Genomic DNA, 70,358 nt, shown 5'->3' on the forward strand with positions numbered 1-70,358 from the left:
CTTCTTCCTTATTCAAAGAAGTTCCAACCCCTCCCATGCAAAGAACCTTAATTAAGGGCCAGCTATGGGTAAGGCAGGGCTCTGTGCAGGCCCAAATTTGTGTTTAAGGGATTCAGGCCCCAGAAGTTACCATCCAGTAGGGGAAGGAGAAGATGCTGGAAACGCCAAGGAAGGATGGGTGCGCTCACCAATGGATAGCATCGGGTTGGGGTGGGCGGGGCTCAGTGATTAGGCCTTTCCCATTTAATGTTTTCAGGCCAATTTTGCTTTGCCCTTTAAGACCAGGGAAGGTCAGAGCAGAAAGGAGAGAAATAATCTAGTCTAGTGTCTCCTAGTCAGTGTTAAAATCCAGCCCAGCATGGTGGCTCACGCCTGTAATCCTAACACTTTGGGAGGCTGGGGCGGGTGGATCACAAGGTCAAGAGATTGAGACCAGCCTGAACAACATTCTGAAACCCTGTCTCTACTAAAAATACAAAATTAGCTGGGGTGGTGGCAGGCGCCTGTAATCCCAGCTACTTCAGCTACTTGGGAGGTTGAAGGAGGAGAACCACTTTAACACAAGAGGCGGAGGGTGCAGTGAGCCAAGATCACATCATTCCACTCCAGCCTGGGCAACAAGCATGAAACTCTGTCTTAAAAAAATAAATAAATAAATAAATAAAAAGTTTGTTGAGCATGTCACCAATAATTTTCGAGTGGTTCATTTTTTAAATTTAACTTTTATTTATTTATCTATTTATTTATTTGAGACACAGTCTTGCTCTGTCACCCAGGCTAGAGTGCAATGGTGTAATCATAGGTCACTGCAGTCTCAACCTCTCAGGCTCAGGCTATCCTCCCACCTTAGCCTCTCGAGTAGCTAGGACCACAGGCATGCACCACCATACCCAACTAACTTGTATTTTTTGTAGAGCTGGGGTTTTGCCATGTTGCCCAGGCTGGTCTCAAACTCATGGGCTCAAGAGATCCTCCAACCTAGGCCTCCCAAAGTGCTGGGATCACAGGCATGAGCCACCATATCTGGCCATTTTTTAATAAGATAAAATAAAGTCCAGGTTGTTTCCTGAGAACCATGCCAGCCAGCCACTTGTTTGCATTTTTTCATTTACCAGACATTCATTGAGCCTATGCTGTTTGCCAGACCTTGGGAATGCAGCAGACAAATACAGCAAAACAGACAAGGGTCTCCTGCTTTCATGGGGCTTACATTCTAGTCAGGGGACACCATGATAAACAAGTGAATAAGGAGAATTAGAGATTTTGGTGGTTGTAGTAAGAAACAGTGTTTGGGGAGAGAATCTCTAAAGAGGTGATATGTGAGCTGAGACTGGAGGGATGCTGAGTGTCTTAGCCTGTTCTGTGCTGGTAACAGAATACCTGAGGCTGGGGAATTTCTCATGAACAGAAATTTGCTGGCTCTTAGTTCTGGAGCCTGGGAAGTCTAATATCAATATGCCGGCATCTTGCAAGGGCCTTCTTGCTGTGTCATCACATGGCAGAAGGAAAGGAAAGGGAGGGAGAGCAAGCCAAGCACAGTGGCTTATGCCTGTAATCCCAGCATTTTGGGAGGCTGAGGCAGGAGAATCATTTGAGTCCAGGAGTTCAGGATCAGCTTGGGCAACCTGATAAGAGTGTGTCTCTACAAAAAATTTTTAAAACTAGCCAGGCATGGTGACATGCCACTGTCATCCCAGCTACTCAGGAGGTTAAAATGGGAGGATTGCTGGAGCCCAGGACTTTGAGGCTGCAGTGAGCTACGATTGTGTCACTGCACTCCTGCCTGGGCAATGCAGTGAAACCCTATTTCAAGAAAAGACAAAAGAGAGAGCGAAAGAGGGCTGAACCTGCCCTTTTAGAATAAATCCACTTTCCTCATAATGGCAGAAATCTGCTCATGAGGGCGAAACCGTCAAAGCCCAATCACCTCTCAAAGATCCTACCTCCTAATACCTCACAATGGCAAGCAAATCTCAACATGGGTTTTGGAGGGGACACACGTTCCAACCAGAGCAAGGAGTCAGGTGCAGAAAGAGTTGGAGGAGAAATCTTCCAAGGTGAGGGAACAGTGGGTGCAAAGGCCACACAGCAGGCAGGAGCGGGTATGTTTGGGGAATGGATGGCAGCTGGTGAGCCTGGTGCAAAGGCAGAAGAACAGGAGCCCGTCCTGGAGGGCAGCGCCTGTCAGACAGGGCCTCAGAGGGCACCATGGCAGCAAGGCAGGGACAGCAAGTCATCAGACCTATTGCTTCTGGAATGTTTCACGAGACCCACAGGCCTTATCTGTGTCACTGTATTTGCTCTTTCCTGATGTACTATAAATAATTACTCAAACAGATTACATCCAAAGAAAAAGAACCCTCCGCCCTGTTTGCTGTGTATTCTGTGGTGTGTGGGTTTGGCTGGAACCTATGTGTGCCCTGGCTGGTTTGGCCATACATGGGCTGCAGTAGGAGGAGTTGAGGGTCGAGGGGCAGAGCTGGAAGAGGAGACTCAGCTATTCTGGGGTGAGTTCTGCATTGTGCTGGAGGCAAATCACAGCTGGCCGGCACAGCAGAGCATACGGTGATTGCCGTTAGTGCAGATGGCTCTAGCTGCCTCTGCAGAGGACCCCACCCCCAATCCACTTCTCTACAAGTCAGAGGACAGCTTAGCTAGGGCACTCAGCCATTGCTAATGCTAGCTCATGGCTGCCTCCGTGCCAACTATAAAAATGGGCCCCTTCCTCAAGGGGTGTCCTAGCTAAGCTTCCCTTTACTTTCATCTGTTGGAAAATTGTTGTAATATACTGATTTAATTAAGGAAAGTAACTTGACTGCTCTTTTTTTTTTTTTTTTTAAATTAAAACACAGGGTCATACTCTATTGCCCAGGCTGGAGTGCAGTGGCATGATCATAGCTCACTGCAGCCTCTAACTCCTGGGCTCAAACAATCCTCCCACCTCAGCCTCCGGAATAGCTGGGGCTACAGGTGTCCATCACCACCCCCAGCTAATTTTTTGTGTGTTTATTGTATTTTTTAATTTTTGTGGGTACATAGTAAGTGTGTATATGGGTTACATGAGCTCTTTTGATATGGGCGTGAAATGTGTAACAATCACATCAGGGTAAATGGGATATCCATCACCTCAAGCATTTATTCATTGTGGTATAAACTATTTATACTCTTAGTTATTTTAAAATATACGATTACATTTTTTTTTTTACTATAGTCACTGTTTTTTTGTTTTGTTTTGTTTTTTGTAGAGACAGGGTCTCTCTCTTTGTTTCCTGGGCTGGTCAACTACTCTCTTAATAAATATTGGCCGAGCACGGTGGCTCATGTCTGTAATCCCAGCACTTTGGGAGGCTGAGGCGGGTGGATCACTCAAGGGTAGGAGTTCGAGACCAGCCTGGCCAACATGGTGAAATGCCGTCTTTACTAAAAATACAAAAAATTAGCTGAGCGTAGTGGCATGCACCTGTACTCCCAACTACTCAGGAGGCTGAGACAGGAGAATCACTTGAACTTGAGAGGCAGAGGCTGCAGTGGGCCGAGATTGCACCACTGCACTCCAGCTGGGTGACAGAACGAGACTCTGTCTCAAAAATGAATGAATGAATGAGTGAGTGAATGAATGGATGAATGAATATCACAATATGAAGGTGCTTCATAGATGTATTGGGCTTGGGCAAGATAGGTCGTGAACCATAGGTCGTGGCCCTGCTGGGATCCCTGACTCACCCCTCCTGCTGGAAGGCCCTCCTCCCTCTGCCCTGTTGCCTTGGTAACCTCCCCCTTTCCCTCTGTATCTCCTGGCAAGGTGCCGAGACTGGCTGGAGGCCCTGCACTGGTACAAAACTGCCCTGGAGATGACGGACTGTGATGAGGGTGGTGAGTACGACGGAATGCAGGACGAGCCCCGGTACACGATGCTGGCCAGGGAGGCCGAAATGCTGTTCACAGGAGGCTATGGGCTGGAGAAGGACCCGCAGAGATCAGGTGGGGCCCGGCAGACCTGCCCCTGGGCTGCGACAGGGCCAGGCTGGGAGGGACATAATTTCCGTTCCACTGGGGGTTATGACAAGATGATAGGCTGAATCTCTTCCTCCAGGGAGGGGAATTTATGGAGCTAGTGTGAAGACGAACATTGTTATTTTAATGGTTATATATTAGGGCTTTGTTGGGGGAGGTTGCAATTTTAAAAATTGAATTGAGATTTTCATAACAAAATTTGCCATCTTAAAGTTTATAGTTTATAGGGAGATTTTTCCTTTCCTTTCCTTTTTTTTTTTGAAATGGAGTCTGGCTCTATTGCCCAGGCTGGAGTACAATGGCGTGATCTCGGCTCGCTGCAGCCTCCACCTCCCGAGTTCCAGTGATTCTCCTGCCTCAGCCTCCTGAGTAGCTGGGATTACAGGTGTGCCACCATGCACAGCAAATTTTTGTATTTTTAGTAGAGACGGGGTTTTGCCATGTTGGCCAGGCTGGTCTGCAACTCCTGGCCTCAAGTGATCCACCCACCTCAGCCTCTCAAGTGCTGGATTACAGGCGTCAGCCACCATGCCTGGCCCAGAGTTTCACTCTTGTAGCCCAGGCTGGAGTGCAGTGGGCCATCTGTGCTCACTGCAACCTTCGCCTCCCACGTTGAGGTGATTCTCATGCCTCAACCTCCTGCATAGCTGGGACTACAGGCACACACCCAGCTAATTTTTCTATTTTTAGTAGAGATGGGGTTTCCCCATGTTGGCTAGGCTGGTCTGGAACTCTTGATCTCAGGTGATCTGCCCGCCTCGGCCTCCCAAAGTGCTGGGATTATAGGTGTGAGCCATCATGCCTGGCCTCCTTTCCTTTTCTTTCTTTCTTTCTTTTTTTTTTTTTTTTTGAGACGGAGTGTCACTCTGTCACCCAGGCTGGAGTGCAGCTGTGTCATCTTGGCTCACTGCAAGCTCCGCCCCTGGATTCATGCCATTCTCCTGCCTCAGCCTTCCGAGTAGCTGGGACTGCAGGTGCCCACCACCACGCCTGGCTATTTTTTAATATATTTAGTGGAGACATGGTTTCACTGTTAGCCAGGATGGTCTCGATCTCCTAACCTCGTGATCCACCCGCCTCAGTGTCCCAAAGTGCTGGGACTACAGGCGTGAGCCACTGCGCCTGGCCCTTTTTTCTCTTTGAGATAAAATCTCACTGTGTCACTCAGGCTGACGTGCAGTGGCACAGTCATAGCTCACTGCAGCCTGGAACTCCTATGCTCTAGCAATCCTCTTGCCTCAGCCTCCCAAGCAGCTGGGACTACACGTACTTGCCTCCACACCCAGCCAGTTTTTAAAAGTTTTTTGTATTGACTGAGTCTTGCTATGTTGCCCAGGCTGGTTTTGAACTCCTAGCCTCAAGCTATCCTCCTGCCTTGGCTTCCCAAAGTCTTTTGATTACAGACATGAGCCACTACACCTGGCCCTAGTGGGTTTTACTATAGTAGTCATAATGTTGTGCAATTATCACCGCTGTGTAATTCCAGAACATTTCCATCACCCCAGAAAGAAATCCCGTACCAGTTAGCAGTCCTCCCCCATCCTAGCAACCACTATACTTTTTGTCCCTATAGATTTGCCTATTCTGGAGATTTTATATAACTGGGAGTATACAATTTGTGGGGTTTTGTATCTGCTTCTTTAGCATAACTTTTCCAAGATTTATCTGTGTTGAAGCATGTATCAGTACTTCATTCCTTCTTATTACTACATAATATTCCATTTGTTGGGTATACAGCCTTTGTTTATCCACTCATCAGTTGATAAGTTGTATATATTTTTTTCTGTTACATAATGTATTAATCTTCTTGGGCTGCCAAAACCAAATGCTATAGACTGGGTGGTTTAAACTACAAAAATTGCTGGGCACAGTGGCTCATGCCTGTAATCCCAGCACTTTGGGAGGCCAAGATGGGAGGATCACTTGAGTCTAGGAGTTCAAGACCAGCCTGAGCAACATAGGTAAACCTCGCCTCTACAAAAGAAATTGTTTTAATTAACTGGGTGTGGTGGCACATGCAGTGAGCCATGATCATACCACTGCACTTCAGCCTGGGCAACAGAGTGAGACCCTGTCTCAAAAAAACAAAACAAAAAAAATTATTTCTCACAGTTCTGGAGGCTGGGAATTCCAAGATCAAGGCGCTGGCCAGTTTGGTTTCTGGCTTGTAGACAACAGCTTTCTCACTGTGTCCTCACATGACCTTTCTCCTGAGTGCAAGTGGGGAGACAGCAAGAGAGCTCTGCTGTCTCTTCTGCTTCCTACAAGGGCATGAGCTCTGTGTGATTAGGGCCCAACCCTTATGACCTCGTTTAAGCTTTATCACCTCCTCACAGGCTGCTAGAGTGTGAACGTTCCCCCTCCAAATCTCATGTTGAACTGTAATCACCATTGTGAAGGTGTCAAGAGGTGGGACTGTTAAGAGGTGATTAATGTTGTTAGCATGCAAATTGGTCAGTCATCACGAAAGTAGCTTTGTTATAAAAGCAAATTTGGCCCCCTCTTGCTCGCTTGCTTTCTGCCTCTCTTGCTTTTCCACCTTCTGGCATGGGATGATGCAGCACCAAGGCCGTTGCCAGATGCTGGTGCTATGCTCTTGGACTTCCCAGGCTCTAGAACTGTGAGCCAAATAAATTTCTTTTCATTATAAATTATTTAGTCTGTGGAATTCTGTCATAGCAACATAAAGTGGCCTAAGACACAGACTGTGTGTCTCGAAATGCAGTGCAGTGACATTTGTGAATGAAGAGTTCAACATATGAATTTATGGATGGGGAGCCTAGTGGGGACACAGTATTCAGTCCCTAACATATAATAAACATACTAAGTTCCTAATTTCACAGTTATGAGGCTAAGTTTTAAAAGTTTTTAAGTTATATTTTAAAAATTAACAAAGAATAATGCAAATCTAGGCTGGGCACAGTGGCTCATGCCTGTAATCCCAGCACTTTGGGAGGCCAAGGTGGGCGGATCAGCTGAGGTCAGGAGTTCGAGACCAGCCTGGCCAACATGGTGAAACCCCGTCTTTACTAAAAATACAAAAATTAGCCAGGCATGATGGCAGGTGTCTGTAATCCCAGCTACTCAGGAGGCTGACACAGGAGAATTGCCTGAACCCCAGAGACAGTGGTGACAGTGAGCTGAGATCCTACCACTGGACTCCAGCCTGGGTGACAGAGTGAGACTCCATCTCAAAAAAAGAAGAATGATGCAAATCTATAATCTCTTATTTGAAATTTCTAAATCCAAAAAGCTCCAAAAACCCGAAGTATATTTGTATGTTTTGCACAAATTCACTTGATAAAACCTCACCTAGCTGACATGAAGCTGTTTATAGTCTTCATTTCTATTGCTTTTGCACATCCCCAGTTAGTTCTGCAAAAGTTCTCACCCTGATTCTCATTGGCTCAAATTGAATCATCTACATACCCCAAACCAACAGTAGTTATTGTGTAGATGGCTTACTCTGATTGGCCATGACTAAGTGTGGACCAATCGCTGTGGCTTGGTGGGGGATGGGAAGAGTGCTATGATTGGCTGGAGTTGATCACAGGCCCACCTTTAGAGCCCTGCTAAGAACACCTGGAGGGAGAGGGCCCATGGAGTAGTTTGAGTTCTTAGGGAAACCTCAGGGTGCTCTTTTGGGAAGGGTGATGGGGGACCCTGGGCTGGCAAAAACGACAGGTGGTTCACCTCTTTGTGCCCCCTTTTGCTGTCTTTCAGGGGACTTGTATACCCAGGCAGCAGAGGCAGCGATGGAAGCCATGAAGGGCCGGCTGGCCAACCAGTACTACCAAAAGGCTGAAGAGGCCTGGGCCCAGATGGAGGAGTAACCAGGAAAATCACTGCCGGCTAGTCCCAAGCAAAAGGGCTAGGAAGAAAGATTTAAAAAAAAAAAAACAAAAAAAAAAAACTTATTTAGTTTGGGGAGGGAAAGCATTTTTAGTGTGTTGTAAATCAAATTTTGTATTTCATTTTTTGACTCTTGAAAATATATTTGCTACTTGGCAGCTACCAGCAGAGACTCCATAGCCGTCTCTTAGGGCAGTATTCTGGGGAAGCGGGGCTTGAAAAAAGCAGCCTAATGAACCAACATACCGTTTTGCGGTTCTTTTTTTTTTTTTTTGAGACAGAGTCTCGCTCTGTCACCCAGGCTGGAGTGCAATGATGTGATCTCAGCTCACTGCAAACTCCACCTCCGCCTCCTGGGTTCAAGCGATTCTACTGCCTCAGCCTCCCAAGTAGCTGGGATTACAGGTGCACACCACCACACTCAGCTAATTTTTGCATTTTTAGTAGAGATGGGGTTTCACCATGTTGGCCAGGCTGGTCTCGAACTCCTAACCTCAGGTGATCCACCCGCTTCAGCCTCCCAAAGTGCTGGGATTACAGGTGTGAGCCACCATGTCTGCCCATTTTGTGGTTCTATTTTCATTTTTATTTCTTTTTTTTTTTTTTTTGTCACGAGATATAAGAAAGTGCTTTTTGCCTTGAATGGACAATTTTAGGGCTCTGCTCACTAGTCTTTTCAGGCTGGACTGAAATCTCAGGCCCATGGAGCCCTGTGTTTTGTGCATCAGGATAAGAAATGAAGCGCTGCACGTTGGCTTTCCAAAGTCACGGGGTGTGTGTTGCTGTGGCTTAGTGCAAAGCGTTCTTTCTCAGAGCATTTAGAGGCATGCATGGCATTTTTTCAGTGGGTGTGAGATTGCACAATACCCAGGCTCCCTTCTACCATGGGGAAGGACCTGCCTATTGGCTGTTTTTTAAACTTCCAGTTTAATTTCCTTCCATAATGCTACTGATTTTCTGGCATACAGCTGAATTCCGTTTTTTTAAGCATGCTTTCTACGGTGGGCTTTTCAAAACAGGTTTGAATTTTGTATGCACACATTTACTACCTCTAACTCCCACATCAGCTAGTGTGGAAGAGGGGTGCACCTCAAAGCTTTTACACGTAAGGACAGCGGTTTGTAATGTTGGAACCTTTCCTTGGAATGTCGGAGCCTTTTCTCCAAGCAAACATGCCCTGTGCATCTCAGTGGCAGCTTCCACAACGTGACTGCAGTGTCTCTTGTACAGTATTCCTCCGTGTTTCCTTAGCGTCTGGATGTTCTTACGTGAAATCTGCTCCCCAGCCCTGGTCGTTGGCATTTTCTGCTTGAAGCTGGGCTGATTTTCTTGTAATTTGCAGCAGGACGCTTTCAGCAGCAGTCCCTTGGGATTTTATCTAAGCTGTTTGAGGATGAGAGGGCAAGAACTATAAACGCTCATTAATTCCCGTAGTCTCCCCAGGGCCAGACAATGGTGATGGTTATTTAATGAGCTTTTCCTTTAAACGGAATTGGGTTCTCACGTTAGTATGATTTCATTTGATGTTTCAATAGCAAAGATGCTGGGCGCAGTGGCTTCTGCCTATAATCTCAGCACTTTGGGGGGCCAAGGTGGGAGGACTGCTTGAGCTCAGGACTTCAAGACCAGCCTGGGTAAACATGGCGAGAGACCCTGTCTCTACCAAAAAAAAAAGACAAACTGCTTTGATCAACCCTAAATTCGAAAGCAGCCTCTTTTTCTTTGTTTAAAAGTCAAAACAAAAAAAGCAGAGTATAACATACAAACCGTTCTTAACTGTTCATTAAAATGGGTCCTTCAACACCTTAGTGGGGTTTGTTGTTGTGCTTATGCACAGAGACTATTTTCTTTTTATTATAATTTTTGAAATAGAGATGGGGTTTCACTGTGTTGCCCAGGCTGGTCTCGAACTCCTGGGCTTAAGTGAGGCTCCTGCCTCAGCCTTCCAAAGTGCTGGGGTTACAGGCAGGAGCCACTGTGCCCAGCCAACACTTTAGTGTTGGCTGCTTTGGAGGCATGAACCCATGCAAGCGGTAGTTCCAAAGTTCAGTATGTACCCTCAAATGAACAATCAAGCAGGTAAAATTACCCTTGAAAAAAATCCCTTAGACCACCCATAAATGACAGTGACTTTTTCAGTATGGACTCATCATAGCCAGTTTTCCTTTTGAAGTTGGAACTGATCACCCTTTTGTCATCTGTACCAGATCAGTAGTTGGCTTGTGTTACATTTTGTGTGTGTGTGCGCGTGTTTTAAACCAGTGCATATAAATTGTATGTTAAATGTAAGTAACTTTAAGGTGACTTATCTCTTCACAGTAATCAAGCCTCATATAATTCATGCTTTTTAAATTCAGCCAGCCCCCCGCCATCTCTCTGAAATTTTATTATGTAAATAATTTGTGTTCCCTGATCAGTCGTTTAAGTTCTTTGTTGTATGTCATCTCTTCTCTAGCAGGAATTGGCAAACTTTTTTGTAAAGGGGTAGAAAGTGAAGATTTTAGGCTTTGCAGGCCATATGACCTCTGCTGCAAATGCTCAACCCTGCTGTTGTAATGTAAAAGCTGCCACAGACACTGCGTGAACACGAATGAGTGTGGCTGGTGTTCCAATAAAACTTTATTTACGCGAACAGGTGGCCCTCTGGGGCTGTAGTTTGTCAACCCTTGCTCTAACCCTTGACTGAAAGCTACTTTATTAAGCACTGAGGGCAGGATCTATCTCAATTTTGTGCTCCCGAGGGCGCCAAAACACAGTGCTTTGGCATAGAGTAGGCACTCAACAAATGTGTCAACAGATGGAGAGCCAGCGCTAGTCAGTGCATTCACCCTTTGAGGCTCTGGTTTCTCCAAACAATGATTCATTGTCTGGATTGGCTGGAACCGTCACCCCCGCAATTCTATGCCCCACCCACGTGACCTTAATGCCAGTTGCTGGTCTGTTGCTCTTCCGGGTCACCCTCGCAATTCTATGCTCCACCCACCCACGTGACCTTAATGCCAGTTGCTGGTCTGTTGCTCTTCCCGAAGGCGGAGATGGCCTGGATGTAGAGCTAAGCAAATGCTTCTTCAAGGGCCCTTAAGGGTGAAAAAGTAACTTGCAAGAGGTTGAGATCCTTCTCAGCTAGAAGAACTTATTCCACCTTCAAAACCTAGTTTGGGCCGGGTGCAGTGGCTCATGCCTGTAATTCCAGGCTGAGCCTGGAGGCTGAGGCAGGTGGATCACCTGAGTTCAGGAGTTTGAGACCATCCTGGCCAACATGGTGAAACCTCATCTCTACTAAAAATTAAAAAAAAAAAAAAAAAAAGCCGGGTGTGGTGGTACACACCTGTGGTCCCAGCTACTCGGGAGGCTGAGGCAGGAGAATCGCTTGAACCCAGGAGGCAGAGTTTGCAGTGAGCTGAGATTGTGCCACTGCACCAGACTGGGCGACAGAGTGAGACTCCATCAAAAACAAAAACAAAAACAAACCCTAGTTTTGTGCCTTCTGAAGATAGTTAGGGCATCTTCTTTTTCCACAAATGCTGGACATGCCAAAAAACAAACCCAAAACCCAGGACATTCCACCCCAACTGGGATGATATCAGAGACCATCTTCAACTGCAAGAAGCAGGTGAAAGTCCAGGAAATTGGCAGAGCCAGGATTATCATCCAGTACTTTCATTTCACAAATGGAGAAACCAAGGTTCTGCCAGCTAGATTTTTTTTTCACAGTATCACTGCTAGCAAGGCACTAAGCTGGAGCTGGGATTTGAGAGCTGCTGCTATTTAGAGGATCTTGGGAATAAAATTTAAAGTTAAACTGGAGTTTAAAGGCCCTTTCAGTTTTGCTATAGGCAAGAGAAAAAAAAATGAATGAATGGACAAATGGCTTTATGGGTGTAAGAAAGAAGAGAATAAAACTCCCAAACCCCAGTGTTCCTGAATATCTCTTCTCCCGCTGACCAAAGGCACTCTGGGAATTTATCATCAGATGCAACTTTGACCTCCAAGCCAAGTAAACTGCTCTTGTTGCTATTTTAGTGGCTTGTTTTTTTAAGACACAAGGTCTCACTTTGTTACTCAGGCTGGAGTGCAGTGGCATGTTCATAACTTGTAGGCTCAACCTCCTGGGCTTCAGTGATCCTCCTGCCTCAGCCTCTCAAGCAGCTAAAACTACAGGTGTGCACCATCACACCTGGCTAATTTTTTTCTTTTTGAATTGGAGTCTCGCTCTGTCACCCATGTTGGAGTGCAATGGCAGGTCTCGGCTCACTGCAACCGCCGCCTCCTAGGTTCAAGCGATTCTCCCTGTCTTCAGCCTCCCGAATAGCTGGGACTACAGGCACTCGTCGCCACGCCCAGCTAATGTTTGTAGTTTTAGTAGAGATGGGGTTTCACCATGTTGGCCAGGCTGGTCTCGAACTCCTGACCTTAGGTGATCCACCTGCCTCAGCCTCCCGAAGTGCTGGGATTACAGGCGTGAGCCACCGTGCCAAGCCACACCTGGCTATTTTTTAAAATTATTTTTTGCAGAGATGGGGTCTCACTATGTTGCCCAGGCTGGTCTTGAACTCCTTGGCCTCAAGTGATCCTCCCACCTCAGCCTCCCAAAGCGTTGGGATTACAGGTGTGAGCCATTGTACCTGGCCCTGTTTTCGTGGCTTTATTTCCTTTCATCTCAGCACATTTTGTCTGCAGTACTAGATATGTTTTACAAATCAACCAGTGTTTACACAAGTATATGCAACTTGTTTTGGGGGGAAAGGAGACAAAATATGCATATTCTCCGTGTGGATTTGTGCCTCTTAATTGTGTTTCTAGTCTCTAAGGTAACCCTTTAACCTACTCAAGATGGGGCCCAGAGAAGTGGCCCGTGTTACAGATTTATTTTGGCATATGTACTAAGTTCCATTTTCTCTTTACAAATAAAGCGTTTTCTTTCCTGTCTCAGATTCAAATGTCTCCTGGTTAAAAATAATAATAATTTAAATAAATAAATAAATAAATAATGGCCGGGCGCGGCGGCTCACGCCTGTAATCCCAGCGGTTTAGGAGGCCGAGGCGGGCGGGATCACCTGAGGTCGAGAGTTCGAGACCAGCCGGGCCAACATGATGAAACCCTGTCTCTACTAAAAATACAAAAATTGGCCGGGCAAGGTGGCGCACACCTGTAGTCCCATCTGCTCAGGAGGCTGAGACAGGAGAATCGCTTAAATCTGGGAGATGGAAGTTGCACTAAGCTGAGATCATGCCATTGCACTCCAGCCTGGGCAACAAGAGGGAAACTCCATCTCAAAAAAAAAAAAAAGGTCGGGCTTGGTGGCTCACTCCTGTAATCCCAGCACTTTAGGAGCCCGAGGCGGGAGGCCGAGGCGGGTGGATCACGAGGTCAGGAGATTGAGACCATCCTGACTAACACGGTGAAACCCCGTCTCTACTAAAAAATACAAAAAACTAGCCGGGCGAGGTGGCGGGCGCCTGTGGTCCCAGCTACTCAGGAGGCTGAGGCAGGAGAACGGCGTGAACCCGGGAGGCGGAGCTTGCAGTGAGCCGAGATGGCACCACTGCACTCCAGCCTGGGCGACTGAGCGAGACTACATCTCAAAAAAACAAAAAACAAAAAAAGTAGCTGCTGCGGGCAGGGGTCGACCGGAAGACTCATACCCCATCTGAAGGGGGCAGCCATGATTCAACTTCAAATGATTGCCACTGGGAAGTGTGGGCTCAACGTTGTCCCATTTTCCAATGTTTCAAGAGCTGATGAAAACTTTTTTTTTTTTTTTAAATGCAAGGCCTTCTGTTCTTTAACGTTTGTAATACATTCTAATAACTTTTAAAAGCCTTCCAGATTTGGCTCGTCTGCTGTCAGTTTGCTTTAGAGAAAGTATTAGAACCTCTCATTTTTTCATTTGCTCATCTATAAAACGGAAGAGTTTTTCTGTTTATTTTTCAGACAAAGTCTCGCTCTGTTGCTCAGGCTAGAGTGCAGTGGCAAGATCTCCGCTCACTACAACCTCTGCTTCCCAGGTTCAAGTGATCCTCCCACCTCAGACTCATAGTAGCTGGCATGACAGTACAGGCTTGCTCCACCATGCCTGGCTAATTTCTGTATTTTTAGTAGAGACAGGGTTTTGCCATGTTGGCCAGGCTGGTCTCCAACTCCTGGCCTCAGGTAATCCACTCACCTCGGCCTCCCAAAGTGCTGGGATTATAGGTGTGAGCCACCATGCGCAGCCTAAAGTGCTTTTTTAATCCCAAGTTTAAGAAAATCTTGGTTACCAGTTGATCTTTTGGTTTTAAGCTATTTTTTTTTTTAATTTTAAATATTAGCATAACTATGCATGGTAGGTTGAACATACATATTTAGGTCCACTTGTTCCTAAATCTCCAGTGCAATGACAGGAAGTGGACTTTTTTTTTTTTTTTTTTTTTTAAATAGTATAAGCCTGTGAGGATGAAGAGAAAGAGGATTCAACAGCAAGTTTTGGGTGCTGGAAAGTAGGTAAACTGTGATTGAATTAACAGACCCAAGAAGTCTGGATCCTAGATCAGCAGTAGGGAAATCTGAGAAAAGACCCAATTTTCATTGCTGAACAAGCCCTGCAAAGCTGAGAAATTGGCATGAGAAGGCCTGCACAGTGGCTCACGCCTATAATCCCAGCACTTTGGGAGGCTGAGGTGGGCAGATCACTTGAGGTCAGGAGTTCGAGCCCAGCCTGACCAACATGGTGAAACACCATCTCTACTAAAAATATAAAAATTAGCCAGGCTGAGGCGGGAGAATCACCTGAGCCCAGGAGGCAGAGGTTGCAGTGAACCGAGATCACCACTGCACCCCAGCCTGGGTGACAGAACGAGACTCCATTTCAAAAAAAAAAAAAAGAGAAGTTAATAAAGAAAACTTTTCTGATGGTTTTGTTACAGCATACGTCAAAATGTTATTACAGTCTTGGCCAAGCGTGGTGGCTCACACCTGTAACCCTGGCACTTTGGGAGGCCAAGATGGGAGGATTGCTTGAGGCCAGGAGTTCAAGACCAGCCTGGTCAACATAGTGAAAGCCTATCTCTTAAAAAAAAAATTGCAGTCTGGCTGCAAGTGTAAACCCACTGGGAATTCAAAGATTCATACTTGGTAGGGACATTTTCTAAAATTTTATTTTTTATAAATAAAATTTTTTTTATTTTATAAATAAAATAAAAATAAAATTTTATTTTTATTATAGTATACCTAAGTAGATTAAACTGCACACTCTTAAGTATACAGGTCGATGAATTTTTACATTTATACACATCTGTGTCTTAACAACCCAGTTTAAGATATTAGAACCTTTGCAGGACTACAGAAGCCCCCCTGGACTCCCTCCCAGGCAATACACCCTCTCCCCACCCCGAAAAATGTTGGCCACTCTTCTGACCTCTATCTTGATAGAGACATTTTATAGGAGAGAGAATGATTAATCATTGTTAGACAAAATAGAAAAGAATGTTCTGTTAAAGGTCATTGCACTTTTGCCTGACAAATGACCGTCAACTGAGTGAGTAGAATGCTAGTTTCCCAGTGCAAATCTCAATGCTCTTAAATTTCAAAAGAAAAATGCTCAATGCTTGAGCATTTATCAGGAATGCTAGTTTCTCTCCAGAAGGAGGTTCTTACCTTCTACCAAATCTCCAGATTTGGTCTCAGGCCAGATTTGGGAGCATTTTCCTTTTAGGGGAGCAAGGGAGAAAAGAATGGAGGGGATCCAGGACTGAGACCCCACACCCACTTCCTCTGTCCACAGCCTAGTGTTTATGATATAGGGACAGGCACACAAAGAATAGTCGGCGTTTCAGCCTATCCCTCCCTTGTCCTGCATCCTGCCGCTGAGACCCTGTAGGTCCAGGGGTTCTGATGCAACATTCTGCATCTCTTGCTGATTGATTTCATGTCTGATTGTCATGAGAAAACTGTGTAAGGGGCTGCTGGACTGTAAAAAACTCTCAAAAGGGTGCTGTGCCTTCCAGGATCAGCTGTTTCCCTGCAGGCTCCCTGTTAACTAAGCATCCCACTCAGTATGTGTTCGTAGGAAGAGACTTGAATTGCTCCAGAATGTTCTAGCAGAAATATCTCAGCCTTAGGAGTTCAAGATCAGCCCTGGTGATATAGCGAGACCCCTGTCTCTGTGGAAAAAAAAAAGTTTTTAAGTAGCCAGGCATGGTGTCACGTTCCTGCAGTCCCAGCTACTAAGGAGGCTAAGATGGGAGGATCGCTTTAGCACAGGTCAAGGCTGCAGTGAGCAATGATTGTGCCGCTGCACTCCAGCCTGGGCAACAGAGCAAGAATTTGCCAAAAAAAAAAAAAAAATTTACTGGCTGGGCGCGGTGGTTCACGCCTGTAATCCCAGTACTTTGGGAGGGCCAGGCGGGCCAATCACAAGGCCAGGAGATCGAGACCATCCTGGCTAACACGATGAAAACCCGTCTCTACTAAATATACAAAAAATTAGCCGGGCATGGTGGCGGGCGCCTGTAGTCCCAGCTACTGGGGAGGCTGAGGCAGAAGAAGGGCGTGAACCCAGGAGGCGGAGCTTGCAGTGAGCCAAGATCGCGCCACTGCACTCCAGACTGGGCCACAGAGTGAGACTCTGTCTCAAAAAAAAAAAATAAATAAAATAAAATAAATAAAATACACACAAAGACACACACACACACACACACACACACACACACACACACACCCCTTCATTTGAGCCTTTGCCATGCAAGGGGGAGGGGGTTATTGTTTACAGCTGACAGCTACCAAGTAGCACTGGGCTTTAGCAGAGAAAGGGAATTTATCACAATGATAAAGGGATGCCTCCAAGAGTGGACAACCCATTGGGCCTTGGAAATGGTCTGGAGCTGGAAGTCAGAAAACCATCAGGATTTCCCTGACTCTGCTCTTCTCACTCTCTCATTCCCTCTTTTTCTATGCACTGGCTTTTGTCTACCTCTCCAACTCACCTCACAGAATATAGCCATGTGAAATCCCCCTTTCTTCCTAGTTTTAGCCAGCCTCAGAGACTAATTCCAATGCAACACGGTCAAATTAACAAATCAGGCCAGGCGAGGGGCCTCACGCCTGTAATCCTAACATTTTGGGAAGCCGAGGCTCGCAGATCACTTGAGGTCAGGAGTTCGAAACCAGCCTGCCCAACATGGTGAAGCCCCATCTCTAATAAAAATACAAAAAAATTAGCCCGGCATGGTGGCGTGCATCTGTAATCCCAACTACTTGGGAGGCTGAGGCAGGATAATTGCTTGCACCTGGGAGGCGGAGGTTGCAGTGAGCCGAGATCACGCCACTGCATTCCAGCCTAGGCAATGGATCCAGACTGTTTCAAAAAACAAAACAAAAAAACAAACAAACAAGAAAAACAAATCAGTAACTCACTGAGTCTCAGTTCACATTTTCAAGAGAGAATTTGATTGGTCCAACCTGAATCCTACGTCCACCAAAGAAGGTAGAACCCACTAACCACGGCTGTGGGGGTGGGGCATGCAGCACAAAGGTGGCTGCCAGGGACGCACTCTCTGACTGGTCAGGCAGTTCCTAGAAAAATCAGACTGGGCAAAGATGCTAGCAATTATCCTTGACTGTGAGGATATTTCCTTTTGGAAAATCCGGTACCCAACTCACAAAGTCCTTCCTGGTACTAAAATACCACGACAAACACTCCTCTATTGACTTCAAGGGGTTATTCCTCAATCAGCTTTGAACTCCCCACAATGCCTAACCTGTGTCTTCAATCATGGCTGCTTCTGTATTTTTTTTTTTAATGTCTTGAAGAGCAACAAACTCTACTAGCACAAGAAAATCTTTGCATATCATTACATATGTTAAAGGTAGACAAATGGCCAGGTGTGGTGGCTCACTCCTGTAATTCTAGCACTTTGGGAAGCTGAGGCAGGAGGATAGCTTGAGACCAGCCTAAGCAGCATAGCAAGACCAGGTCCTTACAAAAAATACAAAAGTTAGCCCAGTGTGATGGCGCATGCCTCTAGTCCCAGCTACTTGTGAGGCTGAGATGGGAGGATCACTTGAGCCCAGGATGTCAAGGCTGCAGTGAGCTGTGATCATACCACTGCACTCCAACCTGGGCAACAGAGCAAGACCCCATCTCTCTAAAAAAAAAAAAAAAAAAAAAAAAAAAAGGTGGATGGAGAGGGGGAAAAGCCAGGCTAAGGAGGGATTGAAAAGGAAAGATATAAAATGTCCAAATGTTAGGGGTGTGTACCAACTGAATATTAGCCAGAAACTTGAATCGTGGCCCTGAAAAATCTAATACCGGTCAATGCAAAATGAGAATTCTACTTAAAAAGTGTGATTTATATAGTTTTTGATGTGTGTAAAGCATCACCAGCATTAGCAGAGTTCCTGCCTAATTCCCCCATTCAGTCTCCTTAAGCATTGACTCCACTCCCTGTGTTAAACAGCATAATGGAGAAAGTAACCCATGTAAATGACAGAGGGAAAGAGAAACGATAGAGAATGATAGAGGAGAAAACTTCAGATATGAGGGAGATTTGGGAGTTCTTACACCAATAAATGTGAAAAATCAAGTAATGGGCTTTGTTTTCCCAGAAAATGACAACTTGCCAAAATTGACTTAGGAAGAAATAGAAAACATGAGAAGAAATAGAAAAAAAAAAAAAAGTCATCAAAAATCATATACTTTGGCAAAATGGAAAAATATATGCATATCTATATCTATATAGAGAGGGTCTCCTCTCTCACCCAGGCTAGAGTGCAGTGCCTGAATCTCGGCTCACTGCAGCCTTGACCTCCCTGGCTCAAGGGATTTTCTGACCTTGGCCTCCCAAGTAGCTGAGACTACAGGCATACGCCACCGTGCCCGGCTAATTTCTTTTCTTTTGCTTTTTGGTAGAGACAAGGTTTCTCAACGTTGCTTAGGCTGGTCTTGAACTTCTGGCGTCGAGCGATCCTGCCACCTCAGTCTCCCAAAGTGCTAGGATTACAGGAGTGAGCCACCAAGACCAGCCTATTATTAATATTATTATAATATAATACTAGGTAAAGTATAAATATAGTCTAGCAATTTCATTTCTAGTGTATACCCTAGAGAAATGTCCATACACAAGACAAGGAGCCATGTGCAAGGGTACTTCCTGCCATATCGTGCGTAATGACAAAAATTTAGTAACAACTTAAAAGTTGTTCATGGCATGGAATGAATGAATTAGATCTATAGGCATCGTAACAGACCTCAAAAACACAATGTTGGGCCTGGCACAGTGGCTCATGCCTGTAATCTCAGCTACTTGGGAAACTGAAGTAGGAGAATGACTTGAGCCCAGGAGATCTAGGCTACTATTGTGCCACTGTACTCTAACCTGGGTGACAGAGCAAGACTCTCTTAAAATAATAATAATAATACTGTTGAAATGAGAAAAGCAAGTTTTAGATATCAGTACAATGTGCTAACATTTATATAAATGAAAAACAAACAGATAACCATTTTATGTGTTTTTTACATAAGTTTTATATGTAAAAATGTAAGAAATTATTGGAAAGATACACATCAAATTCATGACGGTTATAGACAGGGGAGAATGTTTGGGAGGGGACTTTATTTTTATTTGTAACGGTCTAATAATTTCTATTTGTAATAGTGTGATCTATTTTTCTTTATTTATTTTTGAGACGGAGTTTCACACTGTCGCCCAGGCTAGAGTGCAGTGGCGGAATCTCGGCTCACAGCAATCTCCGCTTCCCAGGTTCAAGCGATTCTCCTGCCTCAGCCTCCCAAGTAGCTGGGATTACGGGCGCGTGCCACCACGCCAGGCTAAATTTATATTTTTAGTAAAGACGCTTGAACCCAGGAGGCGAAGGATGCAGTGAGCGGAGACCACAGCACTGCACCCCAGCCTGGACAAGAGCGAGACTCCATCTCAAAAAAAAAAAAAAAAAAAAAAAAAGAGAGAGAGAGAGAGAGAAAAGAAAAAAGAAAAGAAAAGAAAAAAAGCCACAATAATGATAGTCATTAATTTAATGCCAGGTGGTGGCACTATGGATGATGATTTTTTTTCTTTGTAATTTTTGTACATTTTTGTACAAAAGATATATAGTGTTTTAGTCCATTTTCTGTTGCTTATAACAGAATACCTGAAACTGGGTAATCTGTAAAGAAAAGGAAGTTACTTATTACAGTTATGGAGGCTGATAAGTCCAAGCGCAAGAGTGTGCATCTGACGAGGGCCTTCTTGCTGGTGGGGTACCCCTGCAGAGTCCTCAGGCAGTACAAGCCATGATATGGAGGAGGTGCTGAGCTGTTCACTTGCTGGCTCAGGTCTAGCACTTATAAAGCTCCCACTTATAAAGCCATCAGTCCCCCTCCCAAGATAACCTATTAATCCATTAACCCATGAATCCATGAATAGATTAATCCACTCATGAGGGCTCCACCCTCATGATCTAATCACCTCTTAAAGGGCCCACCACACAATACTGCCACATTGGGGATTAAATTTCCAACACATGAAATTTGGGGGACACATTCAAACCATAGTACATATTAAACTGATAATAATGGTTACTTAACCTCTGCGGAGGGGCCTAGGATGCGAGTCAAGAGTCAAAGAGCATTTGTACCTTATCTGCAAAGTTTAAATATTTTACAATAATTCGTGTGTTATTTGTGTAAGTAAAAATTTAAACACATAATTTCTCAGAGACAACTGCCCAGACCAGCCCCCGGGTTTGGCCGTCAGATCCCCTAGGGCGTGTTTCTGATCAGATCGATTTCTTCTCCCGGAGACACGCAATCCGGGTCGTATGGATTACTTGTGAGTTAACCAGGGGTCTCCAGGGTAACCATCCATCTCAGAGTACAGTTTCTAAAAATGAGTTTTGCTCTAATACCTATTCGGAACAAACCTGGGTCTAAAAACTGGAGCAAGTGTTTATTTTCCAGCACACGGCTTTTTAAAATAATTCTATAGGGATCAGCTTGAACACACATTAAACAAAAAAACCTCAGCGAAAACGCCTCGCGATTTCCAGATGAAATGCGAATGCAAAAGCATTAAGTAGCGTTCTGGCAAACCCTTTCTCCAGCTGGGTAGCGTGGCCGAGCGGTCTAAGGCGCTGGATTAAGGCTCCAGTCTCTTCGGGGGCGTGGGTTCGAATCCCACCGCTGCCAGGGTTGGTTTCTTTTTGTTCCCCGCTGCATACACGCCCGGCTGTTTTGCGCGTGCCATCAGCGCCCCCTGCTGCAGGGCGGGGCTCACGGCCTGCATGAATGGCGCGGCGGAGGGGGCGGAGCCGTGTGCGCCGGGGCGGGGCATTGTGGGTAAGAGGAAGCGCTGGGGCCGGCCCGCTCCCCCCACGTGTCCGCCGGAGTTTCTCCACCAGCAACATGGCCGCCGCCTGAGAGGAGAGCCGGGCCGCCGCCGCATCTGCAGCCCGCGGGTAACTGGGCGGTTGCCGCCGTCCGCGCTCGGCCCCCGCGGAGAGGTGAGTCCCATCTTGGCAGCGCCCGAGCTGGGGCTTGAGCCGGACCGCACTCATGACGTGGGTCTGGGCTAGATTCCCGAGTAGGCCAAGGAGGCCCGCGCCGCGCCGTGCTGAGGGGCTGGGGGCCTCTCGGGACTCGGGCGGGAGGAGGGGCAGCCGGCTCCAGGCCGACCCCGGACTCCTACTTCCCCGACCCGACACCTGGGAGTTGGGGAGGCCGCGGCCGACGCTGCCGGCGGTGACTCAGGGTCCTGCCGACCTGCCCCACCCGGGCCTGGGGGGCATCCTACGGAAGGAACACCTGTCCTCGGCGTCGGGTGTGGTGGCGGCTCGCGGCAGGGACTGCGTGGTGGGCGTGAGAAGGGGTCCTGACCACCCGCGAGGGAGCAGAAACCCATTGGACAGCGAGGCTCGGGGTCGGCGGCCCGCCCCGATGGGCAGGGAGGGCACCTGCGCCTGCCGGAGCCCCCTCTTCGCAGCTGAACCGGATTAGCTTCTGCCTGGCGAGGCCTGGGATTCCTCGTTCATTTATTCAGGCAACCATTCAGTGTTTACTGAGCCAACTCTGTGCTCCGGATACGGCCCTGACCATTCGGTCCGAGGAGGTGTCAGTAAACAAACAAGGTCGTTCCTTTGGGTTAGCTTTAGAATTCCTTGGGCTTGGAGGCGGAAAGAAGAGATCTTAGCGATCTCAACAGTTCCTCATCTGTGAAATGGGGATAATAGAAATTCCTACCTCATAGGGTTGTGGTGATGGCTCATTAGAAACCAGGTGACGCTCCCGCTTGCAGCGTTTTTACCCGCCTACATTGGCAGAAAACATGTTGTCAAGTAATAACGAACCTTCCCATAGGTTACGTTTATTACCGTCTTTACTCCTCCCCGCAGCTGTTTGTAGGTCGGTACTTAGTTTCCCTACTTTAGGGATGAAAATAGGGAAGAATACCAGACGTAGACAACTCAAGTAGGTCACAGATGCGAAGCAGCTGCGGTGGGATTTGAACCCGCGTAGTTTTGCTCCGGAGTTCAGGCTCTTACCCACTTAACCATACTGCCTTTTATCGAAGATCTGTGCAGTATACTGGTTAAGAATAAGAATAAGGATCTTTGACATCAACGAGACCCTAGTTTCTGTCCTGATTCCACCTCGGATGAGTTACTTCTCTCTCAACCTCAGTCTCCTCATTTCCAAATTGAAGATGATAAATCTCTATTAATAGGGCTAATGAGAAGATTAAATATAAAGTATTCTTTGTACTATATTGAGTGTCAACTTCGTGCCAGGCACTGTTCTAGGTATTGAGAGATCTAGCAGTGGATATATATTTTTTTTAATCTTCATTTCATAGTTGAGGAAACTGAAGCACTGAGAAGCCTTCATGGAGCTTACATTCTATTGCAGAAGACAACACCTGAGCAAATAGACCAGGTAGTTCCAGATTAAGGTGAGACCCATTAAGGAAAGAAAATAGAGATGTGGTAGTGCCTGGGAGGAAGTTGGGGGAGGCTTTTAAAATAGGGTGGCCAGGGAACCTATCCTCTCCTGCAGGCGGTGATGATACTTAATAAAAAGGAGCAACCTTGGAAATCCCTGTGGGGGAATAGATGATGTGCAAAGGACCTTGGGTGGACTGGGGCTTGGCTTGGTGGAGGCCCAGCAAGTGGCTACCAGCCTGGATGGTCAGGGGAAGTCAGAGACAAGATCATGTAGGGCCTTAGGCGGCTCATGGAAAGGAGTTTGGGTTTTGTTTTATGTGACAGTGACAGTTGACAGGTTTTAGGCAGGGAAATAATGATTTACATTTTTTTTTTTTTTAAGATGAAGTCTTGCTGTGTTACCCAGTCTCGAGTGCAGTGGCAAGATCTCAGCTCACTGCAACCTCTGCCTCCTGGGTTCAAACGATTCTTCTGCCTCAGCCTCCCAAGTAGCTGGGATTACAGGTGTGCATCACCACACCTGGCTGATTTTTGTATTTTTAGTGGAGACGGGGTTTCACCTTATTGGCCAGGCTGTTCTGGAACTCCTGACCTCAGGTGATCTGCCTGCCTCAGTTTCCTAAAGTGCTGGGATTACAGGCGTGAGCCAGCGTGCCTGGCCCCGCCCCGAATAGAGATAGAGTCTCACCCTGTGACTCAGGATGGAACACAGTGGTGTGATCATAGCTCACTGCAGCCTCAAACTCCTGGATTCAACCAGTCCTGCTGCCTCAACTTCCCAAGTCATTGGGACTGCAGGCCACGCTGGGCTAATTTTTTTTTTTTTTTTTTTTTAAAGAGAGACCGGGGGTCGGGGGGGGGTCTCACTATGTTGCTCAGGCTGGTCTTGAACTCCTGGTCTCAGGCAGTCCTTCCACCTAAGCCTCCCAAAGTGTTGGGATTACTGGCATGAGCCACCACGCCAGCCTTTCCAAGGACTCACTGTTGCTGGGAGACTTTGAGGCAGGTAGCCATAGGGAGACATGGATGAGTTCTTTTCACATTGCAGATTGAGATTTATTAGTGGGAAGTAAAATTGATTTAGTGGAATTGAAGCTAGCATTTTTTGTTTTGAATGAATGAAGTAGAAAACATCACTGCCTGACATATAGTAGAGACAGAGTTATATGAAACTTTGTTTCAGTTACGCAACTGTGTGTATGTTCTGGGTTATTTATATGAGATGAATTTCATGTTGTTTTTTTTTTCCCCAGAGACGGAGCCTTGCTCTGTCACCCAGGCTGGAGTGCAGTGGCCCGATCTCGGCTCACTGCAAGCTCCGCCTCCTGGGTTCACGCCCTTCTCCTGCCTCAGCCTCCCGAGTAGCTGGGACTACAGGCGCCCGCTGCCACGCCCGGCTAATGTTTTGTATTTTTAGTAGAGATGGGGTTTCACCGTGTTAGCCAGGATGGTCTTGATCTCCTGACCTTGTGATCTGCTCGCCTCGGCCTCCCAAAGTGCTGGGATTACAGGTGTGAGCCACTGCGCCCGGCTGAGATGAATTTCTTACTGTGGTGGATCTTAGGCTGAAAACTTTGAAAGCCACTGAGTTGGATCACCTCAACCTGGAGGATGAAGGGAGGTGACACTCTTTGTATCAACCCAGATGTACTATCCAGAGGGAGGAGCTCCAGCTCTCTAGCTGACAGGGCACCTTAGCCTCCCTGATCCCTGGCAACGCAGAGGCCAACAGGGCATAGCAATAGCAGAGAAAGAATGATTGTGTCTTTGGAAGCTCCCAGGCCACACCCTCAATGCTTATGATCTGTCCCCTTGCTCACCTGGCAGGCTCCAGCCTCTCAGTTGTCCACTGCCGAGCTGCAGAGAAGGCAGGAGCTTGACATGTCTGTGGTGCTTGGCAGCCAGTGCAGATGGAGTCAGGCCTTGGGCTCTCCCCTCCACGCTGCCCTCTGTCTGCACAGCAGAGAGTCGAGATGCACCTGAAACTATCGAGATGCGACTTCTGATTTTCATTCTATCCTCCATCTCTGGGACTGTTACGATAGCCTGTTTCCCTGAAGTTTCTCTTTCTACCCCCTCCATATCTTCCTCTGCCCGAAATCCTTCTGTAGCTTCCTATTAAATAGCATTCCCATGGTTCATTTATTTAGACAACAAACATGTATTGAGTGCCTGCTATGTACTAGGCACTTGGGGTACCACAAGGGACAAAATAGACCAAAATCTCTGCCTTCACGTAGCTTACAGCTTAGTGGCAATAGAGGTGGGCACAGATGCAGAGCTGTAAACTGTCACATGGTGATAGACACCTGCTATGGAGAAAACCAGAGCAGAGAAGGGAATTGAGGGGTGGGGAAGGCAGTTTGCAATTTGATTTGGAGAGGGAAGGTCTTAGCCATAAGGTGACATTTGAGCAAAAACCTGAAAGAGGTGAAGGGGGGGCCATGAGGTTATCAGGCGGGTAGAGCAGCTACACATCCCCAGAGGTGGGTTTAGAGAGGAGAGGAGGGTAGGAGGCTCGTGGGAGATGAGGTCTGGCAGGTCAAGGGGCAGGAGATTGTTTAGGGTTTACATGGGGTGATAAAGACTTTGGCTTTTATCCAGGTGCGGTGGCTCACACCTGCAATCCCAGCACTTTGAGAGGCCGAGGCAGGCGAATGAATCATTTGAGGCCAGGAGTTCAAGACCAGCCTGGCCAATGTGGCAAAGCCCCGTCTCTACTAAAAATACAAAAATTAGCTGGGCGGATGGTGCATGCCTGTAATCCCAGCTACTTGGGAGGCTGAGGCACGGTAATCACTTGAACCTAGGAAGCAGTGAGTCAAAATCATGCCAGTGCACTTTGGCCTGGGCGACAGAGCGAGACATGTCTTAAATAAATAAATAAATAAATATTAGATAGTTCAAATGTTAAGTAGATCAGACAAAAATCATGCCTGGCCAACATGGTGAAATCCTATCTCTATTTAAAATATAAAAATTAGCCGGGTACTGTGGCAGGCACCTGTAATACCAGCTACTTGGAAGGCTGAGGCAGGACAATCACTTGAACCCGGGAGGCAGAGGTTGCAGTGAGCTGATCGTACCACTGCCCTCCAGCCTGGGCGACAGAGCAAGACTCTGTCTCAAGGAAAAAAAAAAAAAAAAAAAAAATGCTGGTCTCACCCAAGAGCAGGGGTTTGGGGATTGCTGAGGCCTGGGGGTGCCTGAGTACCATCCTCCTATGACCACCTCTCTTCTCTTTGGGTATGTGAAGGGACAGACCAGCTGAAATACTCAGCCTGCCCCGTGGAGACCTGCAGCCTTCCCTCTTCCTGGAATTCCTCTTCCCCTCTGCTGTCGTGGCTTACCCAACGCCCTCTCTCCTTCCAGGCACACCCCACGTGCCTCCTCCCCAGCAGAAAGGCCCTGCCTGCCTCTCACCTCCCCTCCCTGTTACCTGCACCTGAGGTCAGACAGCCTGGATGTGAAGTCCAGTTCATCATCCTGCTTACTATGTGACTTTGGGTAAAAACGCACACAGTATCTCTGAGTTCCAGTCTGTTCATTATAAAACAGTAACAATCACCACACCTCACAGGGTTATTGTGTCGAATACAGGACAGAAGAGTGTGTGAAGAGGTCATTTTTAGACCAAATCACAGAAGAGTCATCTCACTCAGGATTCGAGTTAAAGTCAGCTTGAAAATCAAGTATCAGAGAGAGCTTTGGACTGTCTGTCTGCCTGTTTGACGTCTGGCTGCTCTTTCAAGCCTCCTCAGGGCCCTCAGTTCTCCAGTGTTTTAATCATGGCTGGGACCAGCTAACCTCTATCCTCCTCTCTGGCAGTGAATTCTCTGTGAGCAGAGAAGAAACCCTTAAAGCCAGTCATTTGCTTTTCCCCCGCAGGTGCAGCCCACACGTGTTGGCTTGGTCTACCCGCTTGCATCTGAATGTTTCTTTTTTTCTTTATTTCTTTTGGCTGATGGGGTATAGGGTTGGTCGTCCATTGTTGACTTCACGGTAGATGTAGAAAGAAGGTCAGTTGGTTGGTTGTGGGCTCCACCTCCCAGTTCAGGGCCTGTTGCAGAATAGGCACAGGGAAATGTTGGTTGAACCACTGACTGATGGTCCCAGTCTCTCGCCCTCCTTTGCAGATCGAGCTCAAGGACTGCGCGGCTGGCTCTCCTCTAGTATGGCCAATGAAGAGGATGACCCAGTCGTACAGGAGGTAACTGCTGCTCTCTGTCCCCTGCCGCCGGGGCTACAGGCAGTGGAACTGGGTCCTTGCCATGCATCCTCAGGCCAGTCTGGGATCTGTTGATGTTCTGGGACCCCAACCCTTGCTGTTTCCTCTGCCTGGTCCCCTCTGCTGTCCCCCAGACCCCTGCGTGGCTGACCTCTCCCTTCCTTCAGGTCTCTGATCCGGCATCACCTCATTCTAGAGAGGCCTTCCCTGACTGCCCTTCCACATCCAGCTCCCCTCCTGGACCCTCCCATGCCTCTCTCTGCCCTTACCTTGGCGATAACTCATACTTGGCCTAGCCCCTGTCATCCCCTAGATATCAGTTCATTGCTTTCTTTCCTGTCCACTGCTGTGCCACAAAGCCCGAGTACAGTGCCTGGCACCCAGGTACCCGGGAACTATGGTGGAGTCATTGATGCAGTCATTCAGCAACTGTTCACTGGACCACTGTGTGCTGGGGGCTGTGACACATCAGTGAGCAGGGCAGGGAGGGTCCCCTTCCCTGGGAAGCTAATGGGCTGGGGATAGGACTGATGAGGCAGGAGTCTCCGGGTGTAGGGTGCAGGCAGTGGGAGGCAGATTTCCCGCCCCCCCCCCTTTTTTTTTTTTGAGACAGAGTCTTGCTCTGTTGCCCAGGCTAGAGTTCAGTGGCGCCATCTCAGCTCACTGCAACTTTCGCCTCCCAGGTTCAAGCGATTCTCCTGCCTCAGCCTCCTGAGTAGCTGGGATTACAGGCGCCCATCACCACGCCCGACTGATTTTTTTTTTTTTGAGATGGAGTCTCACTCTGTTGCCCAGGCTGGAGTGCAGTAGTGTGATCTTGGCTCACCGCAGCCTCTGCCTCCGGGTTCAAATGATTCTTGTGCCTCAGCCTCCTGAGTAGCTGGGATTACAGGCACCCGCCACCATGCCTGGCTAATTTTTGTATTTTTAGTAGAGACAGGATTTCACCATGATAACCAGGCTGGTCTCTATCTCCTGACCTCAAGTGATCACCCACCTTGGCCTCCCAAAGTGCAGGCATTACGGGCATGAGCCACCATGCCTGGCCCAGGTTTCCCTTCTTAGAGAAAGCTGTTTATAGTCAAACTCACGTTTCAGAATCCTTTTAACCCAGGACTTAGACCTTTGGAGGGCAAAAGGCAAAAAGTAACTGCATCTGCCTTCAGCCTCCCTATATGCAGAGCCTGACCTCCAGTGGGAAGGGCAGGGGCAAGGAGAAGGTCCTCGGAGATGAATAGAGGTGGTTTTTCCTTGCTTGGGGGATGTTGCTAAGTTATTAGATTTGGGTTATTTAGATGCATTTAAGCTGCATCTACACTGTAGTACGGGGGTGGTGATGGGACAGAAGAGTCCAAGGGACTCTGAGGACAGAGGCAGCGCCCTCTGCAGCCAGGGACCCTGGAATGCTTCCTGCCCAAGTCATACCTCAACCAACTCCTTGGAGGAGCAAGCAATCAAGGCTCAGGGGAGGCTTGTGTGAAGGGCTCTGTAGATGCAGGGAAAAGCGTGTGCAAAGGCCCAGGGGCAGGAGAGAATGTGGTTCATAGGAGGAGCTAGGAAGCAGGAAGGTAAACTGTTGCATGGCGGGGTGGGGGTGGTTAGTGTTGGGAAGACAGGAAGCGAAGCCATCAGTCATGAAGGGCAGACCCCCTAAGACAGGGTGATAGGCCTGTCCAGGAGGGGCAGGTGGAGGGCCCAGCCAGGAGGCACAGGCATAGGTGAGCCCTCACCTGCCTGCCTCTCAGAAGAGCATTTGCCCAGGCTCCAGGACGTTTCCCAATCAGTGCAGCCCCAGGGAAGATGTGTGCTTACTGGGGGATTATGAACTTGGGTGGGGGTGCCAGGTGAACTCTTGCCCTGGTTCCCCTGGGAGCTTTCTGGAGGGATTCCTGAATATACCCAGTGTGCAGCCTTGGATCCCCTTGCTTTTAGCATGAGCTGAGCTATTTCCTCCTTCCCCAAACTGCCTCCCTGAGCCACTACCCCTCACTGAAGCTGGAAGTGCCGGCACAGCCCCGGGAGGTCCGCACTGTGTCCAGTCTCCCAGTTAAGTCATCTTCCCTTCTTCCCAGATCGACGTGTACTTGGCCAAGAGTCTGGCGGAAAAGCTGTATCTATTTCAGGTAATTATGGGACTTGAAGGTAAAGAGGGGAAAAGCAGGTGTGGATGGGTGGTGTGGACTCAGGAACACGGGCAGGAAGCGATGGGAAACCTCAGCTACGGTTCTCGGTGTGGAGAGTGTCATAGGGTCTCTTTGCTTTCGCGGGTGGGTTAATATTGGTCTCATTTCAAAGACGGGAAAACCGAAGGGACACAGGAGAGGCAGAAGGGTGCAGCAGTTAAAGCTGGGGCTCTAGGGTCAGACTGGATTGAGATCCAACTCCATCACACCATAGCTGTGAGACCGTGGGCACATTTCTTAATCCTTCTGTGCCTCAGTTTCCTCACTTGCAAAGTGGTGATGGTAATAATGCCTGCCTCATAGGGTCCCCGGGAGGACAGACTGGGTCCACAGTGAAGTGTTTAGGATGCCACCTGGCAGAGAGTTAGTGCCAGTGATGATGGCCGCTGTTGTGGAGGCTCCAAGGGGCAGCTCCATGGCAGCATCTGTGAGCCCTCAGTCCTGCCAGCTGTGAGGGCCCCGGGTTGCTACCTCTGCCCCCTCCCCTTGCTGCTGGGCCAGCAGCTTGTCATAGTGGCCAACATGTATTGAGCATTGACCATATGCAGACTGTTTAAAGCATTTACCTCAGTTACCTCTTTAACCCCACAATAACCTATGGTGGTGATTATTGTGTTTTATAACCGATATATTGAGATAGAATTTACACACCATACAATTTCCCCATTTCAGCATGTAATGCAATGGATTTTAGTCTATTCATGGGGCTGTGCAACCAGCGCCACAGTCTATTTTGGCAGTTTTGTCCCCCTTTAAAGGAACCCCACACCTATTAGCAATCAGTCCCCATGTGCCCCCCATTCCCACCTCCAACCCCAGGCATCCATTCCCCTTATTTTCTGTCTGTGAATTTGCCTGTTCTGTTCACATAGCTGGAATCATGCAATATGTGGCCTCCTGTGATTGACTGCTCTCACTTTCCATGATGTTTTCAGGGCTCATCCACATGGTAGCTATAGCCTGCATCAATATTTGATCTTTTTTTTTTTTTTTTTTTTTTTTGAGACGGAGTCTTGCTCTGTTGCCCAGGCTGGAGTGCAGTGGCTTGATTGCGGCTCACTACAGCCTCCGCCTCCCAGGTTCAAGCAATTCTCCTGCCTTGGCTTCCTGAGTAACTAGGACTACAGGCACGTGCCACAAGCCCAGCTAATTTTTGTATTTTTAGTAGAGATGGTGTTTCACTATGTTGACCAGCCTGGTCTCGAACTCCTGACCTCGTGATCTGCCCACCTCGGCCTCCCATAGTGCTGGGATTACAGGTGTGAGCCACCGTTCCCAGCCAACATTTGATCTTTTATTGATGAATAATGTTCCATTGTATGGGTAGACCACATTTGTTTATCCATTCATCAGCTGATGGGTGTTTGGGTTATTTCTACTTTTTGGCTATTATAAATAATGCTGCTGTGGACATTCACATAGAAGTTTTTATGTGAACGTGAATTCTCATTTCTTCCAGGTATATGCCTGGTAGAATTGCTGGGTCTGCATTTAGCTTTTTGAGGCTAAACTGCTGGGCTGCTCTGCCCCATGTTACATTCCCACAGTTAGAGTCAGTGTTCATACCCCATGATGCACATGAGAATGCGAGGCACAGGGAGGCCCTCACGGGGCCTGGGGCGCACCATGGCAGCGATGCTGTAAGCCTGTGCTGGGAGGTCCTGGCCTCCACTCCCGGGGTGTCACCCTTATGGGCCGTGGGAATGGAGCCTGTGCTGTGTGCCTGCTCACCCTGCTTCCTTGACTGGCTGCAAAGTGATGGTGGAGGTGCCAGTGACCCCCATGTGTCCAGAGTGCCAAGCCCTGTGCCGCCATCGGCTCTGTTTCCTCCTACGTGCTCACAGTGGCCCTGGGAGGTGAGGATGCTTAGCCTCAGGGAGGCGAGGTGCCTGAGGCCACGGTTAACAAGGAACAGGATGAGGACTGGAAGCCAGGCCTGTGATTCCAGAACCTGCGCCCTTCAGCCTTCCCACCCCTGGTCAGGTGATCTCAGAACTGCCCCCAGTCCCAGCCCAGGAAGCAGGGAAGAGTCACGACTTTGCTGTGTGAGTGAGCTTTTAGGAAATGACCATCTCCTTGTGCTAGAATATAGCGGATCTGAAAGGGCCTGTTTTCCACACTGCTATGCCTCCACCAGGCTCCTTCCACAGGCTGTTGTGAGACCAGGCAGAGCATTTGAGGAGGGGCCCACACTTTGACTCCTCTACCTGAGAGAGAGAGAGAGAGAGAGAGAGACAGTGCACTGTGAGGACAGATGTGGACAGGAGCCCCTGAGTGTTGGGCGCATTGCAGTGTGAGCCATTCATGTAAAGATAAGAGCAGGGGGCCGGGCGCGGTGGCTCAAGCCTGTAATCCCAGCACTTTGGGAGGCCGAGACGGGCAGATCACGAGGTCAGGAGATCGAGACCATCCTGGCTAACACGGTGAAACCCCGTCTCTACTAAAAAATACAAAAAACTAGCCGGGCGAGGTGGCGGGTGCCTGTAGTCCCAGCTGCTCAGGAGGCTGAGGCAGGAGAATGGCGTAAATCCGGGAGGCGGAGCTTGCGGTGAGCAGAGATCCGGCCACTGCACTCCAGCCGAGACTCTGTCTCAAAAAAAAAAAAAAAAGAAAAAAAAAAGATAAGAGCGGGCCATGGCTGCCTGGCTCCCTTCTTCAGTATCTTGCGAGGAAGCTCACATAACGGGATAAAGAGAGAGAATGGGATCACGAATTTCCACCTGCCTGTTGTCTGGCCTCAGCAGTGAGCAGCACGTGCTAGTGTTGCTTTTGCTCTTTGCTTCCTCGTGGACTTCTTTTGTTCATCCGCCTCTCCCCAGATGGCCTGTCCACTGGTAGTTAGGCCCTGGACCCCCATCCTCACCTCCCATGGCCCTGCTCTGCGGGTTCCTGGAGCAGCAGCGTGCTGGTTTGGGTTCCTGTGTGTAGGCTTGTCCCTTGGAAGTCAGACGTCCTGCAGTGGCCGTTTGGAGGGAGGCCGGGGGGAGCTGATGAGAATAGGGCTGCAGGTGGAGACTGGCAGGGGTGCCTCATGGTGGAGCTGGGTAGCTGGTACCCTTGTGGTAGGGTAAGGCCGGTGTCTGCTTGGGGTGGGTTTGGAGATAGCTGTTGATTCTTGGGCGGGGCCCAGCTCTGGGCAGGGCTGGGCGGGGTGCAGTTAATGGCTCCCTTCCCCTCCCCAGTACCCTGTGCGTCCAGCCTCGATGACCTATGATGACATTCCGCACCTCTCAGCCAAGATCAAGCCCAAGCAGCAGAAGGTGGGGCCGCCCGCTGAGGGCAGTGGGGGCGGGAAGAAAGGGTGATGAGGGTGGGAGCCGGTGGAGGCGAGAAGCTCAGAGAAGGGGCCACTGGAGAATTAGGAGAACCAGCAGCTCCCAGGGCCTTGAAAGCTGAAGAAGGAAAGTGTCCAGAAAGACAGGGCACCTCCAGAGAGGTCAGGGAGGCACAAGGCTGAGGAATTAGAGGATGGGACCAGATGTGAGCTTAGGTTCCTAGGATACGACGGGGGCAGGTGGGTGAACATGGAGTAGGTCTGATAGGAAGAGAATCTAGCGTCTGTCCATGGAGGGTCTGCAACTCTAGGCCCTGCAGCCACATGGAAGTGCCATCCTGGTATTGCCAGTTCTGCTGGCTTTTCAAGAGAAGTGGGAAATAAGGATTTTTGTGAGAAATCTCTTGATTTTTCAGTGTTGGCACCCAATTTAGACCCTTGGGAGTGAAGTAGAGGACAAACAAGATTACCGGACTGTCCACTTCCTCCCACAAAAAAAAAAAAAAAAAATTGTGACATTTTTGTTGGAATTTGGGTTTGTGGCCCTTGGTGTGGACTGAAGTCCAGGGGCCCTTGTGGACATGTGTCAGTCTCGCTTCTGGGCAGGGACCTGGTCAGGAGGTAGCCATGGTGGGGTTGGGGTGTCCCTTGGGGAGCCGTACCTTGGGGTCCTCATAGCTGGCGGGGATGCTTGGTGCTTCCAGGTAGAGCTTGAGATGGCCATCGACACCCTGAACCCCAACTACTGCCGCAGCAAAGGAGAGCAGATCGCGCTGAACGTGGACGGGGCCTGCGCCGACGAGACCAGCACGTATTCCTCGTGAGTTCCCGGCCCCAAGCCTGTCCGGTTTCCCTGTGTTCACACAGGAGCCTCCCAAAGACCTTAAAGACACTGACCCCCTTTGCCCCATCACTGGGCTCCCCACCAGCGTCCCAGCCTTTGGAGGGCTGGTCCTGTCTCAGACCCGACTCTCCCTGAGCTAACTGGTCCCAGAGCTCCCGCCCACTCCTCGTCTCTTGGTCTACAAACAAGGCCATGGATTTTCTCATCCCCAGGCTCCGCTCCTGAGACCCGCGTAGGCTACCCTGCGGCCTTGGTCCCTGACTGTGGCACTTCAGAAGGTGTCTGGGGGGTGGAGTGCGCTGTGGCCACAGGCCCTGGCTCAGAGCTGCCTTCCCCTGTGATGTTGCTTCTCCCTGTGCTCCAGGAAGCTGATGGACAAACAGACCTTCTGCTCTTCCCAGACCACCAGTAACACATCCCGTTATGCCGCTGCACTCTACAGGCAAGGTACCCGGGGCTGGGCGTCCCATGGTGGGGACATGGCGTTGTGGGGGCTGGGCAGGGAGAGAACCTCCCCAGCCTGGTGTCCATCTCCCACCTGCCCTGAAAGCTAGACACCTGCAGGAGCCGGGCAGGTGTGGAAACAACAGAAATGACACATTGTCAGGGGATTGGAAGTGGCCACCTTTGGGGCCTGCTGGTTGGACACTGCCTGACTAGATGGGGTGGGGCTCCAAGTTCATTTGTCCTCCCGGGACACAGATACATACAAGTAGCATAATATAAGTTTGGGGACAGAATTTTGTCTTTAAATACAAAGCTTATGACAGCAATTCCATTCCTAGGCAGCATCTATCCAAAAGAAATGAAAACATGTATTCACACAAAACCACACACAGGTGTTCACAGTAGCATCTTCATGATAGCCAAAATGTGAAACAACCCAGATGCCCATCCGCTGGATTCATGGAGAAACAGAATGTGGTCCATTCACACAATGGATGTTATTTGACCACGGAAAAGAATGAAGCACCGATGCTACCACGCAGATGAACCTTGAGAACATGGTGCTAAGTGAAAGAAGCCACGGGCTTCCTCACTCGCAGCTACGCGCTGTGTGCTTATGTCTCAGTCAGCGACCAACCACATACTCAACGGTGGTCCCAAAAGGTTATAATGGAGCTGAAGAAGTGGCTCACCTAGTGATATCTTAACGAGCCTGACCTTGTGTAGGCCTAGGCTAACTCGTATGTTTGTGTCTTAGTTTTTTGTTTGTTTCTTTTGCTTTGAGACAGTGTCTCGCTCTGTCGCCCAGGCTGGAGTGCAGTGGCACAATCTCAGCTCACTGCAACCTCCGCCTCCTGGGTTCAAGTGATTCTCCTGCCTCAGCCTCCCAAATAGCTGGGATTACAGGCGTGCACCACCACACCTGGCTAATTTTTGTATTTTTAGTAGAGACGGGATTCTGCCACGTTGGCCAGGCTGATCTCAAACTCCTGACCTCAGGTGATCCACCCACTTCGGCCTCCCAAAGTGCTGGGATTACAGGTGTGAGCCACCACGCCCAGCCTGTGTCTTAGTTTTTAGTAGAAAGTGTAAAAAGTTTAAAAAAACCCAAAAAAACAAAAACCAGGTAAAAGCATATAGCTGGGCGTGGTGCCTCTTTCCTGTAATCCCAGCGCTTTGGGAGGCTGAGGCAGGCAGATTGCTTGAGCCCAGGAGTTCCCCACCAGCCTGGGCAACGTAGTAAAATCCCTTCTCTACAAAAAATACAAGCATTAGCTGGGCATGGTGGCACAGCCCTTAGTCCTAGCTACTGAGGAAGCTGAGGTGGGAGGATTGCTTGACCCTGGGAGGCGGAGGTTGCAGTAAGCTGAGATTCCACCACTGCACTCCAGCCTGGGCAATAGAGCAAGACTCTGTCTTGAAAAAAGCATATATAATAAAGATATATTGGCCGGGCGCGGTGGCTCACACCTGTAATCCCAGCACTTTGGGAGGCCGAGACGGGCGGATCACGAGGTCAGGAGATAGAGACCATCCTGGCTGACACGGTGATACCCCGTCTCTACTAAAAAATACAAAAAACTAGCCGGGCGAGGTGGCGGGCGCCTGTAGTCCCAGCTACTCGGGAGGCTGAGGCAGGAGAATGGCGTGAACCCAGGAGGCGGAGCTTGCAGTGAGCTGAGATCCGGCCACTGCACTCCAGCCTGGGCGGCAGAGCGGGGCTCTGTCTCAAAAAAAAAAAAAGATATATTTTTCATAAATTTATTTATGTATTTTTTTTTTAGAGGGAGTCTCACTCTGTTGCCCAGGTTGGAATGCAGTGGCTCAATCTTGGCTCACTGAAACCTCTGCCTGCCGGTTTCAAGCAATTCTCCTGTGTCAGACTCCCGAGTAGCTGGAACTACAGGTGCAGGCCACCACTCCCAGCTAATTTTGTATTTTTAGTAGAGACAGGTTTTTGCCATGTTGGCCAGGCTGGTCTCGAACTCCTGACCTCACGTGATCCACACACCTCGGCCTCCCAAAGTGCTGGGATTATAGGCATGAGCCACTGTGCCCAGCCTATTTTTTTTTTATAAGTTTAGTGTAGCCTAAGTGTGCAGTCTTTATGAGGTCTACAGTAGCGTGTAGTAATGTCATAGGCCTTCACATTCACTCACCACTCACTCTCACCCAGAGCAGCCTCAGTCCTATAAGCTGTTTTTAGTCTTTTATACTATACTTTTACTGTACCTTTTTTATGTTTAGGGATTTTTGGGTCTTTGTGTGGTTTTTGTTTGTTTGTTTGTTTGAATTTTTTAATTTTTCTGGAAACCGGGTCTCACTCTGTCACCCAGGCTGGAGTACAGTGGTGATCATAGCTCACTGCAGCCTCTATCTCCTGGGCTCAAGCAATCGCCTTCCCTCAGTCTCCTGAGTAGCTAGGACTACAGGCCGTGCCACCACATCTGGCTAATTTTTTTAAAAGAATTTTGTTGAGATGGGGTCTGGCTATATTGCCCAGGCTGGTCTCAAACTCCTGGGCTCAAGTGATCCTCCAGCCTCTACCTCCCAAAGTGCTGGGATTACAGATATGAGCACTGCACCCAGCCTAGATATATTTAGATCACAAATACCATTCTGTTACAACCGCCTACAGTATTCAGGGGAGTAGCATGCTGTACAGTGTGTAACCTGGGAGCAACAGGCCATACCATAGAGCCGAGGCATGTAGTCTCTGCTGTCTGGGTTTGTATAAGTGCACTCTGTGATGTTTGCACAATGATGAAATCATCTAACGATGAATTTTTTAGAACATATCCCCATTGTTAAGTGATGTGTGGCTGTACGTGAAATGTCCAAAACAGGCAAATCCACAGAGGCAGAAAGTAGATTAGTGGCTACCAGGGACTAGTGGGAGAGTGGAGTGGGGATTGCCCGGTTCTTTTTGTGGTGATGAGAATGTTCTAAAATTGATTGTGCTGGCTGCACAGCTTTGTGAATACATTAAAATACATTGAATTATGGCCAGGAGTGGTGGCTCATGCCTATAATCCCAGCACTTTGGGAGGCTGAAGTGGGCAGATCACCTGAGGTCAGGAGTTCGAGACCAGCCTGGCCAACATGGTAAAATCTCATCTCTACTAAAAATACAAAAAATTAGCCAGGCGTGGTGGTACCTGCCTGTAATCCCAGTTACGCAGGAGACTTAGGCAGGAGAATAGCTTGAACTCAGGAAGCGGAGGTTGCAGTGAGCTGAGATTGTACCACTGAACATCCTGGGCAACAGAGTGAGACTCCATCTCAAAAAAAAAATACATTGATTTGTATGCTTTAAATGAGGAGACTGTATGGTACATGAGTCTTGTCCCAAAGCTGGTAAAAAGTACAAGGTGCGGCTGGGTGCAGTGGCTCACACCTGTAATCCCAGGACTTTGGGAGGCCGAGACGGGCAGATCACGAGGTCAGGAGATCGAGACCATCCTGGCCAACATGGTGAAACACCGTCTCTACTAAAATACAAAAAAATTTAGCCGGGCATGGTGGCACACACCTGTAGTCCCAGCTACTTGGGAGGCTGAGGCAGGGGAATCACTTGAACCGGGGAGGTGGAGGTTGCAGTGAGCCAAGATCATGGCTCACTCTGGCCTGGGTGACACAGCAAGACTCCGTCTCCAACAAAAAAAGTACAAAGTGCTTAAGTATTTAGTCTCAAAAGCAATGAACGAAACTAATCTGAACACTTAGGAAACAAAACGGGATAGGATCAAAAGTAGTGTCATATAACTCTCGTGTTCTATTTAGAACCCATGTCTCAAGCGTGTGATTCTTTTTTGTTTTTTTTTTTTTTTTGAGACGGAGTCTCGCTGTGTCACCCAGGCTGGAGTGCAGTGGCGCGATCTCGGCTCACTGCAAGCTCCGCCTCCCGGGTTTACGCCATTCTCCTGCCTCAGCCTCTGAGTAGCTGGGACTACAGGCGCCCGCCAGCACGCCCGGCTAGTTTTTTGTATTTTTAGTAGAGACGGGGTTTCACCATGTTAGCCAGGATGGTCTCGATCTCCTGACTTCGTGATCCACCCGCCTCGGCCTCCCAAAGTACTGGGATTACAGGCTTGAGCCACCGCGCCCGGCCTTCAAGCGTGTGATTCTTGAAAGCCACATCCCTTGCAGTGGGAGGGAAAGTCATCGTCTTTATCAGAGGCCATGTGGACACTCCACCTAGTTCCAGCAGGGCGTCTTCCCCAGCCACAGTGGCACTAGTGGACTTCCTAGTGGAACGGGTGGGATTTTGGCAGGAAGAGGTAGAGGATAAGGAGAGGAAATCCAGGTGTGTGGGGTGGGACAGTAAAGGTGATCTGGCTGAGGCCTGGAGGGTAAACAGCAGGGCGAATTTGCCTAGTGTGGCGAAGCAAGCAGCTGGGGAGGGGGCGTGGAACCGGGCTGGGAGGTGGGACTGAAGGAAGTGGGTTGGAACAGAAGAGTCCAGGTTCCTGTCCTAGTCTGGGCTGTGTGCTTGCTGTGTCCAGCAGGGTCAGGTGGAGTTGGGGATGGTCCCTGGCCTGGTGGTCCCAAGACTCTAGGATTGGGGGCTGCAGTGGGAATGGGAGGCGGTTTGATGGTAGGCCTAGGTCTTCAGGGGACTTGGTGACTCCCTTGAGCCAAACTGGGTAGGTTTCTAGAGTTGGGTCCAAGCCCTTCTTCCTCCGCCAGGTGAGCTCCACCTGACACCTTTACATGGCATCCTGCAGCTGCGGCCCAGCTTCTCCTACCTGGATAAGGCTGACGCCAAGCACCGGGAGAGGGAGGCAGCCAACGAGGGTGAGCCCGGGATCCTCAGCCCTGCTGCCTGTCCGCCTTCATCCTAGTGGGATGGCTTGGTCCTGGCAAGAGGGATGCGATGATAGGATGTTTAGCAGGATCCTTGGTCTCTACCTACTAGATGCCAGAAGCACCCACCCCACAGTCATGACAATCAAAAATGTCACATTGCCCAGTATCCCCGGGGTAAAGGGGCAAAACTATCCCCAACTGAGAACCACTGGCTTAGGCAGCTCCCTCTGCGAGGAGAATTCCCGGCACCCTGGCCTCCTGAGGCTTCCCTGGTGGGTGGGGTTGAGAGAAGGGAGGTGGAGGCTCCCCAGGACTGCAGTCAGTGGCTTGTCTCTCTTGCAGCAGGGGACTCTTCACAGGATGAGGCGGAAGACGATGTTAAGCAGATCACGGTGAGCCCTGGCCCCTGGAGGAGGAGGGTTCTGCCTGGGCAGCAGCAGGACCACAGACCCAAGGGGTAGTGGGTCTTCGCAGAAAGCAGGTGGAACAAACAGGGTCCGTGCTTTTGAGCCTTCTTGCTGGGCTACCTGGAGGGAACAACCTGACTTGTCCCAACTGTACACAAGACGGAAGCCCTGGCTGGATCCAGGAGATGGGTGCCTGGGGCTTGGCTGGAATCACCTGGGAGCAGGAAGCTGGGGCCAGGGGCCCCGAGAACCCGCAGACCAGCTCTGCCATGAAACCCGTATCTTAACAGCACCAAAGTCAATTAACTGTGATTCTATCCTCTTTCTGGGGCACAGATGAATAGTTTCTGTTTTAATAGTTACTCCTGAATTTTAAAGATTTTTCAAAGAATCTTAACCTTCCATTTATGGTTTGTAAAGTTTTCCCTATTTAAGCGTATTTAGATTAAAATGAGTAGTACCAAAACAAAACTGCTACACGTAGAATGATGATACACAGGTATGGCTAGAGAGTGGTGAGTGTTTGGACATCCTTGAGGACTGGGGAACACCGGCATACCGGACATGGAGGTGGCGCAGGGAGCTCATCCTCTTCTCTCCGTAGCTTATTAGGACCTTAGAAACTCCCGTCTGCTCTGGGGGACTTAGAAAAGGCGTCCTGGGCCTGTGTGCTTTAAGGACTCTGCCCGCTCTGATACCTGGGACTCTGTAATCCCCCTCAAGCCTCTGGGCTGGGCAGGCACGAGCAAGTATAAGCTGCTCCCTGGTGTGTGCAGGCAGCTCTGTGAGTGACACGGTTGGAACGGAATTTAAACGACCTGTGCTAGGAAAGGAAGGGAGAGTGGAAAACCCCGATACGGAGTTCTCTGGTCTCCTGGCAGGGGCTGAGATGGCAGCCCAGCAAGGGTCACAGGCTCGAGGGTATGACCTCTTCCGCTTCCCGCTGCAGGTGCGGTTCTCCCGGCCCGAGTCAGAGCAGGCCCGCCAGCGCCGTGTGCAGTCCTACGAGTTCCTGCAGAAGAAGCATGCGGAGGAGCCCTGGGTCCATCTGCATTACTATGGCCTGAGGGTGAGTGAGGGTGAGCCGGGCTTCGTGGGGCCCGGGGGGAAATACCCCGGTGCCTGGAAGCGCCATGGTGTGGCCTCCATGTCTCACCTTGAACTTAAGTCAGATTCATGAGTCATAGCCACAGAGAGAGAATCGAGTCCTGTGGACAGTTGACACTTCACTGTAGCCGAGCCACTTAGCGTGGGCCCCAGGGGAGCCAGAGAAAAAGATGTGAGTCCTTGGTTCCCTGGGTGGGGTTTGGCCCCTGGGCCTGGGCATCTTGGTGGGCTTGCAGTGGGGCTGGTGCCTGGTGACATATTTTCGCTGTAGCCCAGGCCCTAACCGCAGGCCAGACGCGGTCTCCGGTTCTGCCCTAGAGAGTCGGCCGTGTGCTGTTGCCCCAGAGTTCCCAGCATACCTGCCGGGGGGGATTTGTTTTACTATACTCGGTTTTCATCTGGTACGCTGACTTTCTTTACTTTTATTTTTATTTATTTATTTATTTATTGAGACAGTCTCATTCTGTCACCCAGGCTGGAGTGCAGTGGCTCAATCTCGGCTCACTGCAACCTCCACCTCCCGGGTTCAAGTGATTCTTCTGCCTCATCCTCCCAGGTAGCTGGGACTACAGGCACGTGCTAATTTTTTTTGTTTTTGTTTTTTTAGTAGAGACAGGGTTTTGCCATGTTGGCCAGGCTGGTCTTGAACTCCTGACTTCAAGTGATCTGCCCGCCTCAGGCTCCCTAAGTGTTGGGATTGCAGGCGTGAGCCATGACCACTTGGCCCTGGTCCTTTAGAACCTAACCCTTGAAACTATTACTGAGTGAGGGAAGCTTCCAAAGACACCATGGGCCAGGGCTCCCAATATTTTCTGGGGTAAGGAACAACTCCTGATTTCTCTGGGACCTTCTTGGAAGAGATTTGTGTTGACAGACCCTTAGACTCGGGGTCGAACTTCTGGACGCTGCTGTTTCTTCCTGTGTGACCTTGGGCATGTTACCTAACCTCTCTGAGCCTCAGTTTTCTTATTTATAAAATGAGAGTAGTAATAATAGTACCTACCTTGCCAAGTTATTTTGAAGATGAGATAGGTTAGTATATTTACAGTCAGTGGAACAGAGTCCACCTCATCCTAGATGCTCAGTGAATGTTAGCCATCATTTTGTCATTGCTGGTGGTGTGCCTGTGTTATAGACAAGGCATTGAGGCTTGAGGGCTGGGGCTGGGCTGGTCATAAGGCCAGGAAGATGAGTGGCTAAGGCCATGTCAGAGGCCTTGGGGGCTCTGCTCAGGAGGTTGGATGTGGTCCTGTGGCTGGCCATGGAGTGGAAGACAGGGGAGGCCTTGGGGGAGAGGGCCAGGCCAGGGCCATCAGCTGAGGCTCCTCTCACACCCTGCCCTCCTCCAACAGGACAGTCGCTCTGAGCATGAGCGCCAGTACCTGCTGTGCTCCGGCTCGAGCGGAGTGGAGAACACGGAGCTCGTCAAGTCACCCAGGTGGGATGGGCTGGGCCAGCATGCAAGCTGGATGCCCACCCAGGGTCCCTGAGGGTCCTTGGTGTGGATCCTCCCCGAGGACTGTGGCCCCTCCTCTAGCATGAGGGTGGAGCCCATGGTCCCCTGGAGAAGGCCAGGAGGGTGGGCCTGGAAAGAGATGGTCCCCTTTTCTGTAGGGGCTCAGGGCTGCTAGGGGAAGGCAGGGGTGGGCTGTCGGCACCCCCTCCCCAGACCCTCACCTAGGCGGCTGGTGAGGAGGGTCCAGCCTGGCTTAGCCCTGAGCCTGTGCCCCTGCCGTGTCCCTGCAGTGAGTACCTGATGATGCTGATGCCGCCCAGCCAGGAGGAGGAGAAGTGAGTAGAAGCGGCCGGACACCCTCTCCCTTTCTGGGCGGGCCGCCTCTAACCCGCCTGCTCTGCTTTCCCCAGAGACAAGCCCGTGGCCCCCAGCAACGTCCTGTCCATGGCCCAGCTGCGCACGCTGCCCCTGGCTGATCAGATCAAGATCCTGATGAAGAATGGTGGGTGCCCATCCCCTACCCTCCCAGGGGCCCCAGTCCCAGTGGCTCCTGAGGAATAGACTCTGTGGGACAGCGAGGACCAGGGGGCAAGGCCAGAGGCCCCTGCTGCCCACAGTCTGCTCAGCTTTGCAGCTGTATCCGTGTCTGGAAAGATAATGCAGGACGGCAGTGCTGCCGGCCCCTGCAGACGGGCTCGGGGTTCCCGTGAATGCGGACGGCAGTGCAGCCGGGGCGGTCCCCGCAGGTGGGCTCAGGGTTCCTGTGAATGCGGGACAGTAGTGCGTCTGGCCCCCGCAGGCGGGCTTGGGTTCCCGTGCCATGCTCGCCACTTGCCTGTCGTGCTCTTGGGCAGGTCACTAACCTTTCGGAGGCTTCGTTTGTTTTTCTGTGAAAAGAGACTAATGATAGTTCCTGGGGACCAATGTGAGGAATCAGAGAGGAGGCTTCTAAAGTACAGGGCCTTGCAGGTGAACATGGACTAGGGACTTTTTTTTTTTTAAAGAGACGTGGGGTTTTGCTGTGTAACTCCTGGGCGCAAGTGATCCTCCTGCCTCAGCCTCCCGGGTGGCTGGGCCTACAAGCAGACACCACTCACTGTGCCGGCTCAGAGTCATTTTCATGACAGTGTCTTCACTGGCACTGCTTCTGGATACCCTCACCAGACCTGGCAACATAAGGACTGGTCTCCTTTTCTCAAAGGACTCTTGAGAGCCAGAACCTTTAGGGCACCCGTGGCTGGTGAACAACAGACCTGATCCTTGAGCTCAGAATGGAGCCCCAGATCCTGGGCTCGTCCTTTGAGATGCCACCATGAGCTCTTGGGAGTCTAAGGAGAGAGGGGAGCTCTGTGATATACCCGGGATTGCAGGCTGCCTTCCTGCAGAGGACTTGGAACTTTTTTTTTTGAGACAGTCTTGCTCTGTTGCCCAGTCTGGAGTGCAGTGGCACAATCTCGACTCACTGCAACCTCCGCCTCCTGGGTTCAAGCAATTCTCATGCCTCAACCTCCGGAGTAGCTGGGACTACAGGTGCCCGCCACAACACCCACCTAATTTTTGTATTTTTAGTAGAAATAGGGTTTCGCCTTATTGGCCAGGCTAGTCTCAAACTCCTGGCCTCAAGTGATCCACCTGCCTCGGCCTCCCAAAGTACTGTGATTACAGGCGTGAGCCACCATGCCCAGCCAAAATTTGGACTTTCCCTGGGCCCTGCCCAGGGCTCACTTGGGCAGGAGCTGAGGCCAGCAGACCACAGTGATTGAGGGCACCAACTGGAGCCAGGTGGCTTGGGTTCACTTCCTGGCTCTGCCACTTCCTAGCCAAGAGAGCATGGGTGAGTTTTGAAGCCTTTCTAGGTCTGAGTAGTAATATCCCCTTCCTCCTGAGGCACCCCTCAGTCTTCCTCAAGGGGCACTTCATAGAGTCCTTGGATTCCATGAGATGCCCAGTGCCTGGCATGCAGTGAGCAGCCTGAGAGTGTCAGCTGTTGGCTATGATGGGTGTCATTACTGTTAGTTATCACATTCTGGGGGTATTACATGACCTTGAAGCTATGCAGACTCTTGGAGGGGAGGGAAGGGCCCGGCCCCTCTTCCTTGTCTGATGTCTCCTGCGTCGTCCTCAGTGAAGGTCATGCCTTTTGCCAACTTGATGAGCCTCCTGGGCCCCTCCATTGATTCCGTGGCTGTTCTGCGGGGCATCCAGAAGGTGGCGATGCTGGTCCAAGGGAACTGGGTGGTGAAGAGGTAAGTTGTGTTTTCTATTTTTTATTATTTTATTTTATTTTTTTCCTTGAGGCAGAGTTTCACTCTTGCCCAGGCTGGTATGCAGTGGTGGAATCTCGGCTCACTGTAACCTCTGTCTCCCAGGTCCAAGCGATTCTCCTGCCTCAGCCTCCTGAGTAGCTGGGTTTACAGGTGCATGCCACCATGCCCGGCTAATTTTTGCATTTTTAGTAGACATGAGTTTCACCATGTTGGCCAGGCTGGTCTCGAATCCTAACCTCAAGTGATCCACCCACCTTGACCTCCCGATGTGTTAGGATTATAGGTGTGAGTCACCGTTGTATTTTTAGTAAAGATGAGGTTTCACCGTGTTAGCCAGGATGGTCTCAATCTTCTGACCTCGTGATCTGCCCACCTCGGCTTCCCAAAGTGCTGGGATTACAGGCGTGAGCCACTGTGCCCGGCTGCATTTAAACATTTTTTAAATTAACACATAATGTACATATTTATGGCGGCAGTGTGAAATCTAAATACGTATGTATACAATGTAATGATCAAATCAGGGCAATTAACATATCTGCCCCCTCAAACATTTCTCATTTTTGTGTTGGGCACATTCAAACCTCACTTTTCTAGCTATTTGAAATTTATAATAAATTGTTCTTGATTATAGTCACCCTATAGTACCCTTTGTCCTGCCTACATTGGAATTTTATATCATTCTTACCATCTGCTGGATTCATTTCTGTTTCTGTTTTTTCCTGCTAACTTGGAAGTTATGCTGTTTGGGCACATATATTGATTACCCTACAGTTTTCAGCTTGCATTCATGACTTAACACATTTTAATGTTAATTGCTGCTTTTTACCCCATTCCAGACTATTCAGAGATCTTAGAATATTTTATAGCTATCCTCCTTCCTACTTATACAGTGCTGGATTGGGGGGGAGGGGTGTGTGTATTTTTTTTTTTTTAATTTTTTACCTTTTTAATTTGCCGATCTTTTCTATTGTTCCAATTTTAGTATATGTGCTGCCGAAGAGAGCACAGGATTGGTATATTTTATATTTTATTTTTTGAGATAGTCTCGCCCTGTTGCCCAGGCTGGAGTGCAATGGTGCAGTCTCAGCTCACTGCCTCTTGGGTTCAAGCGATTCTCCTGCCTCAGCCTCCCAAGTAGCTGCGATTATAGGCGAGTGGCACCATGCCCGGCTAATTTTTGTATTTTTAGTAGAGGCGGGGTTTTGCTATGTTGGCCAGGCTGGTCTTGAACTCTTGACCTCAGGTGATGCACCCGCCTCGGCCTCCCAAAGTGCTGGGATTACAGGCGTGAGCTACCGTGCCCAGCCTGGGGTATTTTAATTCTCTCTCTATTTTCAGCCCCATAAGACATTACTGTATCCAGCCAATCAATATTCCTCACTCACATGTTTATAATTTAGTCATCGTTCCTTTCTGCATCTCTGAGTTTCTATCTGGGATCATTTCCTTGTGCCTAAAGAATGCTATAGTATTTCCTTTAATGTGGGTCTGTTGGTGATGCATTTCCTTGGTTTTTGTGTGTGTGGAAACGTCTGTTTCACCTTTGTTCTAGAATTCTAGCTTGGTGGTTATTTTCCTTTCCACGCGTTGGTATGATTTTGTTGTGTTCTGACTTCATTGTTTTTGTTGGCAGTTTCATTCTTATTCCTTTGAAGGCCGTCTGCCTTTGTTTTCCTCTGGCTGCTTTTAGGAATTTCTTTGTTTTTGGCTTTCTACGGGTTCATTTAGATGTGTCTCAGTGTGAATTTTTTACATACTCTGCTGGGGATCACAGGTCTGGAGCGTGTGGCTTGATGCCTTTCAGTAGTTTCTCTTCTCCTGCGAATCCTCGCCTAGACCATGTGTGGCCTTCACGAGACCATCAGTTTCAAGGGATTAGGATAGGGATGTCTGTTTTGACTTCTGCTTTATGTCCCTAGTACCCGCCTGGTTATTACCAATGCAGACTCTTGGTAAATAATGTGGCTACGTTTTACTTGAATTATATTGATTCTAAATGATGTAGTATAAATTGCATTAATAACTCACTTTTTAAGTAGTGTAGTTTAAGGTGAGCAATGTGACAAAATGTGAAATGTTGCACATTTTAAGAAAATACATCTCATAGTCGTAGAGTATATTAGTGTTACTGCCACGTGGTGGCGCCCTTGCACTGCTCCACAGACGCCCAGCGCAGTCTGTCAGCACCTTGAGGCTGTTGTCCTTTGTTACAAGTTTTCATTGTGCAAGGCCTTTGCTATGGTGCATTGCGTGTTACATGGGACCACCTGTGTATATTTACACCACAAATGAATGAAAGCCAAGAGGGGTCCTCCCGTCACACACCTGAGGACACTGGCCCAGGGAGGCATGGGACTTGCCAAAAGTCTAGCAGCAAGGCAGTCGCAGAGCCTGGTTAGAACCCAAGCCTCATGGCTCAGCCCTGGGCTCTGCACCTAGCACTGCATGTGTCCCCTGGAGGTGCTGCCCCTTTTAGTTTCGCCCTGTCCTGGGGACTGGAAGGTAGGGACTTGGGGACTGTGGGCATTCCACCTGCCCCGGCACCTCTGTAAGTCCTACTCTGCTGCTGCCCATGCTGCCACGTCAGGGGACCCTGGGTGAGGGTCCTGTGTGTCCCTGTGAGGAGACAACGCAAAATCCATGCCTTCATTCAGTCACTATGGCTAGACTGCTCATCCTGTGCCGTGGACCGGGCTCTCATTCAGACACTGCCCCTGGGAATGGGGGCTGTTACAGTTGCGCTCCCTGAATGCAGAGATCACAGCACAGACCAGGCTTGTTCGGTCAGCACCCACTTAGTAGGTACCTTCGCTGTGGCGGCAGTGATGAGCCACATCGGCAGAGTCTGTGTCCCCAGAGTGTGGCCTTGCAGGATGAGTGACGGTTGCCACGTGGACCTGAGGCAGGGGGAAAAGGAGGGCCTGGCAGCGAGGGAGCGGCAGTCAGAGCACAGGCGCCATGGCGGGGGTTGAGCCGGGTTGCAGGGCCTGCGGCTGGAGCTGGGTCAGGGCTATGCTCTGGAGATTCTCGTGTCCTGCTGTCCAAGGCCCCGGCCTTTCCCCTGAAGTTCCCTGAGCCTTGAGTGCTGGCCTGTTCTCTCCAAGGGCTAACGCGCCTCCCGTGCCTCTGACCTCGGTTCATGCTCACCTGCCCCTTTCAGCAGGTGGCCAAGGGCGTGCGGATGGCTTCGTCCCTGCTTCTCTTGGTGTCGCGTGCAGGGACCAATTGTCTTCCAGAGTCCTGGGCTCCTTGAGGTCCCGGGCTGTTCCTCACCTTGTCTGTCTCTGAGCCCGTGACCTCTCCCTGAACGTGCAGGGGGCTTAGGATGAGGCTGGTGTGCGTGGTGGGTTGGGGGTAATAAGAGGAAGAACTCTTGGGGGTGGGTGTGGGGTAGGGGGCTGCTTCTTTCCCAGGTGTGTGTTCACAGATGTGGCTCCTGAGGGGAGCTCTCGGGGCTCAGGCCTGTACCCAGCCCACGTTGGAAAGAGGCGTGGGCTGGGACTCGGCCGGGAGGGGCAGCAGTAGAGGGGACTCAGGACAGGGACTGACCTGCCACCCTCACCTGCATTGGCAGTGACATCCTATACCCCAAGGACTCGTCCAGCCCTCACAGCGGCGTGCCTGCCGAGGTGCTCTGCCGGGGCCGAGACTTCGTTGTAAGTACCTTGGGTTCTCTGGACCCACGGTGGGGGCGTGGGAAGAGGGGGGCAGCCGTGCAGAGCTTCTGAAGACCTGGGCCTGGCAGAGGCTCCAGTTGGAGGCGGGTGTGTGAGGAGGCCCTGGCCTCTGCTTTTCTCCTCCTTCCCCTCAGAAGCCTGGAGTCTCAGGCTCGAAAGAACCTTCCGGTTCTCTAGCACAGTTGGGGTGGGTCAAGAAGCACGTTTCATTCGGCCTGAGTGGTGGTTTAGAAATACTGCCTTGGTTGTCAGATTTTATAAATTGAAATTTTGATGCAAACCAGATGTCTAGCTGTCAAGGGTAATCGGACTGCCTGACACCCCTGGGGCCACTTCCCCACAGGGTGCTAGTGGTCCCCAGTTCACCACAGTCCCAGGGTGCCTTTGCCTCCCTTGTGCCTGTCCCTGGAGTTTGGGACTCCTGAGCTGGTGTCTCCCTTCTTCCCATCACCCCACCCATGGCCTCCCTCTCAAGGCCTGGAACTCCATGCAGCTGGGAGCCACAGTCTTCCTAGGTTTGGTGCTGGCTGAAGCATGTCCCCCAGGAGCTGTCCCGCACCCCTTGGCGTGCTGGTATGCCGTCCCAGTCACAAGGCAGCCCTTAAGCTGAAGAAAGCATCTGCCTCTTCTCTTCCTGAAGGAGCCTCCCCAACTCCTCTGGGCAGTCGGTGTCCTGGTGCCTGAGCAGCGTCTTTGCTCCTAGGGGTCAGCATGCACGATCACCACTCCCAGGCTTGCCTTCCCAGATAAAGTGCCATTTGTCCCCAGCTGCCCCTGCCCTCCCCACTCCAGTGTGTAGACACTGTCAGAACTGGGGGCTTGGGAGGGGGCGTGGTCCAGTCTACGTTAGCATAGGTGATAGTCATCCATTCCCTGTGTCTCTCAGCCAGCCACCCTTATCTCTCCCAGTCACCCCACAAATTTAATCAGAGTGCAGGAGACCTGTTGAGGCAGAGTGGAGGCTGCAGGGGGCCGAGAGCTTCTGGAAGGATAGGCGGCCTCCCACCAGCCATTAGCAGCTACCACTGTGAAGTGCCACCTATGCAGAGCGCGAGTGTCTGTGGCAGCCCCTCCCAGCCCGAGTCCTCACTGTATCCTCGGAGCCGGGCAGGGCATCTCCCGCCCCAGGGAGCGCTGTGGTCTAGGTGGGGTAGGTGGTCTCATGGTCCCCCTGGAAGAGATGGGCCTGGAGCTCCTTTAAGAGAAAAGGAGGGAGGTGCAGAGCTGAAGGGACTGCCTGAGGCCACACTGCTGGGAAGAGTCAAGGCCAGGAGCCCAGGTCTGTCCCAAGCTCTGGCTCCCAGGCCTGCCAGGTGAGTTCCCGGGACAGTCCTGGGAGCAGTCTGTGGCTGCCCCCAGAACGTGCTGCTTCTTCTCCCTCAGATGTGGAAGTTCACGCAGAGCCGCTGGGTGGTTAGGAAAGAGGTGGCAACCGTGACCAAAGTAAGTGGTGTTTTTGTGGTCTGAGGCCCAGGCTGCTGCTGGAGGGGAGGGGGCTGGCTGTGCCTCTCACCCTGGGCCCCCTTCGCTCCAGCTCTGCGCCGAGGACGTGAAGGACTTCCTGGAGCACATGGCTGTGGTGAGGATCAACAAAGGCTGGGAGTTCATTCTGCCTTACGACGGGGAGTTCATCAAGAAGCACCCAGATGTGGTCCAGCGGCAGCACATGCTGTGGACGGGTATCCAGGCCAAGTAAGCACCTGGGGCTGGGGAGGGGCAGCCCGGTGATCCCAGCAACCCCACATCCCGGAGAGCACTATCAGGGCGGATCCGAGCAGCCTCTTGAAACCCCACATCTGGGGAGAGCACAGTTGGGCTGGATCCGTGTATGAAGGGCAGGTGGGGGTCCGTGGCACCACACTGCTCCCCCACGCTCCTGCCCCAGGCTGATAGGCATTGCTGGCTGATCCCACCGTCCTTTCAGTACGGGACACACAGTCAGTACCTGCTCATCAGGGTGGTTGTGCTCTGAGGGCTCAGGGAAGAGGGATGTGATGGAGAGAGGGAGCAGTCAGGAGCAAGAGCCCGGGCCTGGGGGCCAGAGGGGTATTGGCAGGAGACTGATGGGGTCGGGGTGGTCGTGGGGCCCTGCACTGCCAGAAGAGGGACCCAGTAGGGCTGACCGAGCTCCAAGCCCACGCTGTTGTCAGTAACCAGCACGTCCTGGGGCCTAAGGGGTGGTTGTTTCTCTTGTGAAGCAGATGGTAGGGGACGTGGTTTAAAGTTAATGGGGTTACTCTTCTTTTCAGACTGGAAAAAGTCTATAGTCTTGTAAAGGAAACCATGCCAAAGAAGCCGGATGCACAGTCAGGTGTGTGAGGGGCTTTGGGCTGGGTGGCCCCGACTCCTCACTGCGGCTCCGGAAGGGCTGCTGTGCTAGATAGAGCTTGTCAGGCCCAGGCCTGGAGAGGGTGGAGGGCTCTCACTGTCCACCCTCCACCCTCCACCCTCCACCCTCCTTCCTTTCCCGCCACCCACAGACCGCAGCTGGTCGCTTGCCCAGCAGCAAGCCTCAGGGATGGAGGCTTGCGGATTCCAGGGCTGGGTCTGGGTTCCAGGCCTCTGAGGCCCACTCACCCCCTTGGGTCAACAAGCGGGCCAGGAAGAGATGCTCGGGGGAGGAACTCAGCAGCACGCATTCCCGCATGACTCTCGGCTCATTTGGACAGTTTTCACTTCACTGATGGGGCGGCTGATTGCCGAGAAGGGTTGGGGATGAGACCAGGACGGGCCACTCGCTTCAGCCCCACGGTCCCCTGCTGGGCCTTTGGCTTCCGATCCCTGTGCCCTCCTGAGCAGTGCTGCCTCCCTCCCCGCAGGGCCTGCTGGGCTGGTCTCTGGGGACCAGCGGATCCAAGTAGCCAAAACCAAGGCCCAGCAGAACCACGCGTTGCTGGAGCGGGAGCTGCAGCGGCGGAAGGAGCAGCTGCGGGCGCCTGCGGTCCCGCCCGGTGTGCGGATCAAGGAGGAGCCGGTGAGCGAGGAGGGCGAGGAGGACGACGAGCAGGAGGCGGAGGAGGAGGAGCCCATGGACACTTCCCCCAGCGGCCTCCACAGCAAGCTGGCCAACGGGCTGCCTCCCGGGCGGGCTGCAGGCACGGACAGCTTCAATGGGCACCCGCCCCCGGGCTGCGCCAGCACCCCTGTGGCTCGGGAACTGAGGGCCTTCGTGGAGGCCACCTTTCAGAGACAGTTTGTGCTCACGCTGAGCGAACTCAAGCGCCTCTTCAACCTGCACTTGGCCAGCCTGCCCCCCGGCCACACACTCTTCAGCGGCATCTCGGACCGCATGCTGCAGGACACGGTGCTGGCCGCTGGTTGCAAGCAGATACTGGTGCCTGTAAGTAGAGCCCACGCTGCTGGGATAGGCGGATAAAGGGGCTGCCTGCGGCCTCTCGGGAGGGCACCTGCGCAGAAAGGAGCTGTGGGGAGAAGTCGGCTCACCTGGTGAAGGGCCTGAGCCCTGCCTGCCAGGGGGATGGGGGATGGGGGTGGGGAGAACCAGCTGTTGGGAGGCCACGTGGGGACACGGGAGGCCATGCTTGGTGAGCATTTGCTCTCATGTGGGCCTAGGTGTGACATGGGCAAGTCAGCTTCTCCGAGGCTCTGTCCTCATGAAGTGGGATCATGTTGGGTTTTATGTCACAGGATTGTGGTAGGGGCTACATACGGTGTCTGAAGGCCCGGCCTATTGTCTAGCCTGCCGCAGGGCCTAGTGAAACAGGGCCTCTGCCTGGTTTCTCACCCTGTCCTCCACCAAGAACGCCTGACGGTTTCCTACTAGCTTTGCCATTGTTTGGAATGATTTAACTTCTAAGATCGTTTGATCTTCTTTGCAATCTGCAGATGAAGAAACTGAGGCTCCAAGGAATGAAATGTACGTTTAAAGGTCGCTACCTAGGAGGTGGTAGAGCTGGAATTTGGACCTCAGTGTAGTGGCCTGGAGTTTTGAATCCTTTGTGCTCAGCTAAGATGAGCTGCTTCCCCACAGCTGTGCCAGCACCCCAGCATGGAGCTTGGGCTGGGTCCTGGCGGCCTCCCTGTGCATCAGAAGCAAGCTGACCAGCTCAGCGCTGTGCTCCCAGCACTTGCAGTGCCAGGCCTTGAATGTGGTATTGCAAGCCTCCTGCCCCCTTCCCCATGGGCTGCTTTTCCATAACTGGGAGGGGCCCTGACAGGGAGGAGCAGAGTGTGTGCTGGGGACTGTTTCCCTGCGCTGATGATGGAGAGTGCCAGGTGCTGCCTGAGGCATACCTTTCCCATGCTCCTTTTCCACAAGGCTCTGCCCAGACCTGGCAGCAAAATGGGGTGAGGTGGGGCTGTGGTGGTCTCTAAGAAAGCACTGATGTTTTCCATTGCCAAGGTCAGGAGCGCCTGCAGCCTTGGGTGATGATCTGAGGCCAAAGCCCATCCCTGTATATGAGGAATAGAAACTAGGACAGGAGGCCCTGTGGCACCTAGGCTGTCTCAGGGGATTGGCCCTGCTGGCAGGCAGCCCCCTGTGGGAGGTACTGGCGGGGTTTGGGCTCCTACCCACCCAGCACATGGGTCTGGATTTCCACAAGCTCACCTTTCTTCATGAGCTGGGCCAGGCCAGGGAGGACACCTGCCTGACATTAGCAAGGTTGTTTTGGGCCGCTGGAGTGGACAGAGGTGAGGGGTGGGACATGGCCACCCTCAGACACCCCCACTGCTCCTTCCGGACCCCCTCTGTCCATGTTGCTTTGGGGTGGGGCTGGCGTCTTCAGGAGGCACCATGGCCCTAGCTGTAACGCTGTCCTTGCCATCCTGACAAGGAGACTGTATCGTAATCACATCCAAGATGTAAGAGACCTCAGATCCCAACCACTTCCGTGTTCTACGTGAGGGAGCTGAGGTCCAGGGCAAGCGAACAGATCGAGGACTTGACTTGAACTCCTGGTTCTGCTGCTTACTAGCTGTGTGACCATGAACAGTGAGCTAAATCTCTCTGAGCTTACTTTTCCCCACGTACTACCTCCCGTTTCTAATGCTTAAATGCGAGTGTGTACTGGAGGCCTCACAGGGCTTTTACTGGTAGTAACCATTATTGCTACTTGTGTGATGGAACCAGGACTGGAAACTACCATCCCAGACGCCCCCTCCCTGTCCCCTTCTCTCCAGGACCCAGGCCTGTGTCACACTCGTCCTGGTCCACCTTTGGACAAAGTGGCCTGGATTGCTTGGGAGTCAGGCAGTGCCTGTAACCCACACTGACACGGTGCGTGTGGGAAGCAGTTGAAAAGAATCCCCAGGGTACCCTAAAGGAGTTATGGGGAAGGGGGCACCCCTCCATCAGGGTTGGCGTCTTCAGGAGGGAGGACTCTGGGTGTTAAAGCAGAGTTGAGTTGGTGCCAGTCTGATGGGGAAACAGACGCAGCTTCCCCACTGTATGGAGGATATGTGCAGACTCGAAGCTGGGCATTTCACTGGGCCCATCACACTCCCCCTTTCTCTTGCTGGAGCCCTGTCAGGCCCTGGGGGGGGTGTGCTGGCCTCCTCCCCATGGTGAGGTGACAGGTGCAGGTTTGTGGCTGCCCAAGGCTGGGATTGGAACTCACGTTCCTGCATCTGGGCTGGGGCACACAGGGAGTGGTGAGGCAAGCAAGTGGATCCATGGGGTAGAGATGGAGAAGCAACTCACACCTGGGCCTTGGTCAGTTTCCCCCACAGACTGCTGCTTCCCCGGATGAGCAGAAGGTGTTTGCCCTCTGGGAGTCTGGAGACATGAGTGATCAGGTGAGGTGAACTTTGCTGCCATCTTCCCCAAGAGTAGGGGGGTTTCCTGCAGGGTTGGAGGCCTTACGGGACATGTGTACCCGAGGTGCAGCCACACAATGCAGATTTTCTGGCACACTCGGTTTTAAATATTCTGCTGCAAGTCTGTACGCTGACAAAATAAGCTGTATCTGCTAATAGTCTGAACCTAAACCAGTGGTTCCCAGATGCCAGTCTGTGAGCCAGCTCCATCAGAATCATCTTTTAAAAAATACAGGCTGGGCATGGTGGCTCATGCCTATAATCCCAGCATTTTGGGAGGTCAAGGCGGGTGGATTACCTGAGGTCAGGAGTTCGACACCAGCCTAACCAATATGGTGAAACCCCATCTCTACTAAAAATACCTGTGGTGGCGGGAGGCTGAGATAGGAGAATTGCTTGAACCTGGGAGGTGGAGGTTGCAGTGAGAACCGAGATCACACCGCTACACTCCAGACTGGGCGACAGAGCAAGACTGTGTCTCAGAAAAAAAAAAATACATAGATTCAGTTCCATTCAGTAGGTGTGGGATACTGTCCTGGGTATCTGAATTTCTGTAAAGCTTCCTGAGCGACTCTGATGCCAGCCAGGCTTACAGAGCGCTGGTGGCGCACATTTCTCAGGTGGCCTCTGGCAGCAGGAATCAAAAGGATTCCTTGTCAGGTCTCAGGTTCTGGACTTTTAGGTTAAATAAATTGGTCGTTTTGCCTGTAGTCACACCGTGGCAGGGAGGGTCACAGGTGTCCAGTGCCCAGAAATGTGAGTGGAAGCAGCAGTGCCTTGTGCATGTGTGGTGCAGTCACGGACCCTGCATCCCAGAAGCTTTTCTTAGGCCGTGAACGTACCTAACTTGATGGTCAAAACGCCAGTCAGTCTGACTGTGTCTAGGTCCTGCTCCTAAGGTGTGGGGAGCAGGGAGTCAGCAGAAGTCCCACTGAGCTCTCTGTCCCCAGCTGCTGCTTAGGGAAGCCAACTGGCAGACTGAGGATCTAAGGGGCTGGGGCCTCTTCCTGACCTAGCTTGAGTGCTTTTGGCCGGAATAGAGGGTATCTGAAATACTTTGATAAGAAAAAGGAAAAAGAAAGTCATAAATGCAGATTTGTAACATCAAATCAGACTAAAAGTTTTAATAGGAAAGCTCTTGCACTGCCTGACCTGACTGCCACCCCTCAGAGGTGACCACTTTTATTACTACTTTTTTTAATAGAAACAGGGTCTATGTTGGCCAGGCTAGTCTTGAACTCCTGGCCTCAAGCAGTTCTCCTGCCTCAGCTTCCCAAAGTGCTAGGATCACAGGCATTTAAATCACCAAAAGATACCACTAAACCAGCTGCCCCCATTAAAAAAAAAAAAAAATCAGCTTGTCATTAGCAATGGGCTTCCCATTGTGGTGGATGAGATTTAGCTCTCAACTATTTTAGGAGACTGTAGAGATAGATAGGTTATGCCAATTTTTTTTTTTTTTTTTTTTTTTGAGATAGCATCTGAGATAACCTGTCACCTAGGCCTGGAGTGCAGTGGTGCCATCTCAGCTCACGCCTCCCGCGTTCAAGCAATTCTTGTGCCTCAGCCACCCGAGTAGCTGGGATTACAGGCTTGTGCTGCCACACCCAGCTAATTTTTGTATTTTTAGTAGAGATGGGGGGGTTTCACCACGTTAGCCAGGCTGGTCTGGAACTCCTGGCCTCAAGTGATCCGCCCACCTTGGCCTTCCAAAGTGCTGGGATTACAGGCATGAGCCACCATGACCGGCCTTTACTTCTTTTTAATTGGCTATCATTGTTTATAGCACTGTCACGGAATGAACTGAAAATCCTTTCATTGTAGAGCCAAACATCAGTAATATATACTATGATTGCATTTCCTTGTTCACTACTTCCTGTTTTCACTTGTGTAATTTTCTGAACACATGTGTACCAAGGGTGATACTTTGCTTAATTAAGCCTGGTTCGCTGGAAGCCTCTCCCTCTGCTTCTCCAGTGAGACTGGCTCTTCGCCATGGCTGTTGCTGAATTGTGGAATCTCTGCTTCTTCCTTGCTTTAGCTTCTAAAGAGACAGGAGTTGTCTGCATTCTTTCATGTCTTAAAATGGCTTTCTTTTAACCTTCAGTATTACAATACAGTATTACTGTTTGGGACTAGACTTTTAGGAGGCAAATGCTACTTTATGTAGCAGTCTCAACTGTTTACATGAACCATAGCAAAAAAAAGAAAAAAAAAAAGAATCAAATCCATCTCCTCTTAATGTTTGCAGAAAGATGCAAACAAAACCAGCTAAGTATGGAACAATGTGTAAGTAAGGTTATCACACTTTGATGTAAAAGTTTCTATTTTTTTTTTTTTTTTTAGTAGAGACGGGGTTTCACCGTGTTCGCCAGGATGGTCTCGATCTTCTGACCTCGTGATCCACCCGTCTCGGCCTCCCAAAGTGCTGGGATTACAGGCTTGAGCCACCGCGCCCGGCCAAAAGTTTCTATTTTTACGTGACCAAATGATTTGCCTCTCAAAATTCTAGTCCCAGACAAACAGTAATACATAAAGCATCTTTTGTCTTTTTTTCATCCAGGCTGGAGTACAGTGGCACGATCTCGGCTCACTGCAACCTCCGCCTCCCGGGCTCAAGCAATTCTCTTGCCTCAGCCTCCTGCGTAGCTGGGATTATAGGCATGTGCCACCACGCCTGGGTAATTTTTGTATTTTTAGTAGAGACGGGGTTTCACCATGTTGGACAGGCTGGTCTTGAACTCCTGACCTCAGGTAATCCGCCCGCCTCGGCCTCCCAAAGTGCTGGGATTTCAGGCGTGAGCTGCCGTGCCTGGCATGAAGCATCTTTAAGAGAGTTTCCATTGTTTACGTTTTCAGAGTTGTTGAAATTCCATAACATTCCCGTTCTTGGTCTTTTAAATTTGGCCTGTATTCTTTCCTTTATACCAAACTGCAGAATTTTTCATTATTCTGTATATCAGTCAGTGCAATTTCAGCTGTGCCCTGGTATGGGTCATTATTGTACTAGACAATTGAGTTCTTACAAAATCCTGTGAGTTGTTAGACTTTTTTGTGCTCTTTCAGAATTCTTATGACAGATATTAGACATACTGAATTCAGTATTTTCTATTCAATTTTTATTTTGGGGTGTAACGTATTTTACGGCATCCTGTTTCATGGATGCAGTGGCATGTTTGTGTGTTAAGACTTCACACCAATTTTGACACCCTCTTCTCATCTCTGTGCAGCTTAGATTGTGGCTTCGCCTGCCTGCTAACTCCGATGCACTCCTGCATTTTACCATGCAGACATACGTTGAAGCCACTCATCCTCTCATGTCTCTTCACCAGTTCTTTTGTTATGCTGGCATATACCTTTATTTTTATTTATATTCAAGTTTCCACACAAAGCGTTAATGCCTTTACTTTTATTTATGCTTTTATTTCTGTACACTGTCTTGCTGGGTCTCTAGAGATGACTTGGCTCATCTTTAACCAGAGGTACTGGATGAGGGTTTTTAATCAGAGACTGCAACACAAAGTTAGGTGCATGGCTTGGGTGTCTTGTTCAGGGATGTTTCTCATTTTAGATCACTGTTTCCCAGAATAATGTGTTTTTGCTACTAAAGCATCGACAGGTTTTGCTTGAAATTTTTTCCAAAAATTACCGGGTACGCCGAAACATGATCCAGTCTCGGTTGACTCAAGAGTGTGGAGAAGATCTCAGTAAACAGGAGGTGGATAAAGTACTAAAGGTACCTCCATTTTGTGCATAACAATATCAAAGACTCTGGAAGGGGCTGACAGCATGGAGAAGGGACTCTAGTGTCTTTGTGTATATGAAATCAGGCTTCCTTGGGACCCCCTCCCCAGACAGTCTTGTCTTCAGCAACTCTTAATGATTGGCATTGGTTAGGGAAGGGGTTATGTGCAAGAGGACTGACCCCTTCAAATAATATAGTCACAGGGGTGTCCAAAGGAAAGAACACAGCCATGGGTGCTTAATTTCTGTTTCTGATTGGGCCAGTAATGCCCCTTTCTCATCCCTCTTCTCTGCTTATCACTAGAGACAGAAACTAAAAACCATGGCTTCAGGCTGCTAAAAGCCTAAAACGAAATAGAACAACAAAATACAGTGGGTTGGGTGAGCTTGGCAGTGGGTAGGCATCTTCTAAAATGAGAGGGCCTAGTTGAGAATCCTCACTCCACTCCCCCTTGAATTTTGAACTACTCTTCTGATTGTTGCCATAGCCACATACATGACTTTCAGTAGAATCCATTCTTAAATTTGGTTTAAAAAGGAGTATCTGTTTACTATATATGAAAGCACCTAATGTTCAAGCTATAATGCTTTTCTGAAGTGACTGTAGTACAAATACCAACCATATATTGCAGCAACACTGAGACACAGAAAACTGATGACAGTGTCTTGTTTTGATTAAACATCCAGAGCCATATAAGTAATACTATTTTTTAAGCACCCTTGTTCTGGGCATGTCAGTATTTGTATTTCATAGATCCTCACTTTTTTTTTTTGAGACAGAGTTTCGCTCTTGTTGCCCAGGCTGGCGCGCAATAGCACACTCTCGGCCCACTGCAACTACACCTCCCAGTTTCAAGCAATTCTCCTGCCTCAGCCTCCCAAGTAGCTGGGATTATAGGCGTGAGCCACCATGCCCGGCCCACCCTCACTTTTAAAATACCCCTGAGGAATGGCTGGGCACAGTGGCTCACGCCTGTAATCCCAGCACTTTGGGAGGCCGAGGCAGGAGGATCACCTGAGGTCAGGAGTTCGAAGCCAGCCTGACCAACATGGAGAAACCCCATCTCTACTAAAAATACAAAATTGGCCGGGTGTAGTGGTGCATGCCTGTAATCCCAGCTACTTGGGAGGCTGAGGCAGGAGAATCGCTTGAACCTGGGAGGCAGCAGTTGCGGTGAGCCGAGATTGTGCCATTGCACTCCAGCCTGGGCAATAAGAGCGAAACTCTGTCTCAAAAAAAAAACTACCCCTGAGGAGAGGGTGGCTGGTAGTAACCATGGTGGTATGCTTAGGCAGTTTTTGATTTCCTATTTGTATTCTATTCACTGATCATAAATCAAGTGTTGATATTGTGGACAGAATGTAGTTAGCTCCCTTACCTGCAAAAATCTGCACTTACCCTGTTTCTCTCTCATAGGACTGCTGTGTAAGCTATGGTGGCATGTGGTACCTTAAAGGGACAGTACAATCTTGACAATAGTGGCAAACCACTAACCCAGCAAATCTAAGCCCAAGGAAGAAGGGCAGAACCAGAAGTAGAGCCTCGACTTGCTTGAGACGACACAGAGCAAGAGGAACTGACCATCTCATGGCCTGTGGCATTGCATGGTGCAGTGGACAGAAGGGATTATCCTCAGCCAGTGGCAGGGTCAGCTTAAGTTAGATCACTCCCAGAAGAGACCAGCTGGGACCTTCTTTGCAGTACTATTTGAAATTCCTGATGTATTTTGCTTATTATTTGGTTTCATTCTCATAATAAAGAGAGTGTATACTGACATGGGCAGGATGATAAAAATCATGGTTTAATATTTTCTTTTGTAAACTTAATGCCAACAAGGTCTAAGTTATGTTTACAACATGAAGAAAACCTCAAAGTTTTTAATTTTTAAAATGCCTAGAAGACAATATTTAGTCTTGAATTATCTATCTGCTAAGACCTCCACCAATTTCATTAAACCAAACTGAATTATTCTACTCTTGGGATTCTGTGGCCACTTTACCTTTGACAACAACCTACTTTATGTAGCAGTCTCAACTGTTTACATGAACCATAGCAAAAAAATCAGAATCAAATCCATCTCCTTTTAATGTTTGCACAAAGATGCAAACAAAACCAGGTAAGTATGGAACAATGTGCAAGTGAGGTTATCACACTTTGATGTAAAAATTTCTATTTTGTGTATTTTTAAAATAAACGCTAACACTAAACTAGCATCATGGTGCTATCTTCAAATGATTACAGAAAGGCGATCTTGTTGGGCTCAGCGTTACATGTATCTAGAGGGAACAGAGCTAATGGAGGGAAACAGAGCAGCACTGTCTACTAGAAAGAGGTGAGTCATGTATGTAATTTTGAAAGTTTATAGCAGCCACATTAAAATAGTTTAAAAAGGTCATTTTAGCATATTATTTAGCCCAAAATATCTAAAACATCAACATATAATAAAAATATTAATATTTTACCTTTTTTTGTACCAAGTCTTCAAAATCTGGCATTTTACGCTTTCCTCAACACTCTCAATTTGGACTAGCCACATCGTAAGTGCTCAGATGCCACATGGGGCTATTTGCGACAGTATTGGACAGCACAGCCCTAGAAATGGATGGAAAAAATAAGAGTAAGCTAGGTTGGGTGAGATGTGAATTTTGGTATATAGTTAAGGCTTTTGCCATCTTTTTTGTACAACACAGCCACTAATTGTCTGAAGGTTTAAATGACGGTCTATGCTATTTCCGCACCCCCCCAAAATAAAACATCTAATATTTTAGCTATAGAATCACTAAGGCATTGATCAAGGATGTACTTTGCCAAATAAGTATTTGGTAACATAGCTTAACAGGTTGATCGTATATTGATTCTAACTATTAACATACGTGAACCTGAAAAGTAAAGTTACTAAAAGTGATTTGGAATATGTCTCAGCTCTTCCATCCTAACCTTCCTTCTCACTTTGAAAGGGGAAATGCTCATGTCGGATGGCACAGAATGTTAGTCCCATCACCTTGCAGAACTTAACTGACTCAGTGGAGAAGTCAGAGCCTTAAATACTTACATTGATAAAAATAATTAGTTAAAACACAAAACTCAAATAGCAAGAAAAAGAAACTTAAGGAATACAGGAGGGAACTATTGTTTTTAAAAAAAAATTGAGGAAATGGGATGTCAGAATAGGACTTTCCAGCACTTGTCCCCCTGCAGAAACATGAATTTAAACAACTATCCACAAACAGAAATACCTTCACAAGAGCTAAGGAACCATGAGAGATTACAGCACCTTGGTATACCACAGAAATAAGATGTATTGAAGAGGATAGGAGGGACAATTTTACATTACCTAGCTTACCCTCTCCCCAACCCCAGGCAGCACAGGGTGGAGAGAGAGAGACCCTCCACTTGGAGGAAGGAGAGGGAAGTAAACATTGGACCCCAAAATCATGCCAGCCCCAGACTCCAGGCCTGCCCCAGGAACACAGGTTCTAAGCATACCCACTGCCAGGCCTGTACCCATGAGCTCACACTCTAGCAGACACCCCCTCCCCACCCTGGTCCAGCCCCATCTGAGTAAACCCCAGCACCGGGCTGGCCCTCATAGACCTAGGCTCCAATATCCCCTGCAGACCCAGATTCTAGGCCAGCCCCCAGGACCCCAGGATCCATCCCTCAGAGACCTAGCCTCCAGGCCAGTATCTATATACCCTGGCTCCAGGCTGAGCTATATGCCCACAGGCCAGCACCCACAATCCCAGGCTCCAGTACAATACCCGTGGACCCAAGCTCCAGTGGACTCAGGTTCCAGGCATAGCCTCAATGCTAGGCATGCCCTAGCAGGCTGGGGCTCCAGAACCGTCCCTATGGACCCAGGACCTAGGCCCACTCCTGCAGGTTCAGGCTCCAGGCTATGGAGCTAGGCTTCAGGTCAGTTCCCTGGATGCAGGATCCAGGCCTGCCCTTGTAGATTCAGGCTCTGGTTGTACCCCTGCAGACCCAATCAACTGGCCCACTCCACTGGACCTACGTTCCAGGATTAATCCTATGCATGCAAGCACCAGGCTCATCCATCTGCTGACCTAGGTACTAGGTCAGCCTGCTCAAGGACTCCAGCAGCAAGCCTGCCCACAGACCACACCAGACAACTTGCCCAGAATCTCTGAATGGACTCACTGGTGAAGGGCTGTTCCACGCAAAGTCAGACTGCAAAGATTAGAATCAGTCCTTACACCTCATCCAATGTACAGACATCAACATATGACCACAAGGATCAAGAACAATCAGGGAGACATGCTATCACCAAAGTAACAAAGCACCAGAAATCTACCCTAAAGAAACGGATTTATGAACTGCCTGACAACTCAAAATAGTTTTAAGGATGTTCAGCAAACTTCAAGAAAATACACATACATAACTCAACAAAATCAAGAAAACAACCAAATCAAGAAACCTAATAGATCGAAGTTATTTATTTTTTACAAACCATTCTGAAGTTGAAAAATACAATGAATGAAATGAAAAAATAGAATAGTGAGCATCAACAGAATTGATAAAGCAGAGAGAATCTATGGACTCAAAGACAGATTATTTGAAAATATAGCCAGAGGAACAAAAAGAATGAAAAGGAATGAAGAAAGCCTACGGGATTTATGGGACAGCACCAAAAGAGCAAATATTTGAGTTACTAAGGAGAAGAAAGAAAGAAGTCACAAAACAGTAGTTTTCTACTACTGTTTTCCAGATCTGGAGAAAGATATAAATATCCAGGTGCAAGAATATCAAAAGTCTCCAATCAGATTCAATATGAACAAAACTATACCATGACATATTATAATCAAATTGTCAAAAATCAAAAGACAAAGGGAAGATCCTAAAAGCAGCTAGAGAAAAGAAGCAGATCACATATAAGGAAGTTCCAATAAGGCTAGCACTTCTCAGCAGAAACTTCCAGGCCAGGAGAGAGTGGGATGATACATTCAGAGTGCTAAAGGAGAACAAATTGCCAACCATGAATACTTTATCCAGCAATACTTCAGAAATGGAGAAAAAGACTTTCCCAGACAGACAAAAGCTGAAGCATTTCATCACCACCAGCTCTGTGTTTATAAAAAAATGTGAAAGGGAATTCAAGCTGGTAGAAAAGGATGTTAATTAGTAACATGAAAACACATGAAAGTATAAAACTGGTAAAAGTATACTGTCAAACTCAGGAATACTCTAATACTGTAATGGTGGTGGTGTATATTGCTTATCTTTAGTATAAAGGTTAAAAAATAAAACTATTAATAGCTAATTTGTTAAGGGATACACAATATAAAATTTGTAAATTGTGACCTCAAAAACAAAATGTGGGAGGGAATAGAATAAAAGTATAGTTTTTAATGCAATCAAAGTTACCTGCTTAAAATATCCCTGTGTTTTACATAAGCTTCATGATAATCACAAAGCAAAAACCTATAGCAGATACGGAAAAGATAAAAACGAATCAAAGCATAACTCTAGAGAAAATAAATCACAAAGGAAGACAGAGAGAAACAAAGGATCTACAAAACAACCAGAAAGCAACAAAATACCTATCCCTACTGGTAGGTAAGGAGTTACTACTGCAAATGTAAATGGATTAAATTCTCTAATCCATTTACTGTGACTGTAAATGGTTTAACTCTTCATAATCCAAAGACAGGGAGTGGCTGGATTAAAAAAAAAAAAAAGATCTAACTATATGCTGCCAAAAAGTCTCATTGAACCTGTAAGGGACACATAGAGACTGAAAGTGAAGGAATGGAAAATGGTATTTCATGCAAATAGAAACCAAAAAAGAACAAGAGAGCTATACTTACATCAGATAAACTTTAAGTCAAAACTGTAAAATGAGACAAGGTCACTGTGTAATGATAAAGGGGTCACTTAACAATTGTAAATATTCACCCAACATCTGAGCACCTAAATATAGAAAGCAAATATGAATAGATCTGAATGGAGAGATAGACTGTAATACAACAGTAGTAGGGGATTTCAATATCCTACTTTCAGTAAAGGTCAAGGCCCCCCCCCCGCCAAAAAAAAATCAGTAAGAAAGCATCAGACTTTAACTACACATTAAGCAAAATGGACCTACTAGACATATACAGGAGATTCCATCCAACAGCAGAATATACATTCTTCTCGAGCATACATGGAATATTCTCCAGGACAGATCATATATTAGGGCACAATCTTTAAGTATCTTTTCTAACCACAATGATATGAAACTAGAAATCAGTAACAGGAGGAATTTCAGAAAATTTACAAATATGTGGAAATTAAACATGCTCCTGAACAACAAATAGGCCAATGAAAAAAACTAAAAGGAAAAATTTTTTAAATATCTTGAGACAAAAATGGACACAAAACATGAAATACAACAAAAGCAGCTCTGAGACAGAAGTTTATAGCAATCACCACCTACATCAAAAAGAAAAGACCTCACATAAACAACCCAAACTTAAGGAACTAGGAAAATGAAAAGAACTAGGCCCAGTTAATAAAAGGAAATAGGCGAGGTGAGGTGGCTCAATGCCTGTAATCCCAGCACTTTGGGAGGCCGAGGTGGGCAGATCACCTGAGGTCAAGGGTTTGAGACCAGCCTGACCAACATGGCAAAACCCCGTCTCTACTAAAAATGCAAAAAACACAGCCATGTATGGTGACACACTCCTGTAGTACCAGCTACTCAGAAGGCTGAGGCAGGAGAATCGCTTGAACCTGGGAGGCGGAGGTTGCAGTGAGATTACACTACTGCACTCCAGCCTGGGTAACAGAGCAAGACTCCATCTCAAAAATACATACATACATACATACATACATGGGAATAATAAAGACCAGAGCAAGACTATGTCTCAAAAATAATAAAAGAAAGGAAATAATAAAGACCAGAGCTGAAAAAAATGAAAAGATCAACAAAATTCAGTTGGTTTCTTGAAAAGATAAAATTGACAAACTTCTAGCTGACTAACAAAAAATAGAGAAGACTCATACAATTAGAAATGGAAAAAGATAATCCCAGCACTTTGGGAGGCCAAGGCAGGTGGATCACTTGAGGTCAGGAGTTTGAGATCAGCCTGGCCAATATGGTGAACCCCGTCTCTACTAAAAAATACAGAAATTAGCCAGGCATGGTGGCAGGTGCCTGTAATCCCAGCTACTTCGGAGGCTGAGGTAGGAGAATCACTTGAGCCTGGGAAGGGAAGGTGGTAGTGAGCTGAGATCCTGCCACTGCACTCCAGCTTGGGCGACAGAATGAGACCTTGTAAGAAAGAAAGAAAGGAAAGAAAGAAGGGAGAGGGGAAGATATTACAACTGATTCCATAGAAATACAAAGGATCAGGCCAGGCGCGGTGGCTCATGCCTGCAATCCCAGCACTTTGGGAGGCCAAGGCAGGTGGATCACTTGAGGTCAGGAGTTTGAGACCATCCTGGTCAAAATGGTGAAACCCTCTCTCTACTAAAAATACAGAAAATGAGCCAGGCATGGTAGCGGGTTCCTGTAATCCCAGCTACTTGAGAGGCTGAGGCAGGAGAATCGCTTGAACCTGGGAGGCGGACATTGCAGTAAGCCAAGACCATGCCATTGCACTCCAGCCTGGGCAACATGAGCAAAACTCCACTGCGGAAAAAAAAAAAAAATTTAGATGGGTGTGGTGGCACACGCCTGTAATCTCAGCTACTGGGGAGGCTTAGGCGGGAGAATTGCTGGAACCCGTGAGATGGAGGTTGCAGTGAGCCAAGATCACACCACTGCACTCCAGCCTGGGAGACAGAGCAAGACTCTGTCTCAAAAAAAAAAAAAAAAAAAGAAATACAAAGGAACCTAAGAAACTACCATAAAAAATTACCAGCAAACTGGATAACCTACAAGAAATGGATGAGTTCCTAGACACATACAGCCTATCAAGACTGAATCACAAAGACACAGATAATCTGACCAATGAGTAAGAAGGTTGAATCAATAATTTAAAAAAGTCTGCCATCAAAGAAAAGCCTAGGACCTGGTGGCATCATTGCCGAATTTAACTAAACATTTATGGAAAACTAATACCAATCTTTCTGAAACTTCCAAAAATTTGATGAAGAGGAATACTTTCAAACTATGTTTACAAGGCCAGAACTACCCTGATATCAAATCCAGACAAGGACACTATAAGAAAAGAAAATTAGGCCGGGGACAGTGGCTCATGCCTGTAATCCCAACACTGTGAGGCCAAGATGGGCAGATCACCTGAGGACAGGAGTTCGAGAACATCCTGGCCAAAATGGTGAAACCCCGTCTCTACTAAAAATTACAAAAATTAACCGAGAGTGGTGGCGCATGCCTGTAATACCAGCTACTCGGGAAGCTGAGGCCAGAGAATCACTAGAACCTGGGAGGTGGAGGTTGCAGTGAGCCGAGATGGTGTCACTGCACTCCAGCCTGGGCAACAGAGAGAGACTTCATCTTAAAAAAAAAAAAAAAAAAAAAAAAAAAAAAAAAAGTAAAGGAAAAAAATTAGATCAATATCCTTGATGAGCACAGCTGCAAAAACCTCACCAGAACTAGCAAACCAAATTCATTACATTAAAAGGCTCATTCACCATGATCAAGTGGGATTTATCCCAGCCTGGGCAATATAGCAAAACCCCATCTCTGCAAAAAAATAATTTTTTTTTTTTTTTAATTAGCCAGTGTGGTGCTGTGTGCCTATAGTCTCAGCTACTTGGAAAGCTGAGGCAGGAGGATTGCTTGAGCCCAGGAGTTTGAGACTGCAGTGAGCTATGACCACCACTGCACTCCAGCCTGAGTGACAGAGTGAGACCTTGTCTCCAAAACAAATAAAGTTGGATTTATCCATGGGATGCAAGGGTGGTTCAATGGTTCAACATATGTGGTGTATCAATAGATGTGATACACCACATTAACAGAATGAAGGACAAAAACCATATAATTTTCTCAATAGATGCAGAAAAAGCATCTGAAAATGAACAACCATTCATGATTAAAAAATCAACAAATTAAGTATAGAAGGAATGCCCACTCTTACCACTTCCATTCAACAAAACACTGGAAGTTCTAATTATAGCAATTGCACAGGAAAAATGAAAGGCTGGTGGCTCACACCTGTCCTCCCAGCACTTTGGGAGGCCGAGGCGGGCGGATCACCTGAGGTCAGGAGTTCGAGATTAGCCTGGCAAACATGGTGAAACCCCTACTCTACTAAAAATACAAAAATTGGCCAGGCATGGTAGTGTAAGCCTGTAATCCCAGTTACTTGGGAGGCTAAGGCAGGAGAATCGCTTGAACCTGGAAGGTGGAGGTTGCAACGAGCTGAGATTGTGCCACTGCACTCCAGCCTGGGCGACAGAGTGAGACTCTGTCAAAAAAAAAAAAAAAAAGCATCCAAATCAGAAATAAGTCAAATTGTTCCTGTTTGCAGATGACATGATTTTATATATGGAAAATGTGTATATCTACATGCAAAAGAATGAAGTTGAACTCTTATCTTACACCTTACACAAAAATCAACTCAAAATGAATTAAAAACCTATTTTTAGACTGGGCACAGTGGCTCACACCTGTAATCCCAGTACTTTGGGAGGCTGAGGCAAGCAGATCACTTTAGGTCAGGAGTTTGAGACCAGGCTGGCCAACGTGGCGAAACCCCGACTCTACCAAAAATACAAAAATTAGCAAGGCATGGTGAAGCGTGCCTATAATCCCAGCTGCTCGGGAGGCTGACGCAGGAGAATCACTAGAACCTGAGAGATGGAGGTTGCAGTGAGCCAAGATCGCGCTACTGAACTCCAGTCTGGGGGACAAAGCGAGACACCATCTCAAAAACAAAACAAAACAAAAAACATATTTTAAGAACTGAAACTATAAAACCTTAAGAAAAAAAAAAACAGAGAAAAAGGTATTTGACATTAATCTTGGCAATGATGTTTTGAGTGGGACACCAAAAGTACAGACAACAAAAGCAAAAACAAAACAAACTACCTCAAACAAAAGCTTCTGTATAGCAAAGGAAACAATCAACATGAAAAGGCAGCCTATGCACTGGGAGAAAATACTTGCAAACTATATATCTAATAAGGGGTTAATAAGCAAAATATATAGGGAACTCAATAGCATTCAAATGAATAACCTGATTTTAAAATGGGCAAAGCATCTGAAGAGTCATTTCTTCAAAGACATAAAAATGGCCAGCAGGGATATAGGTGGCTCAACATCACTAATCATCAAGAAAATGCAAATAAAAAGCACAATGAGTTATCTCACAGGTTAGGATAGCTTTTATCAAAAAGACAAGAAATAGCAAGTGGTGAAGTTGTAGAGAAAACTGAACATTTGTACACTGTTAATCAGAATGCAGATTGGTGCTGCACTGTGGAAAACAGTATGGATGCTCTTAAAGATAGAACTACCATATGATACAGCAATCCCGCTCCTGGGCATATGCCTAAAGGAAACAAAATCACCACCTTGTAAAGATAACTATGTTCCCATGTTCATTGAAGCATTATTCACAGGAGCCAACATACGGAAACAACCAAGGTGTCCATCAACAGATGAATGGATAAAGAAATGATGCCATAATAATTTACATACATACCATGGAACTTCAGCATTAAAAAGGGAAGTCCTGCCATTTGCAACAACAGGGATGAAGCTGGAGGAGGACATCATGTTAAATGACGTAAGCTAGACACAGGAAGAAAAATACTGCATGATCCCACTTATATGTAGAATCTTTAAAACAAACAAACATCAACAACAACAAAAACAGTAAAATAGTGGTTACCGGGGTGGGGGAAATGGGAAAAGGTAAGTCAACATTGCAGTTATGTAGGATGGACGAGCCTAAGAGATCTAATAGACAACATGAGGGCTTATAGTTAATAAAATTGTATCATATACTGGTAATTTGCCAAGAGAGTTGATTTTAGGTACTTATCACACACATGAGTATGTTATGATGGGTATGTTAATTTGCTTGACACATGGGTATGTTATGAGTATGTTAATTTGCTTGACCTTGATATACTGTATATATCAAGTTTATCAAAACATTGAACATATTAAATATATACAATAAAAAGAACATAAGAGGATATAGATATGTATATAACAAAGGAAGGGGAAAAATGAAAATAAAGTTTTATTTGATGAAACAACAAAAATATGTATAGTTCTTTTTCTTTTTTTAGAGACAGGATCCCACTATATTGCCCAGGCTGGAGTACAGTGGCTATTCACAGGTGCAGTAATAGTGCATTATAGCCTTGAACTCCTGGGCTCAAGTGATCCTCCTGCCTCAGCCTGCCAAATAGCTGGGACTATAGGTGCACACCACTGTGCCTGTCTCATTTTTGATATAAATTCTTAAAACAGGAATACATGGATTCCTGATTAATAAAAAAAATCCAGCATTATGCTAAATCAAACAATGGACATATTGTTTAGGATTCAGACAAGCAATTTTACTCTCACCATATTTAATATTTTGGATATTTCAGAGCATTTAAACAAGTGTAAAAATTAAGTAGCCAAACAGTATTTTTCCAGGTATATTGAAGGAGTTGAATAAAAGATATTCGCCATAATTCAACAAGATAGCTGAAATCAATAGCTTTTCTATACACAACTAGTTACAAAGTATAGCAGAAGAAAAATCCCATTTCCAACATCCAAAAGACAAACCTTTAAAAATATGCAAGACCTAAATGGTAAAAATTTGAAAACCGAGACACACAAAGACCATTTGAACAAATGGAAAAACATATGCCGTTCATGACCAACATGGTAAAACCCCATCTCTACTAAAAATACAAAAATTAGCTGGGCGTGGTGGTGGGTGCCTGTAATCCTAGCTACTCAGGAGGCAGAGGTTGCAGTGAGCCGAGAACACACCACTGCACTTCAGCCTGGGTGACAGAGTGAGACCCCATCTCAAAAACAAGACATACAGTCATGTTTTTAGATAGAAGCCTCTGTATGATTAAGCCTGTTCTTATTAATCTATTTATTTAACTTGATCTCAATAGAAGTACCAATTTCCCCTCAAGAACCAGACAGCTAATTTTAAAGTTCATATTGGGGAAAAAAATGCAAAAAAAAAAAAAAAAAAAAAAAAAAAAAAAAAAAAAAAAAAAAATCCAGGAAAATTCTGAAAGAATGAGAGAAGGTTAACTTCCCCTTAGCAGTTATGAAAAATATAAATATCCAAGTACAGCAACTTAAAACTGCAAAATAAGACAATAAAAAATAAAAATTTAGAACTGCATTAGGTACATGAAAATCAGATCCTAGAACAGAAATAGGTTAAAATTCATGTAGATTTAGTACTAATATGGGTGGCATTTCAGGCGTTCATGGATAGACTTCAGATGAATCAAAGAACTCTCAAACACAAAAAGACGTGTTAAAGATTCATATACATAAAAGTGGCCGGGTGTGGTGGCTCACATCTGTATTCCCAGCACTTTGGGAGGCCAAGGCAGGCAGATCACTTGAGGCCAAGTGTTCGAGATCAGCCTGGCCAACATGGTAAAACCCCATCTCTACTAAAAATGCTGGGCAACACGGCGAAACCCCATCTCTACCAAAAGTTAAAAAATTAGCTAGGCATGGTGGCACGCACCTCTGGTAGGAAGGCTGAGGTGGGAGGATTGCTTGGGCCCATAAGTCAAGGGCTGCAGTGAGCTGTGTTCATGCCACCACACTCCAGCCTAGGCAACAGAGCAAGACCTTCTCAGAACAAAACACAGCAAAAAAATCAGATAGAAATTAAGATAATCTGGGACAAAACACTTTCAAACTTCTAACTGTAAAACTGCATGTATAAAGTACTAGAGCTCTTTAAATAGGGAAAGGAGACTACAAATGGCTAACAGATTTAAAAAGTCTTATTAATAGAAATGCAAATATAAGCTACAAGGAAAACACCATTTTTCTATTAGTTTGGCAAAGGTCAAGAAGTTTCTTGGCACAAGTATGAAAAAACAGACATCCTCATCCATTGCTAATGGGAGTATCAATAAACTCCGGATGACAGTAATTGCAGAATACCTTTTTACTCAACTTCTAATAATATATCTTCTAGAATCACAAATATCCATAGATGAATTTAAGACTGTTCATTACAGGCTTTTTCTTTGGTAGTAGCAAAAGACTAGAACAATCTGCTCACTAGGTACTATTTAAACAAATTATTACATATCCATAAACTGGAATACTATGTAGCTACTATTAGAAAAGTACATCATCAGATAAAGACACATGGTTCAATAAAAATGTAAGATGAAGAGTGCCTATGCTCATTTGCTTAAAAATGCAGGGTGACAAACATAGCAGTT

At 48.2% G+C, this 70,358-nt stretch overlaps 2 protein-coding genes and 1 non-coding gene across 39 annotated transcripts in view; all 3 read left to right on the forward strand.

The window, feature by feature from the left end:
* Positions 1–10,498, forward strand: part of EEF2K (eukaryotic elongation factor 2 kinase) — an 85,699-nt gene extending 75,201 nt beyond the window's left edge. For 6 of the 8 annotated variants that reach the window (XM_005591438.4, XM_045382901.2, XM_065537279.1 and 3 more), the window contains 2 exons: positions 3,803–3,981; positions 7,738–10,498. In XM_005591438.4, coding sequence (XP_005591495.2) covers positions 3,803–3,981; positions 7,738–7,847 — 289 coding nt within the window. In that variant the 3' untranslated portion in view covers positions 7,848–10,498. The remainder of the gene's footprint in view (positions 1–3,802; positions 3,982–7,737) is intronic. The other 2 variants (XR_012429366.1, XR_012429367.1) reach the window with 1 other exon arrangement.
* Positions 10,499–20,947: 10,449 nt separating this feature from the next.
* Positions 20,948–21,029, forward strand: TRNAL-AAG (transfer RNA leucine (anticodon AAG)). The gene has a single exon. It is a non-coding gene; the product is annotated as a tRNA-Leu (tRNA).
* A 196-nt stretch (positions 21,030–21,225) lies between these two features.
* Positions 21,226–59,215, forward strand: POLR3E (RNA polymerase III subunit E). 30 transcript variants are annotated; one of them, XM_074028002.1, is made up of 23 exons: positions 21,226–21,343; positions 22,693–22,788; positions 24,034–24,291; positions 26,917–26,990; positions 29,081–29,131; positions 32,374–32,451; positions 33,170–33,285; positions 33,674–33,756; positions 38,446–38,553; positions 38,908–38,957; positions 39,922–40,041; positions 41,432–41,517; positions 41,826–41,870; positions 41,946–42,037; positions 43,661–43,781; positions 47,377–47,458; positions 48,863–48,922; positions 49,014–49,171; positions 49,729–49,790; positions 50,299–50,819; positions 53,159–53,236; positions 56,868–56,993; positions 58,419–59,215. In XM_074028002.1, the coding sequence occupies exons 4-23, from the start codon at positions 26,955–26,957 to the stop codon at positions 58,473–58,475; spliced, it is 2,130 nt and encodes a 709-aa protein (XP_073884103.1). In that variant the 5' UTR covers positions 21,226–21,343; positions 22,693–22,788; positions 24,034–24,291; positions 26,917–26,954; the 3' UTR covers positions 58,476–59,215. The 30 variants fall into 30 exon arrangements, with proteins under 30 accessions (XP_073884103.1, XP_073884105.1, XP_073884119.1 ...); XM_074028004.1 differs by having other exon boundaries at positions 38,911–38,957; XM_074028018.1 differs by having other exon boundaries at positions 38,451–38,553.
* Positions 59,216–70,358: the final 11,143 nt, after the last annotated feature.

The sequence above is a fragment of the Macaca fascicularis genome, chromosome 20 (assembly GCF_037993035.2).
Source record: "Macaca fascicularis isolate 582-1 chromosome 20, T2T-MFA8v1.1".
Classification (NCBI taxonomy): domain Eukaryota; kingdom Metazoa; phylum Chordata; class Mammalia; order Primates; family Cercopithecidae; genus Macaca; species Macaca fascicularis.

What these genes read in the sequence shown, in the direction of transcription:
- POLR3E (XM_074027999.1), top strand. Translation starts at nt 26,865, where the DNA reads ATGTTGGTTGAACCACTGACTGATGGTCCCAGTCTCTCGCCCTCCTTT. An exon ending in ACGATGTTAAGCAGATCACG is followed by an intron (nt 38,958 to 39,921) that starts GTGAGCCCTGGC and finishes TTCCCGCTGCAG; the next exon opens with GTGCGGTTCTCCCGGCCCGA. An exon ending in CTGGAGACATGAGTGATCAG is followed by an intron (nt 53,237 to 56,867) that starts GTGAGGTGAACT and finishes TTGCTACTAAAG; the next exon opens with CATCGACAGGTTTTGCTTGA.